Consider the following 65,471-nt stretch of genomic DNA (forward strand, 5'->3'; position numbering starts at 1 on the left):
CATGGCATCTGGTCCCATCACTTCATGGGAAATAGATGGGGAAACTGTGGAAACAGTGTCAGACTTTATTTTGGGGGGCTCCAAAATCACTGCAGATGGTGATTGCAGCCATGAAATTAAAAGACGCTTAGTCCTTGGAAGAAAAGTTATGACCAACCTAGATAGTATATTCAAAAGCAGAGACATTACTTTGCCGACTAAGGTCCGTCTAGTCAAGGCTATGGTTTTTCCTGTGGTCATGTATGGATGTGATAGTTGGACTGTGAAGAAGGCTGAGCGCTGAAGAACTGATGCTTTTGAACTGTGGTGTTGGAGAAGACTCTTGAGAGTCCCTTGGACTGCAAGGAGATCCAACCAGTCCATTCTGAAGGAGATCAGCCCTGGGATTTCTTTGGCAGGAATGATGCTAAAGCTGAAGCTCCAGTCCTTTGGCCACCTCATGCAAAGAGTTGACTCTTTGGAAAAGACTTTGATGCTGGGAGGGATTGGGGGCAGGAGGAGAAGGGGACGATAGAGGATGATTTGGCTGGATGGCATCACGGACTCGATGAACGTGAGTCTGAGTGAACTCCGGGAGTTGGTGATGGACAGGGAGGCCTGGCGTGCTGCAATTCATGGGGTCGCAAAGAGTCAGACACGACTGAGAGACTGAACTGAACTGAGGGGAGAGGTGAGGAAATGGAGGCAAGGGGAGGAAATGGAGGCAGAGGGAGGTTACCAAAGGCAAACTCAGGGTGGGGCAAGTTGGTGCTGTGCCAGCCAGGTCAGGTACAAAGGCCGTGGAGGTCTGAGGGACTCCTCTGTGCCACAGAACAGCCATGGCTCCAAAGCGCAAGCTCCACGTGCAGCATGAGGGTCCTGAGAAGAAGGGGCGACAGGGGGCAGGAGAAGAGGACAGTTTTCGTTCCACTGCTGAGGCCCTTAAGGCCGCGCCCGCAGAGAAGTGCATAGCCCGAGTGGATCCCTCATGTCCACTCAGCTGCAACCCTGGAACCCAGGTAAGCGGTAGTCCCCAGCCAGTCCCAATGCCTGTTCCCGCCTGGGTACAAGGACACTCAGACCTGCTCCCCACTGCCTTGGCTCTGGCCAGGTGGTTCCAGGCTCCCAAGAAAGCTGTGTTCTCCTGAGACCCCAGAGGTCAGGCAGGGCTATAGCCCATCAGATCCAGGCAGGTCAGGCAGATCCAGGCAGTGTGCTCTTCAGACCACAGGGCAAGCCCCTGAGCTGCTCAGGTGTTCCCCCACCACATTTAAGGCAGGGTTCCCAGACAGGGCCTCCTCTGATGCCCCAGTGCAGTCTGATTTTTGTCAGCATCCAGCCAGGTACCCCTGGGGTGGCCTGAGCCAGCCTGCCCTCCCTGCACCCCCTCTGGCCACAGGTGCATGAAGACCACGACTGCACGCTGAACCAAACCAACATTGGGAGCAACAACAACAAGTTCTACATCATCCAGCTGCTGGAAGAAGCTGGCTGCTTCTTCTGCTGGACCCGCTGGGGACGCGTGGTGAGTGCCACCCACCCATCCTGTGCCCACCTCCTCCCCACCTCTCCCTGCTCAGTGCATGCCTCCTGCCCCCAAGGGTCCCCACAGCTTATGCAGGCCAAAAGGCCACAGCCACTGACTGTGGCCCTGCCCCATCTCTGACGCCCAGGGGCACTTGGCACAGGCTGGCACAACAGAGGCCAGCAAGCATTGATGGCAGGCACTGTGGCTGTGTCGCTTACAGGGAGAGGTGGGCCAGTCAAAGCTCAACCGCTTCGTGTCACTGGAGGATGCAAAGAAGGATTTTGAGAAGAAATTTCGGGACAAGACCAAGAACAGCTGGGCAGAGCGGGACCGCTTTGTGGCCCACCCCGGCAAGTATACACTTATCGAAGTGCAGAGAGAGGACGAGGCCCAGGAAGCCGTGGTGCAGGTGAAGTGGCCAGGGAGGAAGGGTGGGCCTGGGCCGAGAGGGGACGCTACTGCTTGGCTGTGCGCCCTCAGGACAGGCCTCACTCTGTAGCCTCGACCTGCTCTGGCTGCAGGTGCCCAGCCCAGCTGCTCCTGCCCATGTGCGTCGTCTACCCCTAGGCGGACGGAGGCCCGGTGAGGGCTGTGGTTCAGCGGGTGCGGCCCTGCTCCTTGGACGCAGCCACACAGAAGCTCATCACCAACATCTTCAGCAAGGACATGTTCCAGAATGCCATGGCGCTCATGAACCTGGGTGAGGAGTTGGGGGCGGGCAGGGTAGCAGGGGCCTGGGGGTGGCAAGGCTGCGGGGTGGTCTCCTCACGCTCCCCATCCCCCCAGATGTGAAGAAGATGCCCCTGGGGAAGTTGAGCAAGCAGCAGACCGCCCGGGGTTTCGAGGCCTTGGAGGCAGTGGAGGCGGCCTTGAAAGCCCCCGCAGATGGTGGCCACAGCCTGGAGGAGCTGTCCTCCCACTTCTACACCGTCATTCCCCACAACTTCGGCCACAGCCGGCCCCCGCCCATCAACTCCCCCGAGCTTCTGCAGGCCAAGAAGGACATGTTGCTGGTGAGGGCTGGCAGGTCACAAAGCAGACAGACGGGGCAAGGGAGATGGGGGACAGAGAGGTGGACTGTGACGAGCAGGCCAAAGGACAGAGGAGGGGAAAGCCAGGCAGATAGATGGGGTGCAGCTGAGTAGGTGGATACACAGGTGGGGAGCCACAGCCCTAGTCAGATGGGAGGGGCGGGAGGGTCAAGGGGACAGCCCAGCTGCCAGTGCCCATCACCTTAGGTCCTGGCGGACATCGAGCTGGCCCAGACCCTGCAGGCCACCCCCGAGGAGACAAAGAAAGTGGAGGAGGTGCCGCACCCACTGGACCGCGATTACCAGCTCCTCAAGTGCCAGCTCCAGCTCCTGGACCCAGAGACGCCTGAGTACAAGGTGGGCCGGGCTCCACAGAGGAGCCAGGCTAGCAGTGGGCACTGTTTCTCTGCCTGTCTGCCCTCCAGGTGCCCAGAGGGGTCCCTCGCCCTGGGCCTTCTCTCACTGTCTCCAGACCCTGAGGAGAGCCCTGGGACTGGGGGACGAGAGGAGGTTGGTCCACATGCCTCTTGCTCTTGACACCCAACTTCTGCTGTCTCAGCAGGTGATATGCCTACTTAAAACAGACTAGCAACAGCTACAGGCCCCCTGCTCTTCAACATGTTTGGAAAGTGGACCGAGAAGGGGAGGTAAGGGAGAGTCCCCCCATCACCACTACCTTCTCCCTGAGGGAGAAGACCTTGGCTTACCCACTCCTTAGGGAGTAGGCTGAGCCACTCTGACCGGTTTCCACCAGGCCTAGGTCTTGTGCCTGTGTGCATGAGTGTGTGAGTGGCCAGGGGGCCCTTGGCCTTGGTTGTCTCCTCTGATGGCAGCCAGAAGCACCTGAGCTTGGGGGCGTGACTCTCCTGGTTCCCACCTCCCCCGACCCCAGGCAGATTGGTTCCAGGTCCATGCCAAGCTGGGCAATCGGAAGCTACTGTGGCATGGCACCAATGTGGCCGTGGTGGCCGCCATCCTCACCAGTGGGCTCCGCATTATGCCACATTCTGGAGGCCGGGTCGGCAAGGGCATCTACTTCGCCTCAGAGAACAGCAAGTCGGCTGGCTATGGTGAGGCATCCCTCAGAGCCAAGTCCTGGGTGGGCATGGGGACACTAAGGAGCATGGGGCCTGGTGCTTGTCCAATTGGTGGTGGACCCAGGAGAGGATCTCTTAGATGCTTACTGACGCGAGAGCGCAGTGGGGAATCCTGGTGGTTGGGGGACTCAGGAGGCATCCGGTGGTCAGGACAGCTTCCTGAGGGAGGCAATATGGATAAGACGAAGATGCCAACCTGATCTGGGGAGGGGGATGGTGAAAGAGGAGCCTTTGAGGTAAAGTAGCCCGGAGGGTGGCACAAAGCCTGGGAGGCTGCAGCAGGTCAGCATCTCTGAGCACAGCCTGAAACAAAGCTTAGAGAAAATGCCTGGTGTGGAAGGGGGGCTTGGGGCCCAGGACGATCAAAGGAACCTATTCAGAGAAAGATGGGGAGTACAGTTGAACCTGGCTGCAGCCACATGGAGGGTGGTTAAGGTCAGAGGCTGCTGGGAGACTGTGTTCCCATCCAGGCCAACTATGATGGGTGCCCAGTCCAGGGCAGTGGAGCTGGAGGAGAGAAGCCAGGAGATGAGTATGTGAGAGGTGGGATGGGCAGCGTGTGGGAAAGGGTGGAGGGTGTCTCTGATGCCCCCCAAGTTTCTGTCCAGAGGTGTCCTCACTGAGGTGATCTCCCTATCCTGGCCCTCGGGCCAGGTTGACCGCGTTATTGGAGACCACCACCTGCCCCCACTCAGGAGAGCAAGGTCAGAGGAGTCGTCTTAGAACAGATGGGGCTGAAGGTTGCTCAAGGCCTGGGAGCCCACTAAGAGGGCAAAAGAGCCTAAGGAGAGGAGGGTGGCCTCAGGAGATCTTTGCAAGAGGATCCCAGGATAGAGGCTGAAGGAGGCCAGTGGCAAAATCAGCAGAGCAGGCCAGAAGAGCCCCCGCCCCAGATAGGGTCACTGAAAGGCCATTACTGACCTTGCTGATGGTGGCAGAGGCCTGGCCTCAGGGAGCTGAGAGGAGAAAAGAGGCAGGCAGGGACAAGGAGCCTGGAGAAATGGTGGGAGGAAGGATGGAAGAAGGCCTGGGCAGCAAAGCCAAAGGAGATGATAGTGCAGCAGAGAGGGGCCCCAGGAGTCAGGCAGAGGCCAGTCTGCCTACCCTGAGCCTTCCTGTGTCCCCAGTTACTGGCATGTCCTGCGGGGCCCATTGCTTTGGCTACATGTTCCTGGGTGAGGTGGCACTGGGCAGAGAGTACCAGATCACTGTCGACAAGCCCAGCTTGAAGCAGCCACCCTCTGGCTTCGACAGTGTCATTGCCCGTGGCCACACAGAGCCTGGTGAGTCTCAGGAAGCTGGACAGGCCTAAGCATAGAGGTGAGGCTGAGATGAAACAGGACGCTTTCAGGGAGAAGGTGAGCAGGAAAGGGACTGTGAAGAAGGATAAGAAGAAGCCGGCTTCCTCACCGTGGTCCTTCACTTTGTCATTCAACATACGCTCACTGATTCAACAAATCATTTCTGGGCATCCAGGAGGGCTTCAAAGAGGAGGTGTCCATTGACTGAGCATGGAAAGATGAGCAAGCATTTCCCAGGCAGAGAAATGCGGGAGGAGATTCCAGGCAGAAGGCCCACCCTGTGCAGCAGTTGGGAGGTTGGCCGGGGGGAATGAGTGGGCACTCCCTGTGACAGAAGAGCATGGGGGTAGGGCTAACTGGTAAAGCCAAGGACCAGTGGCCTTTGGGTCACCCATGGCCCTTGCTGTGCCCTGCAGATCCAACCCAGGACACCGAGCTGGAGCTAGATGGCCAGCGAGTAGTGGTGCCCCAGGGCCAGCCCATGCTTTGCCCAGAGTTCAGAAGCTCCAGCTTTCTCCAGAGCGAATATCTCATCTATCAGGAGAGCCAGTGCCGCCTGCACTACCTGCTAGGGATTCACCTCTGAGCTGCGCGCCCAACCCTCCCACCCCGGGCAGGAGCTCGACTATCACCCTCAATCCCATAGCAACCTCCGGCTCTCACATCTCCCTCCTGTGTTCCAGTGATTCCCTCTCCCTCTGATCCTTGTTGGTTCTGGCATGCCTGTGGCCTCTGTCTCACCTCCTAAGGTGATGGGTGTGATGGGCTGCAACATGAATACAGCAGCCTATTCAAGGCTGTGTAGTTAGAGGGGCACAAACTGAGAGTGGGTGGGTCCCACATCCACCCAGGCCATCCACTCTGGCCACAGGGGTTCCCTAGAGCAGGAGATGATATTGAGAATCCAAGATCCGGGCAGAGGTATGCTCTTTGGAACTGTGTGCCATTGCTTTTAAGTCCTGGTAGCAAAGAGGGCTAGGAAATATGTGCATGTAAATAAACACATCATCTCTGTTTTTCCAATTCCAATGTGTCCTTCCATTGTTTCCCAAATCTATAATTATACTCCCTTCTCCTATAGTCAGAACCTTGGTTCACATCAACCTCAAATCATTTACCTACTGGCTTAATTCCACACAAAAGCAGTTTCAGAATTGCTGTACCCATAACCACTGTGAAAAACAAACTTGCTAAGTAGAGTTCAAGATTTGTCAAACCTTATTCAAGCTAACTTTTTTGCCTTTAGACTGAAGGTCAATGGTCAAAGCAACAATTTGAACACAGGTTCAAATATTACTTGTATTAGTTAATTTCCCTTCATCGTGGTGGTTATTCATTTGAAATGCAGGCAGGTTCATTTGTTTCTGTATATATTCACTTTTAGGGGGCTTTCTCATCTTTGTTTATTTTTATTTTTTTCAACACATAGACCATTAATATGGTCCTCCAAAGTCCAAATCTGTGCTCAGAAGAGTGTTCTTCTCCTAGCCCTCTCACTCCATGCTCCATGCCCACCAACCTACTGTAGTTTCTGGTTTATCCTCCCTGCATTTCTTTTTGAAAAAAAAGAAAAGATGATAAACTACTAAATGTTTTCACTGTTAATTTAGTTGAACAATTTTGGAGGAAGAACGCACTCCCCAAACCACCATAGTCCCCATCCCTGCCTATTGCCTTCCCCAGGCACCTGTTCTCATTTTCTTTCCCATCTAGTCCTGCTGAGTCCTCCCTAGGCTCTACAGGCCTAACTGGGCAGTGGGAAAGCCAATGCCCTCTCTTTCCTCTGAACCAGGTCCTCAGATTCACCTCCTAGAGGCAAATACCCACATCAAAGTTGTGGTCAGGTACGGGAAGTAGTGACTGTGTGGACGGAACATAGGAAGCAGGTGACCCAGATTCCAGGTACAACTCAGCTGGGTAATCTAGAACACACTCCTTCCCTCTCTGAGCACCAGTCTCATCCAGCTAACAGAGAACTGGACCAGGGCCCTTCAAATTCCAGCAGCAGGTGAGTTAAACCCAGAGATCCATGCCCTGTTGTCTGCCACCCAGATCCGTGCCGGTGCGGACTGTGTGCCTGCAAGACACAGGCACAAGCAAGGCACAGATAAGGTCCCTGCTACCAAGGGACTTGCATTCTAGTAAAACAGGCTGTAAGCAGCATATGCGTAGATATGAAATGCAATTTCAAGTAGGAAAAGGGCCGGTAAGAAAAATAAAACTGGGTTAAAGAAGCATTGATGGGAAAGCGGAACAATTTTAGGAAAGATGGTCACTGAAGGCAGAGACCTGAATTAGGTGAGAGAGTGAGCGATGAAGAGATCTGGGGGAAGGGTGTTCTGACGGAAGAAACAGCACATGCAAACTTCCTCAAGGGAAAAGGAGTTTGACATGTGGGCCCAGCACAAAGACTGCATGGCTGGAAGTATGGGAGGCAAGGAGGAGGCGGGTGAGGTCAGGAAGGTGAGCAGGCAATCTCAGCACAGAGGAGCTGAGATTCTGTTTTGATGATAGGAAGCTCTTGGAGAGATGAGTGCAGAATCACGACCTGATCCGATTTGTCTTTAAAGAGATCCACTTTGGCCAGCTGCATAGAGAGTGGATCTATGTTGTCAGTCAAGATCCAATCAACAAAACACAAATCACTCTATGTATTCCAGACAAGAAGAATTTGATACAAAGAAGGAGCTGAACTACCAGAGGGGCTGGTGAGTCAATCCCGGGATTAGCAACAGCAGGAAGTTGCTACCATTCTTAGGTTGGAAGGATAATGGAATTCCAGTGCCCAAGACTGGGCTCCTCCAGCAGGTGCCAGAATCCCAGAGGGGGCTGCCTGAAGGGAGCCAGGGCTATGGAGGGAGATGAAGTCTTCCACAGAGACAGATCCAGGCTGAGCATGAGAGGAAAAATACCCTGGCTTCTTCCCTCCTGCCACCCTCCAGTTCTGCTGGTAACTTCCATTGGCTGAATATACCCCAAAACCAACTGACAGAGGAGCCTGGGAAATCAGTTTCTTGGAAGGCAGAGGAGTGCTGGGGAATATGGGAGTGGATCTAAGGGCAAACAGACAAATGACTACCATGAGGTGCAGGAACGAAGATCAGGAGATCAGTGAGGAAGACGCTGCCATGGTCCAGGTGAGGGTTGGCAGTGCCTGGGAACATAATGGCGATGAGACGTGGCTGAATTTAGACAGGTTGATCATTTGGATGTGGGGTGAGTGGGAAAAGGAGGTGTCGATGGAAAGTTCTGAGACAGCATTTACTTAGAAGGGGAAGATTCTGTGGAGAAAGTTGGGGTTGGGGCCATGAGTCAGGCCCTATTTTGGGGTGTAGAACTTTTGAGATGCCCAGTAGTTTCTGTACGGGAGTGATGTTGAAGAGGCACCTGGGCATCCAGACCAGGCTTCAAGGAGAGGAAGGAGCCTCAGACAGAAAGGCAAGCTATTAGGGTATAGATGGGGTTTTGCCATGGGACTGGGCGACATATCCCCATTGGAGTCACATGTCTTTCCCTGAGCCAATACCTTGTTCGGGGGGTGCCATATCATGGCTAGGGCTGGGTTTTTGTGCCTGGAGTATGATATGAAAGGTTAGGATCTTACCCAAACCACATGTCCTGAGAGTTGGGGAAGGTAGCTTCCTAAAGAAAACTCAGGGTGTTCTTAGCAGAAGCGGACTCATTTGCTAACAGCAAAAACAACCAAAAAAAGCCTTTAGTTGCCTCTAAGGCTTCCTCTCATTAATTCCACAGTGTCTTGAAGCACCTATTCTGTGCCAAGCTAATACCAGCAGAGCAGCCTACTATGTGCCAAGTCCTGTGCTTACCCCCTCACTTTACCTAGAGAACTAGCCCTCCTGAGGACCAGAGGGTACTTAGGGGTCTCCCAGCTCTTCTGTCCCTGGTACCTCAGGTTCCCCTCAGTACCAAGGCTGAATGATCCAGTTACCCTCATTGAGGAGGATGGCATAAGAGAGCAGATTTTCTGCCTGGAAAAAGCAGAATAGGACCTGGCTGACTCCAAAGCCTACACTCCAACGTCCTCAGTCTGCACTCAAGGCTATGGCTGCTCTGGGCCTCTACCCCAGGCACCCCCAGCATTTCCACAGCACAGCCTCCAGCCTCAAGCTGGCAGCTGCTAGGACCCAGGGGGCCGGTGCCAGGCCCTGCCCCTCCCTTGCCAGCTCTGTGTGTCTCCAAAGGGCAGCATCAGAGTGACAGCCGGTACCATCTCCAGCAGGGGCTGAGTCGCTGGTGTGGAAGAGAGAGCCACAGTCCCCGCCTTGCACCCTTCCATGGGGCCAGGCAAGCCCCCAGAAGGATGGCAGCCCGGGCGCCTGAGCCAGCGCCTGGGCAGCCTGTGAGGTGAGAGGCCAGAGGAGCGAGGGATGGATGGTGGGCGATGGGAATGAAGGTAATGGGGGACGGGGAGGGGAAAGCTCCATCTCTCTCTCTCTGCCTCCCAGCACAGGGCGAAGCCTAAGCGCTCGAATGGCCAACGCCACAGGGCTGAGCGCCCCAGAAGTCGCAGCCTCGATGGGATTGATCCTGGCGGCTCTCGTGGAGGCGGCGGCACTGCTGGGCAACGGCGCGCTGCTGGTGCTGGTGTCGCGCACGCCGGGACTGCGCGACGCTCTCTACCTCGTGCACCTGTGCGTCGTGGACCTGCTGGCGGCCGCCTCCATCATGCCGCTGGGCCTGCTGGCCGCTCCGCCGCCGGGGCTGGGCCGCGTGCGCCTGGGCCCCGCACCCTGCCGCGCGGCGCGCTTCCTCTCGGCGGCGCTGCTGCCCGCCTGCACGCTCGGCGTGGCGGCGCTCGGCCTGGCGCGCTACCGCCTCATAGTTCATCCGCTGCGGCCCGGCGCGCGGCCTCCGCCCAGCCTAGTGCTCACGGCCGTGTGGGCGGCCGCCGGGCTGCTGGGCGCGCTCTCCTTGCTCGGGCCGCCGCCCGCACCGCCCCCGGCCCCGGCTCGCTGCTCGGTCCTGGCGGGGGGCCTCGGGCCCTTCCGGCCGCTCTGGGCGCTGCTGGCCTTCGCGCTGCCCGCCCTCCTGCTGCTCGGCGCCTACGGCAGCATCTTCCTCGTGGCGCGCCGGGCCGCCCTGCGGCCCCCACGACCCGCACGCGGGTCCCGGGCGCGCTCCGACTCTCTGGACAGTCGCCTCTCCATCTTGCCGCCCCTCCGGCCTCGCCCGCCCTGGGGCAAAGCAGCCCTGGCTCCGGCGCTGGCCGTGGGCCAGTTCGCAGCCTGCTGGCTGCCTTACGGCTGTGCGTGCTTGGCGCCTGCTGCCCAGGCCGCAGCGGCCGAGGCGGCCGTCACCTGGATAGCCTACTCGGCCTTCGCGGCTCACCCCTTCCTGTACGGCCTGCTGCAGCGCCCTGTACGCCGGACGCTGGGCCGCCTTGCCCGCCGAGCGCTGCCGCGGTCCCCGCGAGCCTGCACTTCAAGGGCCTGGCACCCGCGGGCCCTCCTGCGGCACCTCCAGAGACCTCCAGAGGGCCCTGCTCTTGGCCCTTCTGAGGCACCTGATCAAGGCCGGGATTTGACAGAAAGGGAAAGCCTGAGCATGTCAGAGGCCACGTGAGAGATGTCTCCCAGGTGAGCGGGACTGGAGAAAGCAGGGTGGTATCGGAAAGGGCCCGTCCAGCCTCCAGCACAGCTTGCGCCAGGTGCCCTGCCTGGAGTTCTGACCCTGGAATGGGAAGAAGGGGGCCTGTAGCCTGGTGAGGCCCAGATTCTTCTGGGAGCAGTCCTGAGTGCCGGGCCCAACTCTGCATGGCCTTGTACACACACCTACCCTTCCCCAGGCCTCAGTTTTCCCAACTGTACCCGGGACTGTGTCTAAGGGCTCCTCCAGCTTGAGTGATCTGGATAGATCTGGACACTCACAGATGGTCCCCAGGCCAAGGAAGAAGCGGAGGTGGGCAGGATCACAGAGAAGAGGGCCCTAAGGGCTCACAGCCAAAGGGAGTGGGCCAACCAGGGCAGGGTCTGGGGTACAGCCACAGCAGGAAGAACGAGTGGAGGGACATTCGGAAAAACCTCTGCGACATATGCACCAAGAAGAGGCTGGACAGAACTACTGAGGCTCCTCCATCAGCTTCTAAAAATGCCCAGAAAAAAACTGGATCATTTTGGTGCCAGAGACAGGAGGCTGGACTACATGATCCCCAAAGAGCCCTAAAGCCCCAGAACTGGCATGTGGAAGGGGCTGAGACCCAGGGGGGCTGATGGAGTCATAGATGGGGTCCTCTGGGGCCTCGGCTGCACCCATATTCTGTAGGTTTTGCCAACACCCACAATGTTTCACAGCTTCCTGGTCTCTGAGAATATTTATTCAAAAACAGGAATTGAAAAAACTGTACAGAGTATCTGCTGCTGAGAACTCGGCCCCTGCCCCCATGCCACTCCCCCAGCTGCCTGGCAGTGCCCCCTCTTCAGGCTGCCCTCTGCCAAGCCCAGCCAGTCCATTCCAGTCAAAAGGGTATCAGTGGAAGCAGCAGGAATCTGCAGGGAGGTGGGGAGAGAAGCAAGGCCCCCAGCCACCCCCAGGCCTCCTCCCTGATCCCCACGCGGGGGACAGTAGAAGGGAAGCCCTGAGGGATGGGGAGTGCATGAGTGACCCCCCCAAAGTGGGGGCACTTAGGATGCTCCCTGCATCCAAGCACAGAACTAGAGGGGGGTCAAGCCCCCTATCCTGGGGCTGCCACAGCTCCCAAAACCCTGGGCCGGAAACCACCCCCACTCCTAGAGCAGGAACTCCCACAGACCGGGTCGGGGGGGGGGGGGGGTGCATCCATGCGTCTGGGCATTAGCGGCGTTTGGGACCCCCTCCCGGGGTGGAGTCCTTGGGCAGGTAGCAGAGGCAGCCCCCTGCCGGCGGTCCTGCCTGCCCCCGCACCTGTGCCTCAGCCAGCCTCAGTAGGGGGAGAATTTCTGCCGCTCAGCTTTCTTGCTCCCATTGGCCGCTGCCATCTTGGCAGTGTAGGCCGCCAAGCCCGGCGGTGGCCCTGGGGAGGCAGGTGGTAGAGCCAAGAAGGGTACGGGCTTGAGGCCGATGAAGTTGGAGAGGGAGATGGCATAGGGTGTGCCCAGCAGGCCTGGGGGAGCGGTGGGCAGGGCCGTCAGGGGTGGCGAGAAAGGGGCAGGCAGGTCTGTGGGGGCCGAGCCGGGTGTCCCCCCAGAGGTAGACTTGGCCGTTTCTAGACTGGAAAGAGGGGCAGAGGGGGGAGATGAAGGGAAGGTGGGGGCGGCGAGACAGGGGGCAATGAGGGCAGATACAAGGGATGAGATTAGATGAAACACAGGAATTGAAAACAATGACATGGATGGGTGTGTTTGGGGAAAAGATGGGACAGGTCGGAAGGATGGGGACGGGACACAGCAGATAAGGACAAGCAGACACAGCATAGGGTAAGGGGAGAAATGGGGAGACCCAAGTGCCAGGGAGGAGAGACAGGGATGGACAGAGGGCACGAGGGACAGACGCAGGGGAAGATGGCGCAACGTGGATGAGTACGGCAGGGTTAGGGAGGCAGAGGACAGGCCCGGGAGAAGGGAAGTCCACTCTCTCCACCCGACCGCTGCCTTTCTCAGGCAGAGACGCCCCCTGACCTATGACACCCCCACCCCACACTCACCAGGCAGTGATGAGGTACTGGGCCAGGGCGATGGAGACGGGTGAACCAGTGATGGTCACGTGCCGCTCACCAGCGCCCTCGGCTTGGTTCCCGATCTTGATATGTGCCCCTGACATTTGCCGGATCTCACTGATCTTGCTGCCCTGGCGCCCGATCACGCAGCCGATCAGCTGGGGAGAGGGTGGGATTCAACCCTAGGTGAGGCCCAGACCGCCCCACCCTGCTGGGCTCCCCTATTCTCCCCCTCAAACCACCCCAATCCCATGCTCACGTCATTGGGAACCAAGAACTCCTGTGAGCTGGTCTGTGTGCTAGGATCCAGTCCTGCAGGCGGGAAGAAGAGGGACTGGGCTTGAGTCTGGGTCCTTCCTGCCTCCCCTCATCCTTTCCAGAGGGGGCTGCCCGGCCCCCTGGGATCTGCCCCTGCTTGTTTCCGCAGGGACCGCTCACCTGGCACCATGCTGGGTGAGGCGAAGGGGACTGCGTGGCCCGAGAGCTGCTGGAGCTTGGTGACCTGTGCCAAGAAGAGGGGTCAGGAGTCAGAGGGGTGCTCTGTTCTGGAAGGGGTGCCGTGGGCTTTGGGCACTCACCTCAGCTGGAGTCACAGCGCCATACTGACCCTGGACAGAGAACCCCTGTGAGGACAGAGTGGGTCAAAGGGGGTCACTGTGATAGGGCAGTGTGGGCAGTCACCCCTCCCCACCTCTCCCTGGACCCCCCATTCCTTCCTCCGCGCCCCCTGCTTCTCCAGTAACACGTCCCACTCCTGCTGTTCCCCCTCACCTGGTTGGTGGAGAGAAGCACAGTACCTAAGGAGAGGCTTGGATGGTACGGGATAGTGGCTCCTTTGGGTGGGGACTGGAAGGCACACATGGGAAGGCTCGGTCAGGACCTTCTCAGGCCCCCCGGCCTCCCCAAGGGCCCTCCCCATAAGCCCCAGATAAATACAGCTCGATGTCCTTGAGCATCTCACACGCAGCCCTGCAGCCCCGCCCTAGCCCCACCTGGTGCCACAGGCGTAGGTCTGGGGGGCATGACAAGGCAGCCACAGGGCCCAGCCCCTGCCCTCTCGCCCTGCTCCCGGGCCCACCTCCAGGATGACAGCACAGATCTGGCGCACACAGAGGATGATGGCATCAGGCACCCCGGACACGGTGACGGCGCGCTCTGTGGAGTTGGGGAGCAGGTCCCCTGCCACCTGCACCTGGGCACCTGTAGTCTGTGGGCAAAGAACGGGGCCACTTCCGGCTACTCCCATAACCCAGAGCAAAGTGCCCGGGCTCCTAGCTCCCCAAGGGATAGGAAGACGTAAGCCCAGCTCTCTCCTCGAGACCCCCTCCCCTCACCTCTCTGATCTCCTTGATCTTGGTGCCCGCCTTCCCAATCAGCGAGCCACACTGGCTTGCAGGGATGACAAGGCGCAGGGTCACTGGAGGCCTGGAGACATTCCCTCCGTTTGCAGGAGCAGCGCAGAGGTCCTGGCCAGGAAGACACGGTTGGCCGTGTGTGCCTGTGCTGCTCCCCCACCCCTGGGACACCTTCCTGCTGGGGGGCAAAGGAGGGGAGCCCACCCACATCCCACTTGGCCTTCCATCCCGCCCGTAGCCACTCTGTGGATCAGAGTCCCCTTCCTCCTAGGGGACCACCCTTGGCCTCCCTCCAGCCAGCCACAGACCTCATCCAGCTTGAAGGCGATCATGGAGACCGCGTGGAAGACGGCTGCTGTAGACCCAGTGATGGTGGTGATGCGCTCAGGGCAGGAGCCCTCAGAGATGGTGATCCGGGCACTGCTCTGCGGGTATAGGATGAGCACCGGGCAGCGGGGCTCCTTCTCTGCTTCCTGGCCAGGAACCTGCCTGCCCGCCACTCACCAGGCCCCAGCCAAGGCTGGAAGTGGCCACCTTCTAGGGGCACTGACCGGTGGTCCTAGACGGTGGATTCAGGGACAGGGTGGGGCAGGCATCTCCCCTCCCCTCCAAACCAGGTACCCTGGGCTCCTCTCCCAAACTGCATCCTCACCTGTTCCCGGATTCGCTTTACAGTCTCTCCTTTCTGCAGGACACAAAACAGAGAATGGCTCTTAGGCCAAGCGGTTGTTGCTTCCTTTCCTAGGCTGAGGTCTCGGGTTGAAGGGGACACACAGGATAGAACGAGGCACCTACCTTCCCAATTATGCTGCCCACCTCCTGCAAACCAGACAAGAGTGCAGTCAGCAGCATACCCACACCCCAGGCACCGCCCTTTCCCCCACTGAGGGTGGGGGTGGGTTGGACTCCACAGGAGACAGGATACCCAAGATCAGACTCCCCACCACAAGCCGGCCAGCTCTTGCTTCACCTTCCCCTTTGCCCCCTCCTGAGCCACAGGGAAGCCCCCTCACCACGCCCCCACCGCCTCACCTTCCCGTGCATCAGCATCCGCAGTGTGAGGGTGATGCTGAGCTCTGGCTCCTCCTCCAGCCCCGCATCTGAGCCGCTCATCCTGTCAGGCGGGGCTGGGGCTGAGGCTGCCTGGGAATGCGTCCACACTGTGGCCTGGCCGGCTCTGCGGGGGCAGTGGGAGAGGGGTTAGAGAAGAGCTCCACTCTCTTTCAGGTCCCCTGCCCTTACATGGGAATCCCAAAGCCAAGCTACACAAACTTCCAGAGCACGGAGACAGCATGGACCACAAATTTCAAGTATCACACTGACCAGTTTGCTGTGTGCGACTCACCAGCTGTGTAAGCCTGGCCAGCATCTATAACCCTTCTGAGCCTCAGCTTCCCCAACTGTACAAAGGGGATACCAAGTCCAATCCCCAGAGTTCACAAAAATTAAAATGAGTTGGGTGCCTGTGTCTCCACAAGTATTCTTCCCTTTCCCTGGTACATCGAAAAAAAAAAAAAAGAACTCGGAGGCCTGTGGGGAATCCAGAGAGAGGTAGCCTCCTCCCTGACCTCCTGGGAGAGGGGATCCCTGTGGACTGGGCCTTGAAGGTTGGGTTCAAATTGAAAGGTTACTTCAAACAAGAGGCACTCGAGTCCAGGAAGCAGAGCCCCCGCTGGCTAGAGCCTGGTTGGAGCAGGTGGAGAGGGAGCCGGAGCATCCATGGGCGGTCTCGAAAGGTGGGTGGAAATGGAGGTAGCAAGACTCCGGGAGGGTGGGCTGTGCCTGTCCACTAGGAGTCGAGAGCAGAGGCTTCTGCGACAGCTGTGAGCAGGGTTCACTCAGCACTGGGGGTGGGCGTGGGGTGTCTGGGGACCAGCAGCGTGCACAGTGGCTTTCTGAGCCCTCTCCGAAGTCCCGGGGAGGTTAAGTGTCCAAGCTGGCGGTGTTCCCAGCCTGGAGCACTTTTTGCTCCAGAAACAAATTACTTGGACGCTAAGTCTCAGTGTTCTCACCCGTAAAATGGAGGGACTGCTTCCCCTGTGGGACTGGGTGATGGGTAAGAACAGGACTGGGGGCCGGTGGGAGAACGTCAAGGCTGTTAACTGATGGAGGAAGCAGGAGCCAGAGATTAGCTGCTGGGATTAGCCCGGCCGCCAGCCCTCCCCACCCGACCCCTTTTCATGCCCCGACTTAATCCTGGACCTTAATCCTGCTTGGAAATCCCTCTCCTTCAGCGGCTGTCTCCCGCCGAGGCTCAGCCTTGATGGGGAGCTCAAGGGGGACCAGAGCCCGAGCAGGAAGACAGGGAGGGGACCACCTGGTGCCCAGTCTGAGCCAAGAGCAGGCCCTGACCCTAAAAATCCCTACCGCCAGGAGGGGCGGGGGCTCGAGTGCCCCCAGAGACCTCTAGGCACCTTCCTCCCCAGCCTCCTGCCCTATCCTGCCTCCAGCATCAAGAGTATAGAGCTCTTCTGTCCAGTGTCCCCTTCAGAAACCGCCCTCCGCCCCACACACCACTAGACTGAGGTTGGGCACGGAGGAGGAGGGGTGGGTCTCCCAGCCTGGCTGACTCAGGAAGCCACTGCATAGCCGAGACCTCTGTTTCTTCATCCGTGCTAAGGGGGTGATACCCTGAACCCCCCAAACAGCCAGTAGCTGTTGCCTCCCCAGAACCTGTTCCTTCCTCTGCTCGAGTTCTGTCGGTAGGCTTTCCAGAGTTCAGAGGGCAACAGTGGATGCAGGGCCAGTGCTCTCTGAGCATCCTGGCCAGCGTCACGCTGGCTGCCCTTGCTAACACTCCCCCAGCTGCCAGCACTTCCCCCAGTAGAGCATTCGTGATGACGTGCTTCGTTTCGGTTACCCTGGCCAGCCTGGGAGCCCCTTAGAGCAGAAGCCAAGACTGCCACCTTCTCCTGGTGTTCCAGAGCAGGCCGGAGAAGTTACTCAGAACACACTGGTTATCTGAATGGAAGACTTCACCAAACAGAAGGGGAGCCTGGTGCCCAGAGAGGGTCTGTAACCTGCCCAAGGTCACAAGAAAGGTGGGGTCTGCTGAGACTAGCAGGGTCCTGCCTGCCTCCTCTGGCTGGCTGTCCTCTTTGGGGTTGGGGGAAGGTTGCAGGGGCAGCTCTTCAAAGGTGGGGAGCAGGCTTGAGTAGTCCCTGAGATCCCTGCCTGGTTAGTAGACATGGGCTGTGTTTGGAAAAGACTGTACTTGTCCAGAGCCACATCTTAAGCTCTAGAATTTTCTGGGGCTCACGCACTCCTTTGGGGTGATAACCAGTGGGAGACCTGACATCTCCACATCACCTCTTGTGAGTAAAGGCTCCTGGGAAAACAGGGCAGGAGGGCTGAGATGTGGCCAAAACTAGGGCTCTCGCCCTGAAAAAGATAAACTGGGTCTACAGCAGAGCCCCACTGCCCCAAGTTCAAGTGACCTTGGCCAGGCCTGCACCTGACGGACCTCAGTTTACCCATCTGTGCTATGTGTGTGTTTGTGGGGGCTGGGGGGACAGGGGAATGGCTGGTCTCTCTGTGTCCTTCCTGTTCTGATGGACCCTCAAGGTCTTTCCTGTCTTTTGGGGAGAAGAAGGGTCTTGATACAGGTCTCTAATTCTTCTCCCAGGAGCTCTGAAAACAAGCAGCTCTACTAGGCATACTGGCTCCCCTTCTGCCCTTTCAGGGCCTCTAGGGAATTGTTTGCTGCTCCAGCCTGGTGGGCCCTAGGTCCCTGCTGGGCCACCCACATGGCAGCTACGCACCATGCCACACTGACCTCCAGCTCACCTCTGGGGGTGCCCAGCCCCCTCTGGTCAGCAGGGCTCCCTGGCAGAACATACCAAGCTCAGACCAGGCCTCTGACCTCGGGCGTTCCCTCCTGCTCCCCAGACCCCCGCCCCAGATCCAGTGCCCACTCCTTCTGTCCCTGGCTTCCTGCCACTCAGGCTGCAGGGGGCGGAGCGGGGGGTGACAGCTGTGTAAGCCATGGCGGCTGCCCCTTCCTGCCCCTCCCCCCACAGCTGTCTCTCTCATGACAGCTGCCCAATCAAAGGGCCGGGGGCTTAGCCAGCTCCCCCCTCACATGCAGGGATCAAGTGTCCACCCTGGCTTTGTTCTGGAGCAAGAACAATCCAGGGGAAGGGAGGGCTCCTGGGGCCAAGCAACTCAAGTGGACTGGCCCGCCCCTTGGGGGATTCCCTTGGCTCTGTTAGCCAGAGTGTCGGTCCCAACTGGGGCTTGTAGACCCACCTGGGCTGGGAAGAGAGAGAAGGGTTCAGTCTCCAAGTTCACTCCCACCTCACATCCCAACATCCCCTTCCAGCCCCCAACCTAACAGCCTTCTTCTATACCCACTCCAAAAGCAGCCATGCTGGCCACACCCAGTGATGCTGGGGAATGGCTTGGGGCATCAGGCGAAGCAGGGTGTGGTGGTGGGGGGGTGGTCAACACTGGGCCTAGAGGGGATCAGTACTGAGGGACCCTGACTCCCCTGCCCATCCTTTTCTCTGGGCACACTCAGCCTTTCTGATTAGCTAGGCCTCTACAAGAATTGCCCCAACATCCTCGGATCCACACGCCCATCCTCTCAGTCTTACAGCTTCCCAGGATGGCCATTCATACCTACTTTATGGGAGAATCCAGGGAGGAGGGGCCTGCAGGGGAGCAGCGTGGGGTCCTTGAGCTCCAGCCTCTGGTTTCTTGACCTAGAACTGTCCTGTAGACTCAGTACCAGGCAGAGAAGGAATCTCTGACAAGCTGGCTGGTACCAGAAATGCTACAGTCTTCCTTAGGCAATGCACCCCACCCTACCCGCTCCCAAGAGTCCTCAGGGCCAAGGGAAGCAAGGCAGGCCCAGGGCCAGACTGGACTCCAGGAGAATGGGCACAGCTTCATGGTACAGCCCCACTGGTACCCATCCCCTCACTGTCTCACCCCAGTTGAGAAAGGTCTCTCTAGCTTCTACTCTCCACGCTGAAGACTGGGTCACTCTGCTGCCCAACAACCATCCTTGGTTCCCCAGTCTCCAAGGAATAAAGCCTGATCTCCAGACAGCCCGTCAAGGCCCTTCATGATCCGGCTTCTGCCAACTTCTCTTGTCTCATCTCTACCCCATCCCCCACACACACCAGACTACAAAACATGCCTAGCACCTCCAGGCCTCTGGGCCTTTGCCCAGGCTGATCCCAGCTTCAACTGCCCATCCTCCCCACTCTCTGTCCAAATCCTTCTCAAATGCCACCTCCTCTATGAAGCCCTCCCCAAAGCTTCCAATCACTCAGGCCTCTTTGCTCCTCAAAGATGCCTGTCACTAAGAGCCCCATTTGGGCAATTCTGAGTCTGCCTTTCCACTCTGCAGAGTTCCAGGAGCCAGGACCAGGCTCAGTATGAAGGGAGAAGAAAGGACTCAGGGCTCGGAGGCATTCGAGACCAGCGATGAGGCTAAGGATCCCAGAGAAAACTGTGAGAGCAGGGTGAGAAGACTCAGGGTGCAGGGGACCAGCCGCATGGGAGAATCAGGATCTGCCTGGGCAGGACTCCTAGTTCCCATTCCTCAGCACCCCAGCCCTTGCTCCTACTGTCTTTGAGTCTAGGTGGTCCCCGGGCATATCACTGGGGGGTGGGGGATTTGCGCTTTGCTTTGAGACTTGTGGGGGGCCCTGAGTGAGTTTCCCCATGGAGAAGGGAGGCTGAAGGAAGAGCTGCGGTGTGGGATAGGTTTCACAAAGTCGGGCTCAACCTGTCTTAGCTGAAAGGGCCTTGCCAGACAGGAACCTGAGGCCCTGAGAAAAAGGGGCTTGTCTGCAAAGCTACATGAGAATGAGGCAACTGGCAGAGCTGGCGGAACCCCGGGGTCCACCTGTGCGGCTCAGAGCTCTTTCCTCAAGAGGTCAGTGCCACCAGGCAACGGTGATGGAGGCTGGGGGTGTGGGGGGGGGGGGCGCTGATGGGAGTAGGGAGGGTGGACAGAGCCTGTCTGGGGACACAGGGCGGGGCAAAGCCAGCCTCCCTGTGGCCTGGGCCTGCCAGGGTGTGTGGGCCGCCTGCTCCCAGCCCCCCACCCTGAGCATGCAAGAAGAACAATCCCCTTGTGTTTGGGCAGTCTGAGCCTGCATGCTGATGAATGCTAGGGGGTGGGGGCAGGGATGGGGGCGCCTTGGAGTTTGAGGGGGTTCCAAGGCCCAAAGGGGCTAGGGGACTGTCTGATGGGAAAACAATAGGGTCCAGGTGCTGGCTCTGAAGCAGCGGGGGTAATCCCAGGGAAGAGTGAAGACTGGAGTTGATGTTTAAGGTCCTGGGGAGTCCTTGGGGTCTAAAAACTCTTTGTGGGAGAAGAAGAGCCCCTGGCGACACATGCTCTGTTGAACCCACATGAAGGTGATCATCCTGGGCTTGGTGGGGGACCAAGAGCCCAATTCTGGGAGGAGGGAATGCACCTGGTCCTAAGTGCATCCCTTTGAAGACCACTCCCCAGGGCGCTGGAGCCGGGCGGGGCACTGGGTGCCACAGGTCCCAAGATGGCGGGCCTAGGATAGGGGAGTGAGGAGGCGGGCACCTCCCTCTCCTGGCCAGGCAGGCTCCAGGGCCAGGCTCAAGTGAGTAGCCAGAGCCCCCGCACCTCCTAAGACTCCAGCTAAGAAGCTAGGTCAGAGCTGAGGGGCTCAAGAGCCACAGGGCACCAGGGACCATTCTGAGCCCAAACCAAACTGACATCTCCACACACCCCTGGCCTGGAGGTCTGTGTCTGGAGCCCCCAGGGACTGCAGAGAGTGGGCAGGGGTGTGTGCCGAGCCAGGAACTGCAGCGGAGTGGCTGATGGGGACAGAGGTGGAGCAGAACCAGAAGCCAGGGCAGGAGGTCTAGAGAAGAACAGGTCCAAAGGACAGAAACAGCAGGTGGGATGAGGGCCGCAAATCTGGGGTGTCGGGTCCAGAACGCCCCTCCCTGGTAGCTGGGGGCTCCTCTGGCCGACCAGCGCCCCCCACCTGTGCAGGCCTGGGCCCGTGTGGGACAGGGAACGTGTTCCTCGCAGTCTCCCGGTCTCCCAAACCCGGGACCCTGGCCTGTGGACTCTGGCGCGGGCTCCCCACCCCCCGGCCGAACCCCCAAACTTCGCGACCGGTGGTGCCCCGCCCGGCCCGCGCCCTACCTCGCTGGGGCTGTCCTGCGGCGGCGGCGGCGCGGCGGCTGGGCCGCTCAGTCCCACATTGTCCCCGGGAGAGGCGGCCGCTCACAACTGCGAGTGACATCAGCTGCGAACAATGAGGGGTTTGACAGGCGCGGAGCCCGGCCGGCCCGGAGCCCGGCTCCGCGCCCCCCCCACCCCCGGCCCGCCCGGCCCGGCCCCTCCCCGCCCCCTCCCCGGATCCGATTACAGCGCGGCGGGCCCGCCCCAGCCGCCCCAGTGCCGCAGCCGCCCGCCCCGCCCCGCGCGCCGCGGTGCGCCCCGAGCGGCGGCCGCTTCCGGGAGGGCTCGCGCGACCCTCCCCCGGCAGCTCCTCCAGCCCCCGGGAGTGGGGGGCGAGGGGGGATCCGGCCTGAAGCGCGGTCCCGGTCACGGTTCTGCCCGCGCCGCGCCCCGCTCCCAGTCCCTTCGCTCTCGGCCAGCTGGTCCTTCCGTCCCGAGTCCCCTGCACCCCCATCTCGGCCTCTGCCCAGCTCCCGCTCGGATCCCTCGGAGCTCAGGTTTCGACCCATTGCGGGGCCGAGTTTCCGGCGCTCCTGGCTTCTGCGCCATCCATCCCCGCGCGGGGCTCTCGCCCACCACCAAGCCCCACGCCCCTCAGCCACCCCCAGCCTCCGCCGGGCCCGGCCCTCGTGCGTCCAGGACAGGTTACCGGACCAGCTGGAGGAGGGGCCTGAGAGCGGTGTGACCCGGGGCGCCCGCCCCGTGACTCCCCCCAGAGCTACCCCCGGAACTCCTTTTCGGGCCAGGGTCGCGGCGTAGTTGAGTACTCGACTAGGGACGGGATAAGAGTGGGCGGGGGGAGCTGGGCGGTTCCCGAGCTCTCGCTTTCCCCGCACGGCGCCCCAGGCCGACGCGCCCCCTGGGACTCAAATCTACCTCCCCTTGTCTGTAATCGGCTCAGCCTGGTCCCACTGACCTCCACCTCCCCTACAGCTGAGTCTCTTGGCACCTGGGTGTGTGGGGGTGGGGAGGGGAATCCAATCTCCCTTCCCCTCCATCTGGCCCGGTGGACAAAGGGCAGGGGGACCATCTGGTCCCGCCAGGGTGGGGGAGGGGCTCGCAGTGGCGGTCCCCAAGGGACGGGGGAGGGGCGGCGCTCTGGAGACAGCGAGAGCCTGCGGGTCTAATTGCATCACTTTATTTCACAGACCTTCACTCTCGGTCTCCCCACCAAGCAAACCTCAGAGCAGGAAACCAGCTAGGCCGAGAAGACCCAGGCCTGGGGAGCTGATCTGAGGGTCAAGTGGTGAGCCCCCTCCTTTGGGAGCATTTGTGATCTGGGGCCAGCTGCAACCTGTGGGTTAGTGAGGTTCAGAGCTAGCCATCCCCTAACCCTGGTAGAGGGTCTCCTGCAAGGCCTGGTCTCATGGGATCCCTGCCTTCCCAGACACGGGGTGCTGCCTGGGTGGGGAGGGCAGAATGTGCCTGTGTAAGCACTTGTGTGGTGGCAGAGTAGTGTGTGTCTGTGCGTGCAATGCAACGCTGCCGTGAGTGTCAGCTCAGAGCTGTGTGTATGGCCCAGTGAAGGGTCATATTTGGGAACATACATGACTCTAATGTGTAAGCATGCATGTGGGTATGTATATTTTTGTGGCCTAAGAGGTGGAGTTAGGGGCTGTGCTACCCAGCAGAGCAGCCAAAGGAGGAGGTGGTAGGTGGGGAGAAGCTGGACCGAGCAGAAGGAATGAAAGCTGAGCAGGAAAACTTATAGAAGTTCATCTAATGGATTACCCTCCACCAGATTATGTCCCTTGATTCCTGAAAATTTTTTCCTCTTGATTTCACCTCTTCAGCCTGTCCCTGCAAGAGAAAGAAGAGGAAACGACAGACCCTAAAAGAAAAGAACCCAGATAAACATACCTGTGGCAATGTACAGGATGAGAAGGAACCCACAAAGAGAAGGAGAGGGAATGAGCAAGAGCGAGACCAGGGCAGGCAAGCGGCCCATCCCCATCAGCAGGGCTGCTCCTCATGCTAGCCCCCGCAGGAAATCTAGCAGCCCTGTGTGCCACTCCTCGGGTTTGTCAAGGTAACAGGGGTGCCCCGCCCCCTCCATGACCAACACCCGGTGGTTGGGCAGCTGCTTCAGGTGCTCAAAGCTGGTTTGACCCATGGGGTCTTGGTCTCCATAAACGATAAGAACTGATGCCTAGAGAAAGAAAAAGGAGGCAGAGTCAACAGGGACCTACCATTCCAGATTCAGCCTCCTGGAGATCAACTCCAGCCCTCCTCATCACTTTGGTCTCTCCCTGGGGTCACTGCAAATGGTGGGAGCCAAGCTGGCCCAGTGAAGGGGTTGTATGGAAAGGCATAAATTTGTGTCTGCCCCAGTACACATCACAGGGCTTGGCATAGTAATCTACTGTCCGCTTACCCCACGGGTAGAGATTGGTGGTTCAACTCGTCTCAGAAACTACCCCTTTGGTTACCCAGTCCCCCCCAGGATGGACTCATCCTTGCTCCTGGCAGGGGCATCTCAGCCTCCCACACAGGGGTACCTTCACTCTGGCATAGTCGGCAGCATTGATTTTGTCAGTGCAGATGGGGGCCACTGGCACATAGCCCCGGAGCTGGGAGCCTGGGGCCGTGAGGAAGGGCAGGGAGTACATGCCACTCAACGATGGGCTGATCACGACCGGGGGGCCCAGATCCAAAGCATCCACCACAGCTGCCAGGAAGCTGCTGGGGACCAGCTCCCCAATAGGGGCAGGTGCTTTGGCTTCCTTGGAGCGCCCCAGACCTGCAGGGATTCAGGTGTGGGAGAGACAAACGTGGTGAGTAAGAAGACAGCAGAGAGATGGTCCCTTCCTCCAGAAAGCCCTCCTGGGTCAAGCTCTGTGTCAGGTTCCTGCAACATGCATGTAGTTATTGCTACAGAAACCTAGGTCTGTTGTACCTGTGGCAAGCATAAGGCATTTCCCTCCATGTTTGTGCCCACCTCCACCAGAACAGTGTCCTCAAAGAATCAGGCTCTGAAGCCCCACATGGCTGGATCCAAGTCCCGGTGATCCACTTACTATGTAACCCTGGGAAAGTGCCCTTAGCCCTCTCTCCGCTGTTCAGTTTCCCCACCTGGGAGGTAACAAAAGTATCTGCTGTTTGAGATTGTTGTGAAAATTAAGTGAGTTAACTGCTTCAGAGGCACCTGTCCCAGGGCTGGCAGGGTAAATGCCCTCCAGGACAGGGGACGAGCGGTGGTCTCTGCACACATATCTCCCCTGTGGTTAGTCAGTCCCTACCTTCTGCAGAAGGATTAGTTCATGGCCTTGGCTTGGAAGTTCGGCCCAACCCACTGTCAGAACCAATCCTGTCCCGTCCTGGAGGCCCGCCCTTGGGCACTGAAACCATACCAGCCATGGCCAGAGATGGAAGCAGGTCGGCCATGCTGCCCCTTTCACACTTGGCACCGTGGGCTGGAGCCTGCCAGTTGAGGTTATGACTGGCAGTCTGGCGCTGCCCTTCCCTCCCTCGGGACCTAACTTAGGGCTTTGTAGGTGGGATCATGACCAGGGGCTTAGCCACCCCCAAAGGTGCCAGTGGACACTTCTTAGGGCTTCCAACAGGGCCGGTGGTTACAGCTCTTTCAAAACATTTTACTTGCCATCTGCTGATTGCTAATTATTCTGTGTTACGTACTGGTCACATACTCATATGGAGCATCTCAGTCCATTCCCATTAAAACCATCCTCCAGAATGGGTGTGGTTATCTCTCATGACAGATAAGGAAACAGGCTCAGAGACCCTGAGACACTGCACCAGGCAACACAGATGCAGCTGAGCAGTGTCCAGACCGCATCTGCATGGACTAGAGAAGCCTGTCTAGCTCCGGGATCAGCCTGGCTGCATCCCCCCAGTCCCCCAGCCCCGGGTGCCCAGTGAGGCCCCCACAACCCCTGTCCAGAAGCCTGCCCCCGCCCCCCGAGTTACCTGGCAGGTCAATGGCCACAGCCCGATAGCCAGCCTGGGCCAGCCTGTGCAGCGTGCCCAGGTTCTGCCAGGTTTCGGAGGAGAAGCGTATGCCATGCAACAGCAGCACGGAGAAGCGGGCAGCCTGCCCACCGCCGGGGAGAGCCTCTCGGAAGAAGAGGCTCTGGCCCTGCACCTGGATGGCGCCCTCGCGCTGCTCCACGCCCGCCATACCTGCTGCTGTGCTGGTGCCACAGAACGCCCTGCCCACGTGGAGCAGGGAGGCTGCCCTAGAGAGGGCAGGGGTCTCTCCTGTAGCAGCAAACGAGGCTCCCAGAACTCTAGGTGCACGCCTTGGGTGAGGAAAACAGGTGTTATTTCTGCCTCTGCCACTGCCTAAGTGCCTTAGTCTCCTCATCTGAAGTATGGGACATGAACGTCCACCTCAAGAATGTATGAGCTAAAAAAAAAAACAAACTGATAATTGAGTGGGCCTGCCTTTGGAAAGAACTCAATACATGGGGCTCCCATTACAATTATTGTTCCCATTGTTATTATCCTTTCCTACCTTTGGGGATAATACAGTAGAACTTAGCTCCTAGGTGGTAGATAGGATTAAATGAAGCCAGGCGTGTAAAACACTCCCTGTGCCTAGCACACAGTAAGCATAGTAAACGTATCAACAGTAAGTAGCTGACTATTCTGCTTATCAGCGTTTTCCTCCTCCTGGAATTGCTATAGGTCATGGATTGGCACCGCAGTCCCAAAGGAGTCGGGGCTGGAGTGGGAAAAAAAAAAATCTATTTTCCGGAGCCGGAAACCGGAGCGCTGAGCGGGGAAAAGCTTTGGAGTTCCGGCCGACGAAGCCCGCGAGGTGGTCAGCGCGCTGCCCGCTGAGGCCCAACACACGGTCGCCGAGGCCAGGCGCGCTCTCCGGCACCGCCACCTCGGGCTCTCTCCCCTCCGAGGACCTCGGCTGTGGATCGCAGGGTCTGGTAAGGTGCACGCAAAAGCCGAGGAGGGCAGACCCTAGTAAGGGGGCCTGGGGAGCCAAGATAAGAAGGGGAGAAACTTTGCGGTGGGTGGGGGTGGGGTCTAACTAGAGAAAGGAAGAAAGGGTCGGAGGGCGGAGGATAGGTACCTGGGGAGCTGCGCGAGGAGGCAGGCGAGAAGGCGGCGACTGGGGCCGGGGCGGGGAAGCAGGGAAGGGGCTGGTGCGGGGAAGGAGGGAGGTGGCCCGCCAGAGGGCGGGGGCTGGGCCGTGCTCCGGGGCGCCCGCTTGTGGCGGCAGTCCGTCGCAGGGAGGTGGGTGCTGCTATGCTAGACCCATCTTCTCACAGCGGTCTCGGTTTCCCCACGCCCCTCGACCCCTTGTACCCCAGACTGGGTCGGACTCGGAGACCCTGAGCAACCTGCCCCAGGTGCATATGGTTTATCTTGAGAAGAAGGGTTCCTTTGGGGTCTCATCGCTCCTGCTCCCTCCCCACTCCCCCGCCCCCTCTCATCCCCTGACTAAGCTGCCCAAGCCCAGAGTTTTCAATCTGGAACACAGCGGAAGCCAGGCTGATTAGAATGCGAAGTTTTGCCAATGTCTGGCCTTGATCGATTTCCTAACTGCCCTGGGCATATTTCCTTGCCTGTAGAGTGGGAGTGGTGCCGCCTGCTTCACAGAGTGCTAATGAGGGAATGCTGCCTGTTCCTCCCATCCTCCCTGTTCCAGGCCTGGCCACACAGGCTAGGGACAGGTCGGAGCTGGTCACATGTCACTAACCAGGATAGATGACTTATAGAGACATGAAGGAGCCTAGAGGCCACCAGGGCCCTGGCTGAGTGCATGCGTGTCTGTGTGTGTGTGTGTGTGTTTGCAGGGGTCAGGGAAGTGGCTGACCAGAGGCCCGGGGCTGCTTCAAAACAATACTAATATCTGGCAGTTACACAGTGAAGCTTCCATTCCAGACGTTAGGTCCTTAAGACAACCCTCTGCGGGTGACAACCCTTTGTGGGCCTAAAGACAACCCTTATCCTTAACCCTGCCATACAGACCGGAGACTAAGGGTGGAGACACGCTGGTGGGAAGAAGTCGGGTGATTTCTCTTTATGCCCCAGCTCTCAGGCCGAAAAACAACCTGGAAAATCTGGACAGTGGGAAGTGGGGCCGGGCCTCTGTGCTTTGGGGGTGCCTCCCCCCAGTGTCCCTTGCAACTTGGCTGCCAGGCGCGGGACTGAGAGCGCGGACTGCGCAAGCGCACTGAGGCTCTCCGCCACCTAGTGACCGCAGCGGCCCACAGAGTGGTGGAAGCAGCGCCAACCTCGCGGCGCCGTTCGACCGCTGGTTGCATCCGAGCAGAGCCCGCCCAGCGGTGGCGGGTCCAGTCATCCCAGTTGGCCCGGTAAGTGTCCCGGGCGAGTGAGGCCAGCAGGTTGCCCGGGGCGGCCACTCTTGCCCCGCCCCTTGCCCCTTGTCCCCGGAGCCTGGGGCAGAGTCCTGCCGGAGGGGCCGCGCTAGGGCAGCCAGTGTGCTTGTTTGTGTCCCTTTGTCACGTGTGTGCACCCGCTCAGTTGTTGGCAGTGTGTTCTTGGGGGCCTGGGGGTGTGTGTGTGTGATGTGTGTCCGTTTCTCTGTGTGCCTGCGCCGGGGGGGGGGGGGGTGGGGGGGTGGGGGGGGCAGTATGTCAGTCCATCTGCCCGCTTGTGTCTGTGTATGTCTACTGTGTGGCTTTAACGGTGTATATCTACCTGTATGTATGTGTATTTCTGAAGCTCTGTGTTTGGGTGTCTGCCTGCCTGTACCTCCAAATACATGTTCTTGTGTACGTGTGTAGTTTTAGGATTGTGTGTATGACTGTGTGCTTGAGATATGAGGGTCTGCATATGGTTTTAAAAGCGTGTGTGTGTGTGTGTGTGTACCTGTGCATCTGCCTTCCTGATAACTGATGTATGTGTGATTTTGAGGGTGTATTTCAAGGTATCGATTGTACACAGGCCCGTGCTTGTGCAAGGAGGCTGTGTGTCCATGCAGGGACTAGCCTGTACAAAGGAAAAGTGTTTGGGGACAAGAGTTTGTGTGCATGTCTGTACACCTGTGTGTCATTGTTGAAACGGATGCCGAGGACCTCATGTGGGTACAGTGCCTCCTCTCCCCCTCTTCCATCTCTGTAGCATACTGTTGTTTATTGCCCCAGCTACCTGGGTTGCCATAGCAACGGCTGCAGTCCCATTCCTCCCTACCTGGAGAGGTGCCCCAGGCCCACCACAGGAGAGGTTCAGCGTTGGATACTCTGCTTGGTGGGAACCTAGGCTGATGTGTTGGATGCTTGCATCCGAGGCTGGTGGTGGGCAGAAAGAACAGAGGAGTGTATTCCTCCACGCAGCTCCTGGTTCTGCTCCAGAGGGGCTGCCACTGCCCAGTCACCACCTGACCCTGGAGACTGGGGCTGGGGGCTTGGGAAACATCCCCAAAACTTCTGGGAGAGGTGGGTAAGGTCCAAGGCGATTTCTCAGCTCAGATCTAGGGCCAGTGCCCAGCAGGCACTCAAATAAAGACATGTTCACTGGAATCCAGGAACAAGGATTTCTAGACCCAAAAAATGATGATAGGCTAGCCCTTGGTCAGGCCCCCTGTATTACTGAAACCTCATAGAAGGCTTGGGAGAGCAGCTGCAAGGTCATTTTCTCCATTTTACTGACAAACAAGGTACACAGCCAGGAATTGGCAGAGGAGTCTCAAAGTCAGGGCTGACTGCTCTGGGTGTGGGTCCTGAGACCTGTCTTCTGGGCTGGCAAAGACTCAGACTGGAGGAGTCCATGAAACAGGTCACTTGGCGTAAAAGCTGGGGGGTAGGAGGCATTTGTCGCTCCAGCCTCCTGCTGCCCTTTCCATTTATAAGTGTGCCATGCTTCCTGCTAGCCCCATACTCAGGCCTAGGCACTTTCTCCATCAGGGATATTCTCCACGAGTTCTCTTCCCACTTAATATCAGTTGGGGTAGAACATTAAATATTGCCATCACATTCTGATTTTAGCATTATTGGATGCAGTCTGATAAACAGAACTGTTTGCAAACATGCCCTTAGTGGGACATTGCTTTGCCCTTTGCTCTTTCACCTTTGATGACCCTCCAACCACCAGTTCATCCATCACCTCCCAGCGCCAGTTTCCTTCCTGGCAAAGTTAGTGTGGCCTGGCAGTTGGGAGGCCGGCCCTGGGCTCAAGCGTCAGTTCTGCTACTTGCTACTCTGCACGTCGGGCAAGAGAATCTAGAGAAGAGAAGCTCTCTGAGCTTCACTTTGCTCATTTATTAAGAAACCTATAATCATATCTGTTCCCTAGCGTTCTTGTGTGGATTCATGAGGCATTACATATGAAGGGCCTAGCACAGGGCTTGGCTGTCATAAGTCCTTGATGAGTGGAAGTGGTTTTAGCTGGCACAAGGATGGTGGTGGCCACTGATGCCAGGGGGACATCTCAGATGCTCCTCACACTTATGGGGTATCTGAGCCCTTACCCTGGCATGTGGAATACTTGGGTGTGAACCCGCAGACACTTGCCCAGAGCAGAGGAAAGGGCAAGGGCTGAGCTTTGCCTCTGCTGGAAACTCCTGGGTGGGATTTGAGGGGGTTTTATGGGGACTCAGCTCTACCCTCTTCTCCGTCTCCTCTTCTCCTCCAGACTGTGGTACAGACCTCCATGAGCCGGTCCCAGGTTGCCCTGCTGGGCCTGGGCCTGGGCCTGCTGTTCATGCTGCTGCTATATGTGGGGCTGCCAGGACCCCCTGAGCAGACCTCCTGGCTCTGGGGAGACTCCAATGTCACGATCCTGGCTGGTCTCACCCCTGGCAGCTCCCCCATTTTTTACCGTGAGGTCCTCCCATTCCACCGGGCCCACAGGTAGGTGCTTACCCTAGGGTGTAGTGGAAGGACTAGGCCCAAGGAGAGTCCCCGTGTGGGACTCAACTCCAAGTGCTCAGGGCCTGGGAGGGTGGTGGGAGAAGCCTTGGAAGAAACAACTCCCAGGACACACACACTCCCCGGTGTGCCCACAGGGCGGATGTGGTGCTGCTCCATGGAAAGGCCTTTAGCTCTCGGACGTGGGAGCGGCTGGGCACACTGCAGCTGCTGGCGCAGAGAGGCTACCGGGCCGTGGCCCTTGACCTTCCAGGTGAGCCCCCGCCCCTGGGTCCAGGGAGGTAACATGCAGCAGGGACAAAGGGACAGAATGTCAGAGGGTAGAACTGGAGGGGTAGGAAAGCCCTAAGGTGTGGCTGGGGAGCATCTGCACCCCAGGGTCTAGACAGGCAGTGGCAAGTCACAACACAAAGGGGCAACACGAAAAGCTGTTTTTATTTTCTACCTTGAAAGCTACAGTGTGGATTGTTGTATGTCACAGAGCACTTAGAAACATGACCTGCCTCACAAAAGATCACATGGGGAGATCTCACTGTATTTGTTATGACAAACTAGGTAGCTTTATGTCTTTTTCAGCTATACAAATGATTTCTTGCTGTTATTCTTGTCATTAAAAAATCAACCAAGAGTGACCCCTCTCAGAGACCCATGCCACTTCTCTTTCCCTGTCACTTCTCTAAGCAGTTTGAGGGTGCCAGATCCTCGGGGGGCTTTTAGACCTAGAGATGCAGGGTCCTGTGGTGGGGGTTGTAAACATGACTGGTGTCCTGCCTGCTTAGCGAATCTCTCCGCAACCTGGTTTTCTTCCCCTCTGCCGTGTCTCACGGGTCATGCCAGGCACTGTAACCCTCCCTTATCCTAATGTGTGTTGTTGGAGGGATGAACAGATTTCACTTAGCCGCTCCTCTACCAGTGGCTGTGTAGGCTGGTTTAGAGTTTTCAGTATCAGTCAAAATGCTCAAGTAAGGAAGCTGAAGCATCTTTGGGCATGCCTCTTCTTTTTTTTTTTTTTTTTTCTTTGCTTATTTTATTTTTTCACCACGCCACACAGCATGTGGGATCTTAGGTCCCTAACCAGGGATGGAATCTATGCCCCCTGCATTGGAAACACAGAGTGTTAAGCACTGGATCACCAGGGAGGCCCCTGAACATGCTTCTTTGAGCATATGGGCAATAATTTCTGTAGGGTAGCCATCAGGGACAATTGATTTGTCAGAAGACACACATTTAAAATTTCTTGACAAATATTATCTTACTCTCCAAAAATGCTATATGGATTTACTCTCCAATCAGTCATGCATGAAAGTATCCGTTTTCCCTCATCTTCCCTAACACTGTATTATCAATTTTTTTTTTTTTTTTGACTGTGCTGGGTCTTAGTTGCGGCACACAGGATCTAGTTCTCTGACCAGGGATTGAACCCAGGCCCCTTACATTGGGAGCATAAGGTCTTAGCCACTGGGCCACCAGGGAGGTCCCTATCAATCTTTAGTTTTTCCAATATAATGAATGAAAGATGGTTTTCTTAACAGCCCTATCACCTTACAAAAATATAACTTCTGGGAATTTGGGGGTAGCAGATGTTATGTGCCACTGGTCCCCATCTCTTTGACCACTATGGTGAGCAGGAAGTCCTGACCACCTTCCCAGCCTCCCTCAGCTGGTGCCTTCTGCTGTTCCCAGGTTTTGGGAACTCGGCACCTTCAAAGGAGGCAAGCACAGAGGCAGGGCGGGCAGAGCTGTTGGAGCGAGTGCTGCAGGACCTACATGTGCAGAACGCCGTGTTGGTGAGCCCTTCACTGAGTGGCCGCTATGCCCTGCCTTTCCTGATGCGAGGCCACCACCAGCTGCGTGGATTTGTGCCCATTGCACCTGCCTCCACCCAGAACTACACCCAGGAACAATTCCAGGCTGTGAAGGTATTGGGAGGAGGGTCTCTGAAAGTCCTGGCTTCCTGTCCCTGGCTTGGGTCATGGGGGGAAAAGACATAGGTTGTACTTGGAGGACACATGGCCCTATCCTTGACCTGGATGGAAGAGATGGGGTGTATTGGGAAGATATCCTAAGGAGGTGGCTTGAGGGTCAGTCCCCCTCAGGCCCCAGGATCATGGCCCCTTGCCTTACCCTGCAGACCCCGACTCTCATCCTGTATGGGGAGCTGGACCGCACCCTGGCTCTGGAGTCACTGCGGCAGCTCCGCCATCTGCCCAACCATTCCACGGTGAAGTTGCGCAATGCAGGCCACGCCTGCTACCTCCACAAGCCACAAGACTTCCACCTCGAACTTCTTGCTTTCCTTGACCATCTACTGTGAGCTCACCCACTGTCCAGGCCCCAGGCCTGGCTGGAACTTGGAGAGTCTGGACAAGTCCGTACCAGGGCAGCAGCCCCTGTGCTTAGAGGGCAGAGGCCAGAGGGCTAGACCCAGTTGGGACCTTTCATTTTATCTCAGAGGCACAATAAAAAAAAAGCATTTTTGTCATACCTGGGGAGTGACAGGTCCTGTTTGCTGGCATTGCTGCAGGTGAGGTGAGAGTTGGAGCCAAGTGTGGGACTGCTCAGGACTGAGAGCTGGAGGGAGTGCTCCAGCAGCCTGAGAAGGCTGAGGACATAGGCTACTTACTACATGGCTGCTGAGTGGCTAATCTGTGACTCAGTTTCCTCATCAGTAAAATGGGCATGATGTAACACCTAGTTCAGAAAGTGGTTTTAGGATTGAATGAGTCTGGGTAAGCAGAGCACTTGGCCACACAGGGCCGGCAGGTGGGACTGTCATTGAGAGGGGTCATTACTCCTGCTAAATGATCACTGGGATTGATGGGAAATCCAGGGTCTGGTGGCTGAGATGAGTGAATCAGGATGTAGGTTCCATGGCCAAAAGGGGCAGGATGTGTAGAGGAGGGGATGGTGAATGTGGTTTATCTTGTAACATACTATTGGGGAGGGGGAAATTTCCCCCTCTCCCCATCTTGAGTTCTTGGCTGGACTAACAATAAAACTGACACAAAACAGATTAACAGGAGAAAAAGAAATTTTAGTTGCGTGCAAGGAGGTCTCATAGAAATGAGACCTAAGAAGTGACCAAAGCAGGCAGCTTTTATACTTTTTAGACGAAGAATAAATTTGTGAGGACTTGACAGGACAAAAACATATTTTGGATGCTCAATTAGTAAAGAATCTATTAACAGAGTTTGGGCTTGGGGGTAGTAAATTAAAAGAAGTAACAAAGCTGGTTTATAGAGGCTTCTTGGCCTACATTCCCTATCCCTGGAGATAAGGGTGTCCTATCTCCAGATTCAAGGAGTGTACCTTTCACAGAGATTTCTTTCCTGCTTTCAGGGAGACAGAGAGGAGGGTCAGAATGTCCCTCCTGCATTGGACATTTCTTAAGTGACTTTAATTCAAAATAATCAACATGCCAACAATAGCATTGCTGGTGAACCAGCAAGCCTGCTTCTGTCTGGGAATATGTGGGTCAGCAGCTGAACTTAAACCCCAGAAGGGTTGGATGGACCTTACCCTACCTTCCTAGCCCGCCTCCCCTGTGCCCAGAGGTTGAAGTCTTCAACCCCGCCCCTCCCCAAGCTGAGTCACCCTCTGGAACAGAGGGTAGAACTGGCTCAGACGTACAGAGGACAGCCAGGCACACAAATGGGCAGCTATAACTGTGTGCAGCCTGTGGGTGGCCAGTGGGACACCTGTGCCTCTTACCGTCCTTCTCCGGTGGCTGCAGAAGAGCCAAGGAACCTGGCCCAGGATCAGCCAAGAACGTGCCACACGTATGCTTCTGTGCAGTCTCCTATCTCTCCTTCTGTCTACAGCGTCACGATTACATCCTCTCAGCGTGCCATCTGTCACATCCATCTCACACTCACGTGGTCATACACAGTCACCCACTGACACACAGCTTTGCCCACACAGCGGCGCGATCACACAGGCGCTCATCCGTTCACTTCTCCGTGCCTGGCACGCCGCCCGTCTGCTCCGTGCCCTGCCAGGAACAAGATCCTGAGGGTACCTGGACCAGCCTCCTGGCGCTCACAGATTGTTAACCAGTAAACCTCTCCACACAGGGAGCGTGGAAGCCGTCAGGGAGGCCGTCCCTAAGGAGTTGAAGCGTGAAAAGGGGAGAAGTAGAGACTCGCGGGTGGGGGTGGTGGAGCAGGTGGGGACCAGCTCCAGCAGGATTTAGCGGGACTGAACCCTGAGAGCGAGGGGGCGCCCAAGCGGGCAGCCGCGACTTTTCCAGTCGGTGCCCGCCCTCTTCTTTTCTCGCCCAATCGGGAGGTTGCAGGAGGTGGGACGGGCTATCCAGAACCAAGGGCGGGGCCGGGGGCGTGCCCTGCTGGGCGGGACTGGGCCTGCGGGGGCGGGGTCAGCCAGGAGCTCGCCTCCGGGCGCGGGGCGGAGCTGGTGGCAGAGGCAGCTGCCCCGGGGCGGGCTCCTGAATCCCAGCCTCAGGTCACTGGTGGAGGCTGCAACCACTGGCGGGCGGGGACGCCCTCGCCGACTGGGCTTTAGAGTCTGGGACGGTCCTGATTCGCAGTCTTCGGTTCCGCCCTGCGAGGTCCGGCCACGTGGTGGGCGGACCAGGGCAGTTTTGATCCTGAGACCTCACAGGACCCCGAGTCCCGCCCAGAGTCCAGGGCGGACGCCAAGCGGCGAGCGCGGGCCAAGACCAGCCGAGAGCGAGGTGGGGGGCCTTGGTGAGGGGTAGCGGGATCTGGAGCTCCCTGAAGTGAAATCCAGGCAATGGGGAAATTTCTTTTGGGGAAGGGCGGCGGGAGTCAACTTGTGGGTTCAAACGTGGCTCAGTTACTTTCTAGCTGTCTCAGCTTCTTTGCGTTTTCGTCTGCAATGTATGCATTCAGAGGCACGAACTTCATGGGGCTCCTTGAGGGATTAAATAAGGAGCTGTGCTGAAAGTGGTCAGCACAGCGCCTGAAACAGAATGGGGGCTCTGTAACGGGGGATGCCCGGGGAACCGCCCTGGGGAGGGGCGGCGTGCAGATGGAGTCCACCTGCGCCAGGTGCGGGGAGGAGTAGGCAGCCACTCGATTTGCCCCCAGCTCACCACGGCAGGGCAGCGCCATGGCCAGCGAGGGTAGCGAGGGCGAGCACCCATCCGTGACGCTCTTCCGTCAGTACCTGCGCATCCGCACCCTCCAGCCCGAGCCGGACTATGGTGAGAAAGCGGCGGTTTCAGGATGTGTGGCGGGGCTTCGGGGGCGGGGTCTGTGCTCTAAACCAGGCAGCAACCTCTGTCACCCAGCTGAGCCTAATCTGCTGCCTCAGATGTCTCCTCCACTGCTCTAAGTCGTTCCCTGGGCCAACAGACTTCTCAGCAGCCCCTCCAGCCTGTGCTGCTCCAAAAGTTACAACCGGCGTTTAGATAAGGAAATCTTCCCCCTCACTCCCCAGAACTTGCGGCTGGGGAGGGGAAGCTGAGGCTCCCGGAAGTCTCCTGGGGTTGAACAAAGGCCACAGCCCTTAAGGAATCAGGCTTGGTGCCAGAGAACTGTGTACCTAGGTCCAGTCCAAATCCCAGCTGGCGAGCCTTGTGTCTCTGAGTCAGTTTCCCCAAATTAAAAAAAAAAAAAAAAAAAGTATTTATTTAGCTGTGCCAGGTCTTACTTGGTATGTGTGGGAGCTTTCATTGCAGCATGTGGGGATCTAGTTCCCCTACCAGGGATGGAACCCGTGCCCCCTGCATTGGGAGCCTGGAGTCTTAACCACTGGACCACCAGGAAAGTCCCAGTTTTCTCATCTTTAAGGAGGGTAACGATGACACCTGCTTCTCACTCTGGACTTGCCACCTGGCCTTCCACAAAGGGTCACTGGCCAAGAAACATCTTCTTCCTTGGGGACCGAGATGCAAAGGTCTCTTATGGATGAGGAATTGTGTGGAGGCAGGTGTCTGCTCCCCTCTCTGGATGTCCGCCCCATCTCTGCCTGGGCCCGTGGGAGGTGAGGCTGGGTGGGGAGGCAGAAGTGGCAGCCAGGCTCTCTGTGTCCCCAGGGGCAGCTGTGGCCTTCTTTGAAGAGAGAGCCCTCCAGCTGGGCCTGGGCTGTCAGAAAGTGGAGGTGAGCATGCGGCGCTGCATGGGAACGGGGAGGTGGACCTGAAGCAGCTTCTCGCCCTGCACTGACGACCCCTCCTCCTGGCCCTCTCTAGGTGGCACCTGGCCGTGTAGTGACCGTGTTAACCTGGCCAGGCACCAACCCCAAACTCTCCTCCGTCTTGCTCAACTCCCATACGGATGTGGTTCCTGTCTTCCAGGTGTCTTGGGGGTGTGGGAACACAATGTCCCACAATGGAGCAACCCTTGTGGGCAAAGTACAGACCCTCCCGTTCAACTGCAGGGCGCCCACAGTGCTGGTCCTGGCACAAACTTGACCGCATAGAGCATTACTCCACTCTGGCAGCCTCTGCCCAGTAGCCATTCCATGCCAGGGTGGGTTGGGGGTGGTGGAGGTGGGAGGCAGAGATGAGGGATGACGGCTGTCAGCAGCCCTCTTCAGGGCGGGACCACAGTTGGGCAAAGTAGGTTAATTTGGGGCTTGGGTCCCCCTTTCTGCCTATGCCCCCAGGAATATTGGAGCCACGATCCCTTTGAGGCCTTCAAGGATGCAGACGGCTACATCTATGGCAGGGGCGCCCAGGACATGAAGTGTGTCAGCATCCAGTGAGTGCCCTTCATTCCCAGTTTCCTCGCAGGGCCCAGGCGTGACTGGGGAACCTCAAGGCCAAGGAACATCTTGACCCCTTACCTTGGGCAGGAATTCCTGCTGTGACCATTGCCTGGATGGGGAGATGGGGACAGAGACTTGCTGGAGTCACCTGCTAGGCTGTGGCGGAGCAGGGCCCAAGGCTCCAGCCTGCCTGCTCAAGCATCTCAGGGCTCCCCCCAGCACCCAGCTTACACCCTCTCCCTGCCCCTCAGATACCTGGAGGCTGTGAGGAGGCTGAAGGCTGAAGGCCACCATTTCCCCAGAACCATCCACTTGACCTTTGTGCCAGGTAGAAGTGGCTGGTGGGGGCCACCTTCAGGGGCAGGGAGAGTGTGTTGGGGCCCACCCTGTCCCACATTCTTGCTGCCTTTACAGATGAGGAGATTGGGGGTCATCAAGGCATGGAGCTGTTTGTGAAGCGGCCTGAGTTCCAGGCCCTGAGGGCTGGCTTCGCCCTGGATGAGGGTGAGCAGGGTGGCAGGCCACTGGGCAGCCAGCAGAGGTTAGGGAGGCTGCTAGTGGAGGCTAGGCCACTCCACCCTCTGAACCGCCTTTTCCTCCTCAGGCCTGGCCAACCCCACTGACGCCTTCACTGTCTTTTACAGTGAGCGGAGTCCCTGGTGTGAGTATGCACTTGGAGGGTGGGGATCACTGTGCAGATGGGAGGCTGGGCCAGAAGGGACGGGGTCCATCCGCCCAGGGCTCCCCAGCACGTTGGCGCCTGAGTAGGCCTTGAACCCAGGGCCTCTGCCTCCCAGCCCCTTCCTACCCCGGCGTGTCTTTCCTTAGCTTGAGTGGAGGCCCTAACTGTGGGCAGAAACCAGCTCTACCCTGTGCATTCTGAGGGTGGCAGAGCCCTGCCTGAGGAGTTTGGAAGGAGGGGAAGGCCATGGGCCCATCTCGGGGCTGGTTGCTTTTCCAACCTGTCCCATTCTGAAGCCACCCCCTTCCCCCTGCCTCTCCCAGGGGTGCGGGTCACCAGCACTGGGAAGCCAGGCCACGGCTCGCGATTCATCGAGGACACAGCAGCAGAGAAGCTGGTGTGTGGCCCATGGGGAGGGAGTGTGGGGGTTCCTGAGGCTCTGTCCTGGGGCCCCTGTCACATGTCACCTCACACTCTCCTAGCACAAGGTTGTGAGCTCCATCCTGGCTTTTCGGGAGAAGGAGAGGCAGAGGTGAGGCAGCCTGGAAAAGGGCACGGGGCTCTGGGAGGGCATGCAAGGGAGGAGGTGGGGTTGAGCCATCTTTTTATCTGTTCCTCCTCCTTGCTGCTGGCTGCCCCTGCCCCCTCACCACAGGCTGCAGTCAGACCCTCAACTGAAGGAGGGGGCTGTGACCTCCGTGAACCTGACTATCCTAGAGGGCGGCGTGGCTTATAACGTGGTACCTGCCACCATGAGTGCCAGCTTTGACTTCCGCGTGGCCCCGGATGTGGACCTGAAGGTGCCACCTCCACCTGGGTTGGAGGAGGGAGCCTGGATCCTCAGTCCAGTCCTCAGGGTCAGCTCACCTCCCTTCTCTTAGGCTTTCGAGGGGCAGCTGCAGGACTGGTGCCAGGCAGCTGGCGAGGGGGTCACCTTCGAGTTTGCTCAGGTATGGACGGGGGCGCCTACGATGGGGGAGTCACAGGAGCTGGGGAGACTGGGTTTGCTGCGTGTTGCTGTATACTTGGTATGCCTGCATACATCCTGACATTTCTTTAGCTGTGAGAGTTTTACTAACCAACAAGCATTAGTTGTAGAGGCCACTTGTGGGTGCTGGGGAACACTGGGGAGTGGAATTAAACATTTTTTGCCCTCAGTTCTTACAGCATGAAGAGAGGAATAGACATGAGTCAAATAATTATTTATATAAGTATGAACACATGTGATCCAGGAAAAGGTGGGACCTTATAATGTGTGGACTTGTAATTGGAGTCTTTAACCAGACTGAGGTCTGGGACCACCTTCTTGAGGAAGGGGCACTTGGGCTAGGATCTGAGGACGGATGGGAAGTGGAGGACAGAGGTCCTTGGCCTGTGGCCTTTGAAGGACTGAAAAAGGGCCTGTTGCTAGACTGGCCAGCTGGATGTCTGGGTAGGTGGGTAGGGGTGTGTCCTGTGCCAGGCACAGCCTACTCTATGAATAGGGCAAGATGCCCAGACTCTGTCCTAATCCTGCCATCCTTCTCCCCACAGAAGTGGACAGAGCCCCAAGTGACACCTACTGATGACTCAGACTCTTGGTGGGCAGCATTTAGTGGGGCCTGCAGAGACATGTGAGCACGCTGGCCAGCCTTCCTCTCCCCTTCCCCTCTCTTCCACCTTCCTTTGCTCCTTCAATCCTTCCCTTGCCCTCCCTGCTTCCACATTGACCAGAACATTCACATTCGCCCTCTACAGGAACCTCACTCTGGAGCCAGAGATCTTCCCCGCTGCCACGGACAGCCGCTATCTTCGCGCGGTGAGCCGCTCGCAGGAGGGTGGGCACTGGAGTGGTTCCTGGGTGCTGGCCTTCCCCCTAATAGCTCCCCTCATTCCCTGCAGGTAGGGGTCCCGGCTCTGGGCTTCTCACCCATGAACCGCACACCCATACTGCTCCATGACCACGATGAACGGCTGCACGAGGCTGTATTCCTCCGTGGGGTAGACATATATACTCGGCTGCTGCCTGCCCTGGCCAGTGTGCCGGTTCTGCCCAGTGAAAGCTGAGCCCTGTGCAGTCCAACCTCCACCCTGGACCACTGCCAAGGAGCCCTCTTCCCTCCTGCCCTACAATAAAGTCTCTGTGGACTGGGGCCACTTCCGAAGTACTAACAGCAAGGATGTTCAGGGAGCATCAAAGATATGCTTTACCGGTTTCAAAGATAACTACCTCAGAGATGAGGGACCATACACCATACCCGTTGCCCCGGTATATCAGTTAACTCCTTTTGAGCCTCCCAATGCCCCAAATGGTGGACTACAAATGACCCCCATACTCAAAAGCCAGTCTTGAGGATCTGGTGTGACTGAATGGTGCTTCACTGGCTGCTCTGAGGACTAAGACAGTGGGGTAAACAGCTGATCCAGGGGGCAGAGAAGACAGCACAGTCACACAAGATAGTGCCACCACTGCTTGGCCTCCTGGGGGCCCGTTGACCTGAGTAGTGAACGCTGCCCAAGCCTGCTAGGAACCTGGAAATCCTCAGGCCAGAGTGCAGAATTCCCTTCTTCTGGGTAAGCTTGAAGACCTGACGAAGGTGTTCGGGTTTTTTCTCTTTCCTCACCATCCTGCCCAGTCCAGCAACCTGTGCGTCCCAGCATCCCAGAGGCACCCACCCACTCACTCACCAGGTCCCATTCTTGCACTTCAAGGCCATATTTCCCCTGACTCACACACGGCACCAATCCAGGAAGGCTAAAACTCTACTCCCACACAGAACATTGGTACCCACCTGACCCAAACCCTAGTTCTAGCCCTGGGATCACAGACACAGGCTGACCGACAGATCCTGTCTCAGATTTATTCGTACAAATAGCACAGGAGGACACCAGCCCCACGCAGACAGCAGCCCAGGGGGTCACACCAGTCCTTCTGTCCTCACACTGGCAGATGAAGGTCCCTACTCCGGAGCTTTGGTGGGGGCCTGGGCACCCTTGGCAGCTGGAGCCGCAGCCGCAGGTGGCTTGGCCTTGGTTGGAGCCTTGGCCTGGGACTTTCGCCGGCAGAGCCTGAGGCCCTTCGCGATGCGAGCACGGGCACGCTTCCCGAGCTTGGGGTGGGCGATGTAGGCAAGTCGGCTGAGCTTGCGGCTGCCGCCTGTTGGCATCTTGGGCTTGACCTCCTTGGGCTTCACGAGGGCCTTGACAGCCTCAGCACGTGCACTCATGGCCTTCGCGTTGTTGGCCTGCATCTTCTTCAGGCCCTTCTTGTTGTGCTTCTTGGCAAAGCGCATGTTCCTCAGGAACTTGGGGTCTACCTGGTAGGCAAGAAATGTACTGACAGCTGTGAGTGCAGCATGTAAGGGCCAAGTCACCCTTGGTCCCCCTCTCTATAGCAGCACCTTAGAGACTATCAGGCCTATTGGGAGTCGAGACAGCATCAAGTCAACCTTAAATGCAGAAATAACCTGAGCCTTAGAAACTATCTGCAGCCAAATGCGTACCACCACCCCAAAAGTCAGTAATGCCACCCTGCTAATGCTATACACAAAACACATTTTCAGGGTTACATGCCCAGAGCCCAGGAGAGTTCAAATGCAGGCGCAGAAAGAAAGAAGAAATTCCTACAGCAGGATTTTGGTTGAGTCTTCCCTGAAAACCCCTTCAGGGACACCCCACCCCCTCCTCCTCAAAAAATGTCAAATTCCAAGGTTGGTACAACAGATTCACAGCAAACAAGCTGTAAGAGACTAAGGGAGGGAAAAGGGGGAGGGGGAGAGACCAATGGTACAGGGGAGAAGCAAAGTGGAGAGAGGGCACAGTTCTGCTCAGACCCCAAGGCATCAGCCTTCCTAGCACAGAGTCAGATCAAGTCATATGGGTGGTCAAAGTGGAATGGAGTGCTCACAAGGTACCAGGTACACACAGGCAAGGCCATCCTTTCCCTGGAAAGGCTCTGGGTGACCAAGGGAGATGATCAGACTGCCCTCAGGTAGCAGGTTACCACCTGACCAGGGCGTTATACTCCAAGCCGATAAAGGCCAAGTAAAACTTTATTACAGGCCTGGCAAAGCTTGAAGTCCAACTAAAACGAAGGACAGTTAAGCACAGGAATGAATGAAAGACCCTGTCTATGCAACTGGAGCCAAACAAACACACTCATGTGATTCGGTGCACACACTCACCCCCTTAAGAGATTCGTATCGTTGTGATCGGGGTTTCTTGATGCCGTTTCTATGCCATTTTCGGGCTGCGGGATAGGGAAGGAATTAGACCAAAGAAAGAGATTTCCTCTAATATGACAACCATCACAGCTGGCAACCCGGGGAGAATGATAACTTCCCATTATTTAATACTTGTTTAAGAAACCCTTTATCACTGAATGCAAATGGGTATCTCGAGGCTTATTAAATCTAAACCCCAAAGGTAATGCTGAAAGTAACATCAGCTTCATGCCCATAGTAGAAAATGTGCCTTCTTTCCCTGGCAAGTATCCCTAATCGTTGCTAGGACCTGGAGCACTCGATGAAGGCTGGGCCAGGGAACTTACACTGGTTGTGCGTGGTGTGGTTCTTGGACTTGGCCATGTCTGCACCTGGAGAACGAGAGTGGAGATCAGAGCTGGGGGCTCGCCAGACTGGGTCTACCTTTTCGCCCTGATCTAGAAGATCGTGCAGCCAGAACGAGGCTGAAACACAGACGCATGTGCCTCGATTCACTCTGCAAGACCCGACGCCAGTCTCCCCCTTCCAAACTCAGGTAAGGGTACCTTGAAACCAACCCCCAGCCGCAAGATTGCGCTCTCCCCCTAAATCTGAATTCTCCCTACTCGCAACCACCCGGTGAAAACCCATGAGCACCGCCCCCGCCCCGCGGCCTCCGCTCCCCACAGCCAGGCGCCGGTCTCCCAGTCCTTCCCAGGCCTCGCGCCCCACAGCCATCCAGGAGTCACGGATGGCTCTGGATACCGCGCGGCCAGCACTCACCCGGGCCCTCAGATGCCGAAGCGCGTGGGACCGGAAGAGAAAGAGGAAGGCCGCGGTGCAGCACGGGAAATAGGCTCGTCGCAGCAGGAAGGCACTACTGGAAAAGCTTCCCCCAACGCTGTGAAGAAAGGTTCCTAAGCCCGGAGGATACAATCCAGACAGGAAGGCAAGGCCGGCTCGTTCAGGTTTTGCCTCCTATTTTTCCTGGACTTGAGTCTCAGGTCTCATTAAAGGTCTTGAAGGCGACGGGGGTCCTTGAGGAACACACGTGAGGCGGGAAGTGACAGGAAATTAGTGTGCCGAAAAAAGTACCCCTGGCTACTGTGTGGAGAGTGAACTGTAGGGAGCAGAGGAGAGGAGGCAGAGCTGGGAGGAATCTGGGACAGGACTTGACCTGGAGCTGAGTGGGGACACGAGGGGTGGATCGGAGTGGATAAAGAAACACACTAGACTGGGCTTGGGATGCAGAAGGTTGGGGAGAGAAAGAAGGCCAGTGTAGCGCTTCAGTTTCTGGCTTGAACAAGCGGGTGAAGATAGGGGTCTTGTTGCTTTATTCTGAGGGAGCCAATGGCTCCGGTGTTTATTTTTTTAAAAAAACTTTTAATTTATATTGGAGTACAGCTGATTAACAGTATTGTGAGAGTTGCAGGTGCCCAGCAAAGTGACTCAGCTATACCTATACGTTTATCCTGGATGTTTTCTTTTTAGATGCATTAAATGTGATATGTCTGTTGATACCCAAAATGAGTAAACCTTGCCTCCTGATAACTCTATTGCCCTGTGAAGTCTTACCCCTACATTTTTTTTCTTCCCCACACAGCGGTGGGGTCTGAGGGCACTTTTCTTTATTTTTTCTGGCCACACCATGTGGCATGTGGGATCTTCCCCCAAACTAAGGGTTGAACCCCTGTCCTCTGTACTGGGAGCGTGGAGGCCTAACCACTGGACTGCGACGGAAGTCCCTGAGCGTACTTTCTAAGATACAAATCAGATCTTGTCACTTAAAGTCTGCAAGCGCTTCCCCTTGCATTAGAGATGAATTCTTTACCTCCCCTAATGCTGGCAACTCATCATTCACTTCTCTCCACCCCTATGGACTTCTTTCTTTCCTGCCAAGCACAAATACTTGTTTCTGCTTCAGGGCCTTGGCACTTGCTATCCACTCCACGTGGACTGCCTTCTTCCTGCTCTTTGGATGGTGTCCTAGACTGCCCCTAGAACAGAGATCTCTGCCCCATCTCCGCAGTTACGCTGTGTCCTCTTATTCTGTTTGCTTCCTTCATAGAACTTGCCCAGCCTCTAATTACCTGTTTTATTTACTTGTGTATGTGTTCATTGGCTCAAGCACCATGAGTTCAGGACTAGTTTGGTCACTGTCATTTTCCATTGCCTGGCACAGCACCTGATGTAGAACAGGAGATTAAGAGCCCTCCACCCCCATGACCCCCCCACCACCACCCTGAATGGACACTCCTTGCACTCCTTGGCAGGCAAGTTCATGGACTGATGGACACATGTTGCAGAGAGTTGGGGAGTGAAAGAGAAAGGAGGATGTGGGGGCTGGACACACAGGTGACTCCTTACTGAAGCACTCCTGAGAAAAGGGAGATAAATCTGGCAGGTTGAGTTAGGGGAATGAAGAGCAGGCTCAGATGCTCCAGGGGTGACCGAGTGCCAACAAAGAAACAATTGAGGGTTTTCCCTAGCTGTCCAGTGGTTGAGACCCACCCTTCCACTGCAGGGGGCACAGGTTCAATCCCTGGTTGGCGAACTAAAATCTCACATGCTGTGTGGTGTGGCCAAACTTTTTTTTTTTTTTAAGAGAAAGAACAAAAATCAGTTGAGGCCAGGAAGAAAGGTGTCTCTACAGCAGCTAAGTCCTTGAGGGGTGCTGAGAACAGGCGGACGGAGCTGGTGGGAAGAGGTGGGGACGATAGGAGGTGGGAGTGGTGCAAGGCCCCAGGGTGTGGGAGAGGTGGGGCCAGAAGTTGGGGCAAAGAGGGGTTTTTCTGGTTTTGGGGGTTTTTTTGGTCACACTGCACCTCTTGTGCAGTGAACTCTGGGAGTTGGTGATGAACAGGGAGGCTTGGCGTGCTGTGATTCATGGGGTCGCAAAAAGTCGGACACGACTGAGCGACTGAACTGAACTGAACTGAACTGCACCTCTTGTGGGATCTTTATTCCCTGACCAGGGATTGAAGCTACACCCTCAGCACTGAGTCTTAAGCACTGGACTGCCAGGGAATTCCTAGAAGAGAAGGTTTTTGACTCTCACACCTTGAGAAAGGGAAGCACACATGGTAGGGGCTGGCAAAGGAGGCTGTGACAGCTTTAAAGGAAGCAGGCTGCCCCACTGTGTGGCTTTAGCTGGCAGTAGCTTTCACAGCTCCTAGAAAGTGATCAGTGACACACGCTGAGGACTTGTTGCCGGGTTGTTTTGACACTGGCAGAGTGAGCAGTGAGCAGAGAGCCATAGCCGGATGGGGAGGCAGATTCAGAGGTGGATGACGGCCATGCAGTACCCACGGTGTTGCTGTGGGGATGGGCCCAGGGCAGAATCCCAGCTGAAGGGCAAGGGAGGAGCCAATGACAAGGATGAAGAGTTTGGGCTGTGATCTGAGGGGACCATTTTGGGGGCTAAAGGGAACCATGATCGGGAGCCATTGGCCTGCCATGCTGTGCATAGTGGGAAAAGATGGTAGGGCCAGCCATAGGTATAAAGAGAAAGTTTTCCTACCTAGCTTCCTTTCTTTTTCCCTTTCCTTCTCTCCTTCCTCCTTTCCTTTCTTCCTTCCTCCCTCCCTCTCTCTTTCATTCCTTTCTTCTTCTTTCTTCTTCCTCCTCCGTTTCATTCTCGCCTCCCAATCTGTCTCTTTTTCTCTTCATAAATGTACAAAGAGCGTATACAAGCTCTTTTGTAACCTGATTTTATTCATTCAGTCGTAACCTGTGGACATCTTTTCCTCTTCATGAAAACCCTTTGTAATCCTATTTTATTTTACACACTTAAAAAATCTTATTCTGAGAGGAGGTCAATAAACATCACCAAATGTCAAAGCGGTTTCTAACACAGAAAAGGTAAAGCCCTCAGCCGTTCCCCCAGGGACTCACCCTCTGTCTGTGCGGAGGCTTCTGTGGCATAGCCTTGGGCAGAGCTGCTAGCTGGCCTCAGCAGAATGTCTGTCAGCCAGGTCCCTTGTGCCTTGGGCACAAGACAGACATGTGAGGCCCCTGTGACCCAACAAACCTTGGTCTGGGTGGGACCGGATGTGATGCGCCTGAGCCTTGCGGCCTGCAGAGGCGTGATCTTGTCCAGGCCTTGTCCAGCCACAACCCAACCCACAGCTTGAGTGGGATCCACTGGGGCCTACTTATTGAAATTTACAGGGTCAGAGACGTCTGGGGTTATTCCAGGGTACCTATGGGGACCTGATAAATATTTGAGGAATTAAATGTAAATCCTTCACAAATCCAGGCAGATGGCTGAATCAGTGGGCAAGACATCAGTCAGCCTGGAGGGAGTGCACAGAGACAAGTCAGTTCTTTTTATTATTATTATATTTCTGGCTGTGCTTCGTTGCTGCCCAGACTTTTCTCTAGTTGCAGAGTGGAGGCTACTCTCTCGCTGTGGTGCACGGGCTTCCCATTGTGGTGGCTTCTCTTGTTCTGAAGTGCAGGCTCTAGGCTCATGGGCTTCAGTGCCTGTGGTGCTTGAGCTTATTTGCACTGTGGCATGTGGGATCTTCCCGGCCCAGGGATCAAACCTGTGTCCTTTGCATTGTAAGGCAGATTCTTATCCCCTGGACCACAAGGGAAGCTCTATTTGTAGACTTTTGGATGATGGCCATTCTGACCTGTATGAGGTGAAACCTCATGGTTTTGATTTGCTTTTCTCTAATAATTAGTAGTGTTGAGCATCTTTTCATGTGCGTGTTGGTCATTTGTATGTATTCTTTGGAGAAAAGTCTATTTAGGTATTCTGCCCATTTTTTTGATTGGGTTGTGTGTTTAACATTAAGTTGTATGAACTGTTTGTGTATTTTGGAAATTAACCCCTTGTCAGTCGCACTGTTTGCAAATATTTCCTTCTAGTCTATAGATTACCTTTTCATTTTGTTTATGGTTTCCTTTGCTGTGCAGAAGCTTATAACTTTATGTCCCATTTTTTTCTTTTTGCTTTTATTTCTATCACCTTAGGAGACTGACCTAATAAAATATCGGTATGATTTATGTCAGAGAATGCTTTGCCTATGTTCCCTTCTAAGTTTTATGGTGTCATGTCTTATATTTAAGTCTTTAAGCCATTTGAAGTTTATTTTTGTATATAGAGTAAGGGTCTGTTCTAACTTCATTGATTTACATGGGGTTGTCCAACTTTTTTCTCTGCAAGGAGATCCAACCAGTCCATCCTAGAGGAGACCAGTCCTGGGTGTTCATTGGAATGACTGATGCTGAGGCTGAAACTCCAATACTTTGGCCACTTCATGCGAAGAGTTGACTCATTGGAAAAGACCCTGATGCTGGGAGGGATTGGGGGCAGGAGGAGAAGGGGACGACAGAGGATGAGATGGCTGGATGGCATCACCAACTCGATGCACGAGTTCGGGTGAACTCCGGGAGTTGGTGATGGACAGGGAGGCCTGGTGTGCTGGGATTCACGTGGTCGCAAGGAGTCAGGCACGACTGAGCGACTGAACTGAACTGTCCAACTTTTCCAACACCACTTGCTTGAGACTACCTTTGCATATTCTTGCCTCCTCTGTTGAAGATTACTTGACTATAGGTGTACAGGGTTTATTTCTGAGTTCTCTATTCTGTTCCACTGATACATGTACTGCTTTTGTGCTAACACCAGGCTGTTTTGATTACCGTAGCTTTGCAGTATCATGTGAAGTCTGGCAGGGTTATGCCTCCAACTTCATTCTTTCTTCTCGGGATTGCTTTGGCAATTCTGGGTCTTTTATGGTTCCCTGTGCATTTTAGGATTATTTGCTCTTGTTCTGTGGAAAACGTCATGAGTAATATGATAGAGATCACATTAAATCTGTAGATTGCTTTGGGTTGTATGGCTGCTTTAACAGTATCAATTCTTCTAACACAAGAGCATGGGATACCTTTCCATTTCTTTGACTCATCTTCAGTTTCGTTATCAGTTAAACCGGACAGTTGGAGTGAAGCACTGAACACTGTGCGCAGAATACACTGAGTATTTAGTCATTATTCAGCCCAGCCACACTATTCCCCATAAGGTTCCTGAGGAGGCAGGCATGGCTTCAGGGAGAATGTCAGCGTGAAGTAAATGCTAACAGTGAGCACGGGTTCCGAGGAAGGTTCAGGATGGAGGGCCACCACAGTCCTCAGGGCTGCTGGGTCCCCTCAGTCCTGAAGTTACAGAAGGACAGAGACTGCCAGTGTGCCCAGACAGGAGGAACTGGAGTGGCTCGTCAGAACCACAGTGTTTTAGGAGAGAAGACTGGGAGTCAGAGAGGAGGCCCCTGAGACCGGGTTAAGCTTTGCATCTGGTTGAAAGTTCCTGTGAGAGACCACCTGGTCCTTGTGGCCCCAGAGGGCAGAGCTATGGCCGAGGGAGGCAAATACCAGCTCCACGGATCAGGGTCATTTTTGCAATCAGAACTTTTTCTACATCATGGGCTGCTCCCAGAGTGACAAGCTCTCAGGTATTAGAAATTACTGGGAATGGAGGTTGAAATATGGGATGGAGGGTTGGAAAATATAGCTCTCAAGTTCAGTTTCCTCCAAAAGTCTCAGGTCCTAAGCTCCTGGAAGAAGGAAAGGTGGTGGGCAGTCTGCAGTGCCAGGCTGGGGCCCAGGATCTGTCAGGCAGAAGACCGGCCCCACAGAGGCTTGGGGGTAGCACATTCCTCCGGTCACTGAGACAGCTTCACAGCCCCGGGCCACATATTCCCTCTGGGGGGGTTCCTGCCCATGAGGTGATGTGACATCTCCAGCCGAGAACATTAGCTTGTCAGCCACGTGGGGGCAGCACAGGACCGCGGATGGAATGCGGCCGCCAGTCGCCGCCTGGAGCACCCGTCCTTTGGGAAGAAGCCCTTTGAGCCTTCAGGACCTCTCACACCCCAGCTTCCAGCACCCATCACCCCCACAAGCCCCCAACCCCACGCCCATTCTCAGCAGGTTCTCTGTGTAGGTAGAATCTTCCCTGGCTCCAGGCTCCTGGTAGTGGTGGTATAGGGTGTCTCACTTACACCATATATATAGAGAAAGTGGAGCCTGTGGGTGTCCCTGGGAAGCCCCTGCTAGTCTACATCCGAGTTATTGGAGGTTATGCCTATCGAGGGTTAAAGGAATAGGTTTCCATATCAGACTGACTTGAGTTCAAATTCTGACTGTTGCTTCCCAGAGGAGTGACTTCACCTCTCAGAGCCTCAGTCTCTCCACCTGTGACACTGGGGGGATGCTGAGCAGGCAGGAAGCCTCCCAGGGTCTGGCTGAGCATTTCCTTGGGAAATGCTTAGAGCCTCGGGAGCTGCCAGGGTTCTCATCACCCTATTTCACAGATGAGGAGATGGAGTCCTTGGGCCTGATTTGCTAGAGGTCCCACAACCAAATGGAGAGCTGTGCTAAATCACTTCAGTCATGTCCGACTCTTTACAACCCTATGGACTGTAGCCCGCCAGGGTCCTTTGTCCGTGGGATTCTCCAGGCAAGAATCCTGGAGTGGGTGTCCATGTCCTCCTCCAGGGGAATCTTCCCGACCCAGCGATCAAAACTGCGTCTCTTATATCTCCTGCAATGGCAGGCAGATTCTTTACCACTAGCGCCACCTGGGAGGGCTATTGTGGTCCAGATGCCCCCACCCCAGGACCAGAGGAACATGGGATGGTATGTGCCCAGTGAGGTCATGGAGGAACCCGTGATACTGACAGGTGACCTGGGAGAAACCCTGGCCTCTGCAGGCAACAGATGCTAGAGTAGTGGTGTCCACTGTGCTGGCTCTGCTTCCGCTCAGACCCACTGGCCCCTCCCAGAAGATGCCTAGAAAGGAAGGGGTGTTGGTGGTGGTGGCAGTGTCCAGGACAGAGGGGAGCTGGAGAGGCCACAGTTGCCAGCTTGGGCTGGGCTGGGTTCTGTGGGTCTCAGACACAGGGACTGGCTGGGTGTGAAGGCAGAGATGCTCATCAACACGGAGGCCTGACCTACCAGAAAGGGAGGGATGGAACAGGTGGGCATGAGAGGAGGCCGGATAGGGCAGGACTGTATTCATAAGAGGCTCCCCCAACTCTCAGCCCTGTCTCTGAGGTGAAGAAAGAGCATCTGAAAAGGAAGGATGAAGCTGAGGGCTGGGAGGGACCCTTTCCTTCCCCACTAGCAGCCCCCAGTGGAGCCAGCACCGCAGTGCCATGGCAACTGTGGCCTCTCCAGCTCCCCCTCTCTCCTTGAGCCCCGTTGCGCCTGGATGCCCCTCCAGCCTGTGCACACCTTTCTAGCTGGGCCTAAAGAGAAGCTGGGGAAGGGGAAGGCTCCTTTCTCAGCCCCTGTGACAGCCCAGGGGCTGAGTCCCAGGGCCACCCCAGGCTCAGGATCATGTGGAAGATTCTTTAAGGGGCAAGGGGGAAGGGAGAAGTGGCCTTTGCAAGAATTCTTCTGAATGAAAGAAGAATGAATGATGAAATCACCTCCCTAAGACTTCAAACCCCTGACTCTCAGTCTGTACTCTCTCCCAGGTCACAGAGGCTGCGACCCAGGAGCCCCTGGAAGGGATGAGAAAACCAGCGCCAGGGCAAGGGTCTTGAAGATCGCCTGGATCCCCTCTCCACGCCTATAGGTAGGGCAGCTGAGGTCTAGAGATGAGCAGGGACTTGCCCAAGGCACACAGAGAGTATGTGGCAAAGGCAGAACCGGGGTGGTCAGAGTGGGGCAGGGCAGGGGGCATTCTTACTGTTGGCTTGAAGAGCAGGCAGTGAGGACCAGGAGGGCTGTGCCTTACAGTGTGGAGGCGGGGGTGGTTCTGGGGAAGGCTCTGGGCTTGCCTTGCCTGCTGCCCACTTAGCGCTTCAGTAAACCCACTTCCGGCCTCAGGGCACAATGGAGTGAGCGAGGGAGGAGGCCTGGCCCTGATTAGGGAGGAACAAGGGACACCAGATAGAGCCGCAAGGAGCTGGGGATCCGACGAGGGGCACAGGAGAACTGGAACCCACAAGGTCCCACTGAGAGCCCCTGAGTGAGAAGCGCCCTGACCCAAGTGCTGCCCTTTCCAAGCTCTGGGCCCCTGGGCAAAACCCCCAAACTCCCAGCATCTGCCCTTCACTCTCCCCCGCTCCAGGTAAAACAGGGTCACTTGGGAGATGAGTGGCTGGGCGTGTGAGCTTGAAATCCTTCATCTGCTGGCCCAGGGCTACTATCAGGATCACCTGGAGCATCTGTGAGATGCAGAAGCTGAGGGCTGGGACAGGAGGCGGCTGCGGGCACAGCACCCCAGGATGCAGAAGAGAGAGAGTCCGTCTAGGCAGGAGGCTCAGGTTTGGAAGAGGGGCTCTGGAGCCTTCCTGGGAGAGGAGGGGGCTGCTGGGGTGCAGGGGCAGGCCTTGTGAGGTCAGGGAGAGGTGGGGGTAGGGTGAGGAGGAGGCTGTGGGCCGAGCAGACTCAAGCTGGCATTTGCTCCTTATGGCTCTGGCACAGGACCCCAGCTGATGAGGGCCTCCAGGAGCTGTCGCTGTAGCCCCGAAGCCCCCAAGGCCTGGCCCACAGTGGGTGTCCTAAATCCAGGGCCTGGGCAGGAAAGGGGCGTTCTGCTAGGGCCAGGAGCCAGGAGCTCTGCATTGATCCTTGCCACACCTGCAGACTGGCTTCTTCTGTTAATCCTATGTTACAGGTGAGGAAACAGAGGCCCAGAAAGGTAAAGTGACTTGCCCAGGGTCACACAGCTATTTCTCCATTAAGGCCACTCCTGGAAGCTCTGCTGGGCTTGGATGCTGCTGGAGACACACGCTGACGACAGCTTGGGAAAAGGAGGGCCACGTCCTAGCTGAGGAGCAAGCCTCTGGAAGAGCGTGCTGTGGTGTCCACGGCAGGTGGGTCCAATACAGCACCCTCCTCCGCAGCACTGTTGGTCCTTCTTTCCGTGTCCCCCCCAGTGCTCATTCATTAGTGGGTCGTCACATTCTCAAGCACTCACCGTCTGTCCACTGGTGAAGGTTGGAGGGCATGACACTTAGCAGCTGGGTGACCTTGAGCAAAAGCTCCATCCGTTTGTAGCTCCGTGACCTCCTCCTGAGACAGGGGTGAGCGTGCCACCTACTACACTGTAGGTTATGGTGAGGCTCCGGGGATCCCCACAGGGCCTGGCCGACGGGGGTCTGTCCCATTTGATAGCCCCCCCACCCCCGCCCACAAGGCTTGAAACGGCCAGAAGGCTAGGCTGGTGATACCCGGCTCTTTCCCTGACCCCCAAATCTCCCCTGGAAACATGTAGGCTGCCCACCCCCAGGGCACCCCGCCCAGAGGGTGCTGAGAGAGTGGGGATGGCTCCCCAGATGCTCTCTTCACCCCCCAGCAGGCAGGGATGATGAGATGACGGTGGCGGGGGTGGAGCCAGGAGAGGGCGGCTGAGGACATTTGCTGAGAGAAGGCAGTGAGGGCCCGTGCGGGCCCCTGGCCACCCCTGACAACCAGCCCGCAGCACAGGGAGCCGTGGATGAGGGGCCCAGGGTCGTCGCTCCGCCTGCCACAGCGCTGGCCCTGCCTGTCTGGCGCGAGTCCTCCAAGCACTAGTTTTAAGCGATCTTTTTTCTGCAAGAAGCTCCGAAGCTCCCGGAGGCGCGGGGGCGGCTTCCCCTTGACTTGCGTCTCTTAGAGGATGCGGCTGGCTAAAAATAACTAGAATTACTGTGCGCCCGCCCCCGGCGTGGAGGAGGGGCCCGGGGGCCTGCGGGGGCGGGAGCCTGGAGGGGATGGAGCTGCAGCCGGGAAGGGGTCCCCTGTGAGGAGGAGAAAAGCGGTGCTGGCAGGTGGGAAGGGGTGCCGGGGGCTGAAGGGAACGGCCCTGTCTCACCCACTTCTCTTCAGGCCGGCTCCGGAGCAGAGCTGGGGGTGAAAGCTGGCCCTGATCTCGGGCCGCGCACCGCGTAGGCAGCCGGTCTGGCTGGGTAGTAGCAGCGGTCTCCTTCCAGCAGGAAGTCTGTGTTTGAAGGAGACCTCCTTCCACTCAGGTCAGCGCTATTGAATGCAAGCAGTGACAGCAGGGGGCGCTCCTGGTTTCCGCTCGCCTTGCCTGTGGTGGGACACGGAGCCCCAGATCCTTATCCAAAAGCTGGGTGCAACTGCAGCATGAAGCACTAGACCCCTGGGCAAGCCGAAGCCTCCTCTCGCAGCCCCACCTCCTCAGTCTGTCTGCAGAGGCAGCATCAGGCCTCCCTCATCAGCCTCTGGGTACAGGGCTGAGACAGCTACGTGTGACCACCCCTCACAGCAGGCTGGGGGCTGTGGTAGAGTCCAGGAGGCCCTAAGCCAGCAGGACCTGCGGTCCCCACATGAAGGGGTCTGGTCAGGGAGGGTGGGGGCTCCAGTGCCCATGGGACAGGGGAGGTCACTGTGAGGCCCAGGAAGGAGCCTGAGGTTGGGCTGCACAGTGGGCTGCCAGCCCTGCTGGGCTCCTGATGCTGGCCTCTGCCCTCCCCAGCTTCGTACCCCAGGGCCGAGGCAGAGCACAGGAGGCTCAATGGCAGGACCAGGGTCTCAGGGTGGAGAGAGGACGGCATGGCTGGCCTTTGTGCACATGCAGACCCGGCAGAGGCAGTGGGGGACACACTGGTGGGGGACCAGTCAGCCCTGCAGGAGGAATGGTCTGGGACCTCTGGGGCGCTGGGTGGGGGTCCTTCATGCTCTGCATCTCAGCTTCCTTATCCGTAGGGGTGGTGGTTGGATGCCCTGGCAGTCCCCTTAGATGGAGAGAAGGAGCCAAACTGCAGTAGGGAAACGAGCAACTACCCTGCCTGCCTCTCACCTCTCAGCACTCACGGGGCTCTGCAACGCTCTGTCCTAAAGTCACCCTCACTTTGCACACAAGGAAACCAGGGCTCAGAAAGAAGAAGTGACTCCCCCGAGCTCCTAGAGCTTGTACATGATGAACCGGACCTTTATTTATTTGGTTGCGCGAGGTCTTAGATGTGGCACATGGGATCTTTAGTTACGGCAGGCGGCATCTAGTTCCCTGACCAGGGATGCCACCCAGGGGCCCTAAAGCATCCTATAGAGGGAAGAGCCCACAGTGCAGGAACTACACTCGGCTCAAAGCCGTTTTACCAAGTCCTCCACCAGAGTGAACAACACTGTACTGCTTTAGACATTCAAATGTGTATGATCGAGCTCTTACAAAAGAGCAAGAGTGATAAACGGGCATTCTTGGTATACTGGGGGAGGTAGGAGTCGGGGAGGGGTGTCACACACAGGGAGATTCCCCCGATGAAATCTGTCGCTGGCTCACAGGGTGCCCGGTGCTGTTTGTGGTGCTGGGGGCAGGGTAGGTGGGCACAAGCAAGACAGACGTGAACCCCAGGTCTCACGGAGCTTACAGGCTCGCGAAGCGCACTTTGATCCTATTCTTTTGTTGCATGGTAGGTCACCAGCGTCTGTTAGGTTATCATGTATTGTCACAGACATTCCTTTGTGGTGGTTGTTCAATCACTAAGTCGTGTCCGACTCTTTGCAACCCCAACGGACTGCAGCATGCCAGGCTTCCCTGTCCTTCACTTTCTCCTGGAGTTTGCTCAAACTCATGTCCGTTGAGTCAATGATGCCATCCAAGCATCTCATCCTCTGTCGCCCCCTTCTCCTCTTGCCCTCAATCTTTCCCAGGATCAGGGTCTTTTCCATTGAGTCAGCTGTTCTCATCAGGTGGCCAAAGTACTGGAACTTCAGCTTCAGTCCTTCCAAAGAATATTCAGAGTTGATTTCCTTTAAGATGGACTGGTTGGATCTCCTTGCAGTCCAAGGGACTCTCAAGAAAGCCCCTTATGTTGTTACTCCTTGCTGCTGCTGCTGCTGCTGCTAAGTCACTTCAGTCATATCTGACTCTCTGTGACCCCAGAGATGGCAGCCCACCAGGCTCCCCCGTCCCTGGGATTCTCCAGGCAAGAACACTGGAGTGGGCTGCCATTTCCCTCTCCAATGCATGAAAGTGAAAAGTGAAAGGGAAGTTGCTCAGTTATGTCCGACTCTTCGAGACCCCATGGACTGCCACCCCTTATGTTATACCTAAAAGAATGTCACAGACATTGTTTTACATTAGTCAAATACTATACTTAAAGAAGTAAATAAGAACCACAAAGGTAATCAACCTCTCCCTCAAATAATCCCACCCAAGTGGGTGAGGTGTGGGGACTGAGCTCCTCTCTCCGCCTCTTCTCACTGATACACCGTCACATTCATCCAGGAGTCCCAACCCTTGGACCCACATCCCCCCCGGGTGTCCAGTTCCAGCTGAATGCCCCACAAGGTTATCCCCTCACTCATCAGCAGGTGAAGGTCAGATTGGCTTGGAGTGCAAGGTTGGTGGCGGGGGAAGGTACCCAGCTTCCGGGAGAGCCAGAGCCAGCTGGGGAAGTAAAATGCAATGGAGAGAGGTACAGAGCCTGGGGAAGATCCCCTCTTTCTGGCCCAGGGCTCTTACATGACAAACAGAGGTGGAGGGTGCCAAAGATGGGGAGTAACAGGTCGGCTCTGTCTCAAGCTCTGCACCTTCACCCAGGGGGTGTTAGTCTGCCATCCACCCATCCATCCAGCCGTCCATCATATATCGGACACTGGTGATCTATCACACAACACCACAACAGGAACATTAAGTACCTTGTGAGACCGTGAGCTGCACGAGGCCTGGGGTTCATGTCTGTCCGGCTTGTGCCTGCATCCCTGGCCCCCAGCCCACGTTCCCTGCACAGCCCTCCTGGGGCAGGGCCAGTCTGGCCGCCCTCACTCAATGGCCTGGTGCCTGGTGGATACTTGCGGAGGGGTGCCCTGCCTCTCTGTCACTGCTCTCAGCAGAGAAGGATGCACCTCCAGGCCCTCACATGTGCTGTCCCCCTCCGCCTGCAGCAGTGCACCCCCACCTGGCCCAGCCTAACCGTCAGCGCGACTGGGAGGCCTTCCAGGACCGCCCTAGCCAGGCCAAGCCCTCCTCTTCACACCTCCTGCAGCACCACAAGCTGTACCCTGGTTGTGCTTTGTCTAGGTTCAGCTCTCCTGAGTGGGGGCACTCCCCTAGGTCAGGCCCAGGTTCCCCAGAGCTGGGCCAGGGGTGCTCCCCCAGGAGGGCTCTCAGCTTCATCCTCTCTGGCATTCCCACTCCAGCGCGCAGTCTGGCATTTTCTCCCTGGAGGAGCCAAGCACGAAGGGGAGGTCAGTTTCTTCACCAGCCCCCACACCTCTTGGACTCCACTCTCTGGGTCTTCCCCCCTCCCCCCAGCAGTCCACCCATCTTTCCCTGAGGGCTACCAGGGCTCCACGTGTCCACCTCTTTTCTTCCAGAGGTGCCCTTGGCAGGAGAGATAGTGGGCGGGCAGGGTCCATGGCTGGGGAATGGGATGACAGGAAGCTCCCTGAGAACCCTCCCCCCAGCTCTCTATCTCCACAGCCTGTGATGGATGCAGGGTGGGGGATGGGAGAGATGGCAGTGACTGGTCCCCGTTCCAAATCCAGGTCACTCCCGGCCTGCTCAGCAGTCATCGGTAATTAGGGGCCAGCAGGACGTGGGCAGGCGGGTGGCAGGAGGCCTAATTGTCTGATTTTTCAGGTAATTAACGGGAGGTTGTCTGGCCTGTCCCCGCGGGGCCCAGCATCCGCCACCCCATCCCCTGGGCAGCCCCAGCCGCCTAATGAGGCCAATTATTGAGGTGCCCCAGCCCTCATTAGCCACCTGGAAAGGTCATGTGGGAATGGCACCAGGGGTGGGGCTCAGCCAGCCGTGGTGGAGGTTGGGAGCCGCCAGCAATCGGGTTCGGGATGCGCTGGCTGTAGGTCTCTGCGGCCGCTCACTGAGCCGTAGCCCACCGGCACTTGGGACCTCACTTCTTGCCGCTGCTCTCAGGACAGGCAGGAGCTTTAGGTCAGATCTTACCCCCTGCCACTTCCCAGCCGTGTGGCCTTGGGCATGTCCTCCGGTGCGACCCTCTGTTTCCTGAATCAGAGATGATGGAGGTAAAACTCCGGGGGCACAGGGGTTTCCCCGTGCATAGGTGCTCACCTTCCTCCCATGGGGTCAGCTCCTTTGCTTCACTCTTGAGGAAATGTTGGCCCAGAGCCGGCAGGGCCTAGAGTCATCGGTGTGTCCGAAGCTCACTCTGCAGAGTGTCTGGCGGCTGAGGGTAGGGGGCAGAGGTGGCCCTCCGAGATTCACCACTAGGGACCTCAGCTACTAGGCGGGGAGTCCTGGAGGAGTCACAGAGGTGATCCAGCTTGGGAGGGGGGCCCCGGGAACAGCTGGACTTGCTGGACACTTGAGCAGAGTGGCGATAGGGAAGCAGGAATTCTCCAGGAAATGAGGGGCTATGGAGATCATGATGGAGCCGGAGGCTCTCCACCCGCTCCAGGACACTCCAGGACATGAGACGGTGCTGCAGCCTGCTGTCCAAGGGAGGGCTCCGTTCTTTCATGGTTGGTCCATACCATTCTTGGCCCAGGAGATCACTGTGCCTTCAGATGTTGAGTTTTTTGGCTTCTGTGGCTCCTCTGTTTCAAGAATTCTGTGACCTAATTCCATGCTGACAAATTCCATGCTGTTCCGGCTCCTATAAATCGTCAGCTAATGCTACTTTTGGTCCTACAGCCAGCCCAGAATCTAGGTCAAGAGTTTCCAAACTGTGTCCCCCAGGAGCCCTAGGGTGGGAGCAGAAGTGAGAGGCCACTGACCTTCCAGTTGGAACAGCTGGACTTAGATCTTTGATAAAATATTAGTAGGTGCTCCTTTGTGAGCTGTAGCCACGTGCCAGACATGCACTGGGCCTCTGCCTCCGCGTGTGTCCTCAGAAAACCCCATGAGGAAGGCAGTGTCACCTCCCCACGTTATAGTTTGGTTCGCTGACACTTTCGGAGGCTGTGACCAGGCGGCACGCCCCAGGGCTCACAGCCTGTGCAAAGGAGAGCCGGGACTTGGACCCAGTTTCCATTCTGAGCTGCTGGGAATGTGCCTTCTGCAGCTAGGGAGAAAACTCAGTGCAGGACTTGAGGGGAGTGTGCCACTCATTGTCACTGGCTTCCTCCAGATTGGAGAGTGTGTGCGCACCTGCCTCTCTGCTCCGGAAGAGCGTGGCCCCAGCCCCAGGTCACGCAGGGCCCCTGCGCCCCGACACGTGGTGTCTGTGTGCATTAGGGCCCATCTGCCCGTCTGTTTCCCTTCCCTCTGCCGTGGTATCTGCTTCTCCGTGGTCCAAACAACAAGCTCCAGCCCAGAAATAGCATATGTTTCCAGCCTCTGCTAGCCCAAGTCATAAATCGCCCAGTGTGATGTGCTCCTTGTGTCAGCTTGCTTCAAAACTCGGCATGGGGGTGGCTGAGTGAGTGTGAGGAGCGTGCAGGGCCTCCTCCAGGCTGAGAAGCTGGGAGCCGGGGTGAGTCCAGGACTGAGGCTCAGGAAGGCAAGCAGGGACCGGAGCTGGCCTGGGGGCTCAGCCTGTGGCGGGAACCAGCGGGTGGCGGCCCGGTGTCAACCTGGGCCTCAGGGCTGAGACTTAAACGGGAGCTGAGGTCAAAGGGTCAGGCATCAGTCTTGTCCAGGGGCCAGAGGTCCAGACTTGGCTTGGAGTCAGGGGTCAGAGGGTAAGGGCTGTGATTCATAACTTCATGAGGATGGAGAGCTAAGCTCAGTCTGGGGTCAAGGTCAGGCCTCAGGCTGAGGTAGGGTCAGAGGTTAGAGGTCAGAATCAGTCCAGTGCCAAAGGCCACAGCTAGCTGAGAAAGAGGTCTGCAAAGACTCAGAAGCCGTCCTAACTCTGTCCAGGAAGTGACCGGTGGTGAGATGGCGACAGAGAGAGCCCCGTGATAAATAAGTCAGGATGTTATATGCAAAGCCACTAGAGACCCCAGTCCCAGCCCCTGCCTTCAGGAAGGGAGCTGTGGCTGCTGACCTCTGAAACGTGGAAGATCGTGCCCCTGCCTCCGTGTTGATCACGCTCTGTCGGTGTTGCTGATTTCTACCCTCGGGACTGTAGGCCCTGGAGTAGGGGTAGATAAGCTAACAGAGTAAGGGGCAGTGGTCAAGGCGGGTACGGGAGATGCTTCCGTGGCACCAAGTAGGGGTCTCGAGAGGAACCGTGCCAAGGCCCTGCATCCCCAGTCACACCCCAGGGCCCTGTCACGCCCAGGCTGCCCCTGAGGCGGCCGTGCAGCCAGTTCAGGCCGCCACGGCCCGCCCTGAGCCACGTGCAGGCAGCACTGTCCAGGCCTCCATTCCGTCAGCTGGGTTTTCCCGCCTCTTCTCCGTTCTGGGCCCAGTGTGGCCGGAGATGTGGGGAGAAGCCCACAGAGCAGCTGGTGAGGGAGCTGGGGTGGAGGAGGCAAATAGGAATGAGAGGCCAGCGGGCAGAGGAGAGGGTGCCAGGGAGGAAGCCTTATCACAGGCCGCTCTGTTCTCATCTCCCACGGGGCCTGGTCACGAACCAGCCTCGGCCACTCACCCACCCCTGACCTCAGAGGTCACCCCCTCCCCACAGGGTAGCCCAGGGAGGTTCAACAAGGCAGGGGGACCAGGCATGTGCGTGGGTTGGGGGCTGGAGGGAGGTGAGAGAACCCCTAGGGGACGGGAGTGGTGGGGAGCAGTGGAGGACAACAAGAGGGCGGCCCTGCCTGCCCAGGATGCAAGGCCTCCAGGCTTTGGCTGTGAAAGTCCCGGTCACCTCCCCCGGCTGAGCTATTAATACCCAGCTGGGACCCACGCACCCTTGCTGGGAGCACGCCGAGTTCCTTGGGGGCTAAAAATGGTCTGCGATGGGGGTGGGCCCCGTGTCCTCCCTCTCTGCTTGTCAGAGGAGCTGGGGCCAAAGGTCAGGCTAGCCTGGAAGGGGCCGGAGCCAGGGTGGGGGTGCCGAGGGCGACTGAGCCCTGGTGTGGCCTGAGGATTCCAGGCTGGAGCAGGAAGGCATGCAGCCAGTCCAGTTGCCGAGGGTGGGCGCCGGGGGCTTGCCAGTGGTTCCACCTGGAGGGGACCAGCACCTGGCCCTCCTGGCTCCTTGCCCCCACCTGGGCCTTCTCCCTTACCTCCTCGGCTCAGTCTGCCGCAGGCTGCAGAAGGGCTGGAGGTTGAGGGCTGGCTGCCTGTCTCTTTCTGCCAGGAGAGACCTGGAAGAGAAAGGGGACTCTGGGGAGCAGGGAGTTAGGAGCCTCCAGTGGGATCCGGGCGCCGAAAGCAGAGCCTTTCAATGCTTCAGCTTCACGTGTGTAATCTAGATTATTCACAGCATTCTCGCAGCAGTAAGTAAATGGCAGTACCATTTTATAGATGAGGAAATTGATGCTTGGTCATCTCCTCGGAGCCCAAACTGGACAGACCCGGTTTGTCAGAACTCCAAACCCCTGTTGGAGTCATGTTGTCCCCTGTTAATATCACTGCAAAAGGAGATTTCTTGGTTTGTCTCAGGGATCCATGAAACAGATATTTCCATGAAAATGCCCTGATCACCATAGTGTCCCCAGCCTACCCTGGTGGCCAGACAAAGAATGAAGGGCCTGCATGGGCAGCTTTGTCCTACATTGGTGAATCCTGCTCCCAGGGATCATCGGCAACTTCTTCCCTCCTTCCTGGGGCTCAAGGGCACATCCGGGAGCCTGTGCTAGTCTTCTGGGCTCAAGGCTACCCGAGGCCACCCGCTCCCTGCTATGTCCCCTCCCTTCCCATGACAGATGCTCCAAGATCCAGAGCCGACCCCGGAAGAGCAGAGACTTGGCCAGGAGAGTCCAGATGAGAAAGTGGCTGAGAGGTGTCAGCCCTGGAGGCCCCCTGAGCCGGAAATCCCGACAGCTGCCTGGCTCATGGGTCCTGGGCACTGGGTCCTGACCCAGGGCAGGCAGCGGCCGCGTCAGGTGTCCAGAGGAGTTGGGGGAGGTGATGGCTGGAGCCAGGGGCACTCCGCCTGTGGTTAGCGAGGCTGTCAACACCTCCTGGGGTGTGAAGACAAGAGTGAAGCCAGGGGCCTGGGGGCAGGGTCCTCCTTTAGCCTGGAGGGTCCGAGGGGAGAGACGGGCCCTGTCTTGAGGGTCTGGGAGAGGAAGCACAGCCCTGTCCTAAGCTGAGAGGAATCTGGCCCTGCCTGAGAAATCTGAGGAGGGGGACAGATCCCCCATGGGGGCTGGTAGAGGGCATGTGTTTCCTAAAGGTTGGTGGGGAGTAAGGTGTGGGAGCTTGTCCGAGCCTGACACCAGGGAAGGCTGCCATATCCTGGGCTCAGGGGGCAGCTCTGAATCTGCCTGCCACCCGGTCCTGTCTAGGAGGTGCACGGCTCTGCAGGACAAAGCGGGCGGCCTCTGTGCTCAGGCTGACTGCACAGACAGCCCCAGGGTTTCACTTCCCTAGGAGAAAAGGAGAAGCCAGCCTTGCCTGGATTTTCCTCAGCCTCTGGGGAGGCTCTTCGCCTCTGTGCTGGTGGAGATGGGAGGTGGGCTACCTCAGAGAGCCTGAACCAGGGGAATCCTCCCAGGATGGGCCCCTCTGCCCATTTGATCCAGGCACCTTTGCTCTCCTGATGCCCACGTGCTCAGCCCCTCTGGAGCCACCTCCCCAGACAGTCTTTCTGGATTGATAAGAAACAAGCAGGCCCCATACACTCACTCCCATGCCAGGCCTGCAGTGTCCAGGGGCACCCCGTGTCCTTAGGACCCCCACCCACAGAGCCTGACCACGTGAGGCCTTGGACCTCCACCTCTCTTCTCTCGCTTTCAACACTCCTTCTCTCCCAGCTCTTTCCTGGACCCCCAGGCCTCTGGTTCTCTGACTGAAGCAGCCCCTTGGCCGCACTGGGTCTGGGGTGCTCTCCTACCTCAGCTGTCTCTGCTGCTCTGTCGGGGGCTCTGACCCCTGCCCTGGGTCTCTCTCTTCTCTCTGGGTTTATCTTCATCCTCTGGGCTCTGACTCAGACCTGACTCTCTCGTTTTGGTCTCCATCTCTGCCCCGTCTCTGTCTCTGTCTGGCTTCCAGACCCAGTCTCAGATGTCCCAGCCTTTGTGTCACTGTTGCTCTAGGACCCAGTCCTGGCAGTGTCTCCTCTCCCCACCGGGCTGGGGCACCTGCTCAGACATCTGCTCTGCCGTCTGCTCACTGGGCCCCACCAAGTGCTCAGACACTTGTGGTCTCAACTCTGGCCAAAGTTCCAGGGGAACCACTGTGATTCCCAGAAGGTGGGTGAGGGGGAGACAGACCAGAGGGGCCTAAGCTTGCCTGTCCCTTGAGGGACTCATGGCCCTTGGCCTCCCTCTGCTTGGGCCACTGGCCATGGTTCCTACCACACACAGCTACCAGCGCCACAGGGCTCACGTTTCATCCCACCACTGATGGTTCAGGACTCTGGGCAGAGTCTTGTCTTGTGTCTTCTGGGGCTAGTAGGGCTGATTTGAGCAGGTGTCAGGAGGGAATGTCCGTGCACTTGGTGGGCACTAGGCACCGTCCCCAGCATGCAGAGGTGCTCCACGGAGTCCCCATGATTGCTCCTGTGACTGTAGTTCCCCAGGGTCCCCAGCATCACGATAGGTGGGGCGGGGGAGGGGCTGAGCTGCTGCTGCTGGAGGCGTCCCCTGTTCACCCACGTCCCACCCACGTCCCTTCCGCTGTGGGCCAAAAGACCTCTCCCCACACCTGGGACCTTGCCATCCTCAGAGTCTGTCTGAATTGCACACTGGCGCTCACTAAGTTAATTACTGCCGTCTTGGGGATATATTTTTTTAAGAAGACATTTTTTCCAGGGGGAAAAACACGCAGGAGTTATAATTAGTCAGGAAGAGGAAAGAGGAGCGGAGCGTGTGAATCACCAGCCCCGGTGACAGACGGTTAGAGCCGAGCAGAACTTTTTGGGAGAAGCTGATGGGGTGTGGGTGAGTTGGGGCCGGGGTGCTGCCCCTAGGCAGGCTGGGGTCCTCAAACACAAGGTGTGTTAGGGGATGGGGACGTCACCTGTCACCCGGAAGTCTTTATGCCCTCCCCCCAAGGCTCTGTCCCCCATCACCATCAGGGTTCCAGCTGGTCAGCTCCCTTGCAGGTCCTGCCGGCTGTGACCATCCCCCGGGCCTTCTGTCCACATCATCCCAAGGCCAAGGCCAGTCCCTGCTGGCATGTACGTGGGCAGAGAGCCTTGCAGCCTGAGTGAGGAGAGAAACCGCTGAGGGTTTGATTTGCATCTAGATTGGCTTCTCATTCATTCACTCACGTGTTCATTGAGTACTAAAATCCTGCCTTGTGTGTGTGGTCCACAGACAGGCAAACCGAGGCCCAGAGAAGCGCTGCTCCTAGCCCAAGGCCACACAGCAGTCAGTGGAGCAGCCTCTCTGCTGAACCAGACCCTGGGCAGAGCTCTGGGCTACCAAGGTGACCACAACCAGGCCCATATTCTGAGCCCTTTCTAACTGAGCCCATATTCTGATGGGGGAGGCGCCTCTAAGGCAGAACGCCCAGTGCCATGAAGTGGGAAGCACAGTGGGAGTCCAGAAGTGGCTCTTGATCCAGCCTGGTGGTCAGAAAGGGCTTCCCAGGAAGGAGGTGAACGGTGTCCAGTGGCTGGAAACGGCATGCTGGCCCAGCACACTGGAGGGATGTTGAGTGACTCTGTGATGGTTCAGGCAGCGGCAGGAGCGGGGAGTTGCTGCGGAGTGTGGCTTCTGAGCCAGGGCCTCACAGTCCCCATCTCCCCGCTGCTTCTCTGGAGTGGCTGTCTGGGGCACTCTCGGACCCTGATCCTTGCTGACCCTCCGCTAGTTCTTTTTGATGTCTGAGGCTCGCTGACAAAGGTAACCTCTGTCTGGGCAGTCAGTGGCCAAGGGGACTGGACCCAGGGTTCTCCCTCTCTCCTTCCCCTCTGGCTGTCTACCCAGTGCTCTGGGGGCTCCGCCCAGGCCTTGGGGTCCACTGGAGCAGCGTGGCCTATGCCTGAGAGCAGAGGAGAGGACGCTTCCTCCCCTGGGAGGGCGTGGCATCATTGAGCACACAGAGCGCTCCCTTCCAACCCTGGACCGAATTAGCCTTCCAAATTACAGGCTGCATGTCCTCCAAATTGGGGATTGGGTAGGAGAACAGAGGGCCAGCTCTCCTTCCTGCTTCCTGCTCAGAGGGCTCTCGGTTGGCCCATCCCTAAATAACAGGACCACTTAGGAAAGAATTCTGGGTGCGCACACCCTCCCACCCCAGGGTGCAGGAAGCCCCAGTCTCAGACCTACATCAAGGCTCAGGGTGAGGCTGTGTCCTCCTGGGGTTTGACAACAAGCTTAGAACCAGAGCATCTAGTTAAGGCCAGTTTGTTATTCTGAGGGCAACTGGGGGATCAGACATTCATTCATCAAACACTTTCCGGACACGTTCTCTGTGCCAGGCCTTGTGCTGAGCTCTGAGACACTGAGTGGCAATGGAAGCGACAGACATGTGACCAGGAAGTACATGTCAGAATAAGCAGGCCTGTGGCAGGGGCTGTTCCCAGGTGGCCCTGGGAACCCTTGATGAGGTCAGGGAGAGCTTCCTGGAGGAAGGGGTACATAAGCTGAGTCCCAAAGGATGCATATGTCCTTAGCCAGGGGAAGAGAGTTCCGGGAGGAAAGAACATCAAATGCAAAGGCCAGGAGCAGAGAGTGAGGGAGGGGTGTGAAGAAGTGGGTGGAGCCACTGGTTTGTTCAGATCCAGGGGCCTTGTCAGTCATGCTCGGGGATTGGATTTCATCAGAAGTAGAAGGGGAGAGGAGGCCTGTGATCCTGGGAGTAGAAGAGGATTGTGTGTTTGTGTGTGTGTGTGTGTGTGTGTGTGTGCGTGTGCACAAGTGGGCAGAAGCAGAGCTGGACCCACAGCCCCACCCCGGGGTCTCCGGTATAGGTATAAAGGGGTGTGGGGGCAGAGGAGGGGGCCCTGGGACCTCCCACGTTGGCCTCCCCCCTCTTCCAGACAGCCTAGGGCCTTTGAAGAAGCAATCTGTTTTACCACAAGGAAAACATGGGAGCCTGATGGTATTTCTTTGTGTCCTGAAATTAAGGTGCCTTCCTGTGCTTTCACTAATTGGCTGGAACCTTTCATGTTTTTGTTTTAGGGATGTCGAGCATAAATGCAATCCTTGTGTGGTGCTGAGAGCAGAGGATGGAAGGGAAACACCTCCTGAGCTCGCCCACGCCTGTGTCCCAGAGGACGCAAGTGAGGTGGTGGTGGGGGTGGTGCCAAGGCCACACAGCCACAGTGGTGGTCCCCTGGGAGCAGGAGGGGTGGCTTTTGGGGCTCCTTGGAGAGAGGATGCTTGGTGAGGGGTTCTTTCAGCAGGGCGGAGAGAGGACGAGGGTTCCTCCAGCTTCTGGTCTTGCTTGCACCCCTCCTGGAACAGAGAGCTCACTGCTTCCTGTCCGCCTGTGCTGAACTGGCCCACTGTTACCTGGTGGGCGGTTCTCCCTGAGTGGGCTGTGCTGCCCCCTTCCAGTGCCGCCCAAGGTTCCCTGCATTCTGACCTCTATCCCACCCGGGACCTCTTGTCTCCACCTCGGCTATGAGAGGACGCTGGGGCCCCAGGCGGTCTTAGCAGGCAGGACCCTGGGCCTCTGCAGCCTGCCAAGGCTGAGTCTGATCTGGCCCCAGTGTGGTGCCTGCAGTCCTGAGCCTGATGCTGGGAGGGCTTCCGGGACTGGAGCTTCCCCGGCTGGTGGCCAGCGTGGGAGCGTGAGGAAAGGCACGGAGCCCGCTTCCTGGATGTGTGACCTGCTGTCCAGCACGTCCTGCAGGGCCCGGCCCTGCTCAGCCAAGGACACGAGCCAGTGGGTAGAGTTAGGGCCTGGCGGGCAGTCCACGGGCCGTGCTGGGCAGACGGGTGGGGCGCCAGGTCAGTGCACGCCCTCACTCAGGAGGCTTCTGTTTACCCCTTGCCATATGTCTGACCTTGTGATGGCTGCTGGGCCCTCAGAAATGAATTAGACACCGACCGGCCCCTGCCTCCGAGAGCCAGTGGTGTGGACAAGTGACAGAGCAATAAAAAAACTTGCCTCCCTGGCCATAGCAGCGAG

The 65,471-nt window shown here is 57.2% G+C and overlaps 7 protein-coding genes across 12 annotated transcripts; 4 read left to right on the plus strand and 3 right to left on the minus strand.

Annotated features, from left to right (window-relative positions):
* The first annotated feature begins 584 nt into the window (after nucleotides 1–584).
* Nucleotides 585–6,056, plus strand: PARP3 (poly(ADP-ribose) polymerase family member 3). Its single transcript, XM_052663880.1, has 11 exons — nucleotides 585–670; nucleotides 812–998; nucleotides 1,379–1,504; nucleotides 1,728–1,916; nucleotides 2,075–2,207; nucleotides 2,294–2,520; nucleotides 2,746–2,903; nucleotides 3,107–3,185; nucleotides 3,431–3,608; nucleotides 4,763–4,918; nucleotides 5,353–6,056. Exons 2-11 carry the CDS (start codon nucleotides 819–821, stop codon nucleotides 5,520–5,522), a joined length of 1,596 nt encoding a protein of 531 aa, XP_052519840.1. The 5' UTR covers nucleotides 585–670; nucleotides 812–818; the 3' UTR covers nucleotides 5,523–6,056.
* A 3,371-nt stretch (nucleotides 6,057–9,427) lies between these two features.
* Nucleotides 9,428–10,519, plus strand: GPR62 (G protein-coupled receptor 62). Its single transcript, XM_052637679.1, has one exon. The coding sequence runs from the start codon at nucleotides 9,428–9,430 to the stop codon at nucleotides 10,517–10,519; it is 1,092 nt and encodes a 363-aa protein (XP_052493639.1).
* A 754-nt stretch (nucleotides 10,520–11,273) lies between these two features.
* Nucleotides 11,274–21,237, minus strand: PCBP4 (poly(rC) binding protein 4). 5 transcript variants are annotated; one of them, XM_052664010.1, is made up of 15 exons: nucleotides 21,090–21,205; nucleotides 18,563–18,651; nucleotides 15,955–16,044; nucleotides 14,975–15,119; nucleotides 14,738–14,761; nucleotides 14,595–14,627; nucleotides 14,251–14,367; nucleotides 13,922–14,053; nucleotides 13,666–13,794; nucleotides 13,359–13,433; nucleotides 13,166–13,210; nucleotides 13,026–13,089; nucleotides 12,847–12,899; nucleotides 12,576–12,745; nucleotides 11,282–12,142 (listed from the first exon to the last, which is right to left on the minus strand). In XM_052664010.1, exons 4-15 carry the CDS (start codon nucleotides 15,053–15,055, stop codon nucleotides 11,854–11,856), a joined length of 1,212 nt encoding a protein of 403 aa, XP_052519970.1. In that variant the 5' UTR covers nucleotides 15,056–15,119; nucleotides 15,955–16,044; nucleotides 18,563–18,651; nucleotides 21,090–21,205; the 3' UTR covers nucleotides 11,282–11,853. The 5 variants fall into 5 exon arrangements, with proteins under 5 accessions (XP_052520111.1, XP_052519970.1, XP_052520013.1 ...); XM_052664053.1 differs by lacking the exon at nucleotides 15,955–16,044; XM_052664118.1 differs by lacking the exon at nucleotides 18,563–18,651 and having other exon boundaries at nucleotides 21,090–21,196.
* Nucleotides 19,710–32,420, plus strand: ABHD14A (abhydrolase domain containing 14A). The gene is made up of 9 exons (XM_052664309.1): nucleotides 19,710–19,829; nucleotides 22,277–22,374; nucleotides 22,922–23,157; nucleotides 25,776–26,029; nucleotides 27,141–27,424; nucleotides 29,703–29,920; nucleotides 30,076–30,191; nucleotides 31,622–31,857; nucleotides 32,070–32,420. Exons 6-9 carry the CDS (start codon nucleotides 29,721–29,723, stop codon nucleotides 32,250–32,252), a joined length of 735 nt encoding a protein of 244 aa, XP_052520269.1. The 5' UTR covers nucleotides 19,710–19,829; nucleotides 22,277–22,374; nucleotides 22,922–23,157; nucleotides 25,776–26,029; nucleotides 27,141–27,424; nucleotides 29,703–29,720; the 3' UTR covers nucleotides 32,253–32,420.
* On the minus strand, nucleotides 22,258–25,516 carry ABHD14B (abhydrolase domain containing 14B). The gene is made up of 3 exons (XM_052664234.1): nucleotides 25,056–25,516; nucleotides 23,627–23,868; nucleotides 22,258–23,277 (listed from the first exon to the last, which is right to left on the minus strand). The coding sequence occupies exons 1-3, from the start codon at nucleotides 25,450–25,452 to the stop codon at nucleotides 23,098–23,100; spliced, it is 819 nt and encodes a 272-aa protein (XP_052520194.1). The 5' UTR covers nucleotides 25,453–25,516; the 3' UTR covers nucleotides 22,258–23,097.
* A 1,541-nt stretch (nucleotides 32,421–33,961) lies between the features above and the next one.
* Nucleotides 33,962–39,445, plus strand: ACY1 (aminoacylase 1). Of its 2 annotated transcripts, none has more exons than XM_052663957.1 (15): nucleotides 33,962–33,993; nucleotides 35,008–35,123; nucleotides 35,958–36,022; nucleotides 36,114–36,218; nucleotides 36,530–36,624; nucleotides 36,883–36,959; nucleotides 37,046–37,135; nucleotides 37,236–37,292; nucleotides 37,637–37,710; nucleotides 37,796–37,845; nucleotides 37,969–38,113; nucleotides 38,195–38,263; nucleotides 38,847–38,926; nucleotides 39,051–39,111; nucleotides 39,195–39,445. In XM_052663957.1, exons 2-15 carry the CDS (start codon nucleotides 35,030–35,032, stop codon nucleotides 39,357–39,359), a joined length of 1,227 nt encoding a protein of 408 aa, XP_052519917.1. In that variant the 5' UTR covers nucleotides 33,962–33,993; nucleotides 35,008–35,029; the 3' UTR covers nucleotides 39,360–39,445. The 2 variants fall into 2 exon arrangements, with proteins under 2 accessions (XP_052519917.1, XP_052519909.1); XM_052663949.1 differs by lacking the exon at nucleotides 33,962–33,993 and adding an exon at nucleotides 34,511–34,631.
* A 694-nt stretch (nucleotides 39,446–40,139) lies between these two features.
* On the minus strand, nucleotides 40,140–42,348 carry RPL29 (ribosomal protein L29). The gene is made up of 4 exons (XM_052639562.1): nucleotides 42,278–42,348; nucleotides 41,842–41,886; nucleotides 41,477–41,541; nucleotides 40,140–40,609 (listed from the first exon to the last, which is right to left on the minus strand). Exons 2-4 carry the CDS (start codon nucleotides 41,876–41,878, stop codon nucleotides 40,253–40,255), a joined length of 459 nt encoding a protein of 152 aa, XP_052495522.1. The 5' UTR covers nucleotides 41,879–41,886; nucleotides 42,278–42,348; the 3' UTR covers nucleotides 40,140–40,252.
* Nucleotides 42,349–65,471: the final 23,123 nt, after the last annotated feature.

The sequence above is a fragment of the Budorcas taxicolor genome, chromosome 1 (assembly GCF_023091745.1).
Source record: "Budorcas taxicolor isolate Tak-1 chromosome 1, Takin1.1, whole genome shotgun sequence".
NCBI classification, from domain to species: Eukaryota; Metazoa; Chordata; class Mammalia; order Artiodactyla; family Bovidae; genus Budorcas; species Budorcas taxicolor.

Coding starts and splice junctions, on each gene's coding strand:
- ACY1 (XM_052663957.1), top strand. CDS start 35,030: ATGGCCAGCGAGGGTAGCGAGGGCGAGCACCCATCCGTGACGCTCTTC. Junction 36,625..36,882: donor ATGAAGTGTGTCAGCATCCA/GTGAGTGCCCTT, acceptor CCTGCCCCTCAG/ATACCTGGAGGCTGTGAGGA. Junction 36,960..37,045: donor CCACTTGACCTTTGTGCCAG/GTAGAAGTGGCT, acceptor CTGCCTTTACAG/ATGAGGAGATTGGGGGTCAT.
- RPL29 (XM_052639562.1), bottom strand. CDS start 41,878: ATGGCCAAGTCCAAGAACCACACCACGCACAACCAGT. Junction 41,542..41,841: donor CCACACCACGCACAACCAGT/GTAAGTTCCCTG, acceptor CCTATCCCGCAG/CCCGAAAATGGCATAGAAAC. Junction 40,610..41,476: donor GATACGAATCTCTTAAGGGG/GTGAGTGTGTGC, acceptor CTTGCCTACCAG/GTAGACCCCAAGTTCCTGAG.
- ABHD14A (XM_052664309.1), top strand. CDS start 29,721: ATGAGCCGGTCCCAGGTTGCCCTGCTGGGCCTGGGCCTGGGCCTGCTG. Junction 29,921..30,075: donor CCATTCCACCGGGCCCACAG/GTAGGTGCTTAC, acceptor GTGTGCCCACAG/GGCGGATGTGGTGCTGCTCC. Junction 30,192..31,621: donor CGTGGCCCTTGACCTTCCAG/GTGAGCCCCCGC, acceptor TGCTGTTCCCAG/GTTTTGGGAACTCGGCACCT.
- PCBP4 (XM_052663981.1), bottom strand. CDS start 15,055: ATGAGCGGCTCAGATGCGGGGCTGGAGGAGGAGCCAGAGCTCAGCATC. Junction 14,762..14,974: donor GGATGCTGATGCACGGGAAG/GTGAGGCGGTGG, acceptor TCTGGTTTGCAG/GAGGTGGGCAGCATAATTGG. Junction 13,090..13,165: donor GCGCTGTGACTCCAGCTGAG/GTGAGTGCCCAA, acceptor TTCTTGGCACAG/GTCACCAAGCTCCAGCAGCT.
- ABHD14B (XM_052664234.1), bottom strand. CDS start 25,452: ATGAGGAGACTAAGGCACTTAGGCAGTGGCAGAGGCAGAAATAACACC. Junction 23,869..25,055: donor TGTGGCCATTGACCTGCCAG/GTAACTCGGGGG, acceptor GAATCCCTGCAG/GTCTGGGGCGCTCCAAGGAA. Junction 23,278..23,626: donor CCGACTATGCCAGAGTGAAG/GTACCCCTGTGT, acceptor TTCTTTCTCTAG/GCATCAGTTCTTATCGTTTA.
- GPR62 (XM_052637679.1), top strand. CDS start 9,428: ATGGCCAACGCCACAGGGCTGAGCGCCCCAGAAGTCGCAGCCTCGATG.
- PARP3 (XM_052663880.1), top strand. CDS start 819: ATGGCTCCAAAGCGCAAGCTCCACGTGCAGCATGAGGGTCCTGAGAAG. Junction 999..1,378: donor GCTGCAACCCTGGAACCCAG/GTAAGCGGTAGT, acceptor CTCTGGCCACAG/GTGCATGAAGACCACGACTG. Junction 2,904..3,106: donor CCTGAGTACAAGGTGGGCCG/GGCTCCACAGAG, acceptor CAGCAGGTGATA/TGCCTACTTAAAACAGACTA.